The sequence below is a fragment of the Glycine soja genome, chromosome 14 (genome assembly GCF_004193775.1).
Source record: "Glycine soja cultivar W05 chromosome 14, ASM419377v2, whole genome shotgun sequence".
Taxonomy (NCBI): domain Eukaryota; kingdom Viridiplantae; phylum Streptophyta; class Magnoliopsida; order Fabales; family Fabaceae; genus Glycine; species Glycine soja.
The window spans coordinates 24,063,501-24,135,589 of NC_041015.1; the positions used below are offsets into that span (position 1 = coordinate 24,063,501).

At 34.0% G+C, this 72,089-nt stretch overlaps 1 protein-coding gene, 1 long non-coding RNA gene and 1 other non-coding gene across 3 annotated transcripts; all 3 read right to left on the reverse strand.

The window, feature by feature from the left end:
• Positions 1-9,938: 9,938 nt before the first annotated feature.
• LOC114385528 lies at positions 9,939-10,045 on the reverse strand. The gene has a single exon (XR_003660898.1). It is a non-coding gene; the product is annotated as a small nucleolar RNA R71 (small nucleolar RNA).
• A 20,841-nt stretch (positions 10,046-30,886) lies between these two features.
• LOC114383034 lies at positions 30,887-31,516 on the reverse strand. The gene is made up of 2 exons (XR_003660369.1): positions 31,466-31,516; positions 30,887-31,360 (listed from the first exon to the last, which is right to left on the reverse strand). It is a non-coding gene; the product is annotated as an uncharacterized LOC114383034 (long non-coding RNA).
• A 4,084-nt stretch (positions 31,517-35,600) lies between these two features.
• LOC114383936 (18S rRNA (guanine-N(7))-methyltransferase RID2-like) lies at positions 35,601-52,541 on the reverse strand. The gene is made up of 7 exons (XM_028343633.1): positions 52,464-52,541; positions 44,407-44,534; positions 36,964-37,045; positions 36,788-36,863; positions 36,625-36,708; positions 36,473-36,528; positions 35,601-35,866 (listed from the first exon to the last, which is right to left on the reverse strand). Exons 1-7 carry the CDS (start codon positions 52,539-52,541, stop codon positions 35,810-35,812), a joined length of 561 nt encoding a protein of 186 aa, XP_028199434.1. The 3' UTR covers positions 35,601-35,809.
• Positions 52,542-72,089: the final 19,548 nt, after the last annotated feature.

A 72,089-nucleotide genomic window follows, 5' to 3' on the forward strand; every position in this document is an offset into this window, starting at 1 on the left:
ATGGAGTAATTGAAGATGTGTTGGTCAGAGTGAAACATTTTATCTTCTCGACACATTTTGTGGTAATGGATATCTGTGAAGATACTGACATTCTTGTAATATTAGGAAGGCCATTCATGTTGATCGCAAGCTGCATAGTTGATATGGGTAGGAGGAAACCGGAGTTGGGTTTTGAAGATTAGAAAATTGATTTTGATTTATTTGTTGAAGACAAGCTTGCTCCAGAACAAAATGTTTGCTTACAGGTAATGGAAGGAGGTCAAGAGGTTCTGACGGTAAGAACCGAAACTTAAGATCACCCAGTGAGGTAAATGTGTCAAGCTAATGACGTTAAAGAAGCGCTTCCTGGGAGGCAACACAGTTTTAATTTTTGTTATCATAGTTTTTGCATGCATTTGATCATTTGGAACTTGCTGTATAATCTGTACATTGGAGTTTATCAGCTTATCCTTGAATGTTAGATATAAGGGTTTCAACTTGTTTAAGAAGGGACTAAAAAATGGATTAGAAAACATTTTTTGAAAAAAGACAGTCCTTTCGCTAAGCGCAAGCCTCGCGCTAAGTGCATCTTTGGTCATGCGCTAAGCCGAGAGTCGAAAGCGCTTAGCGCCCAACCCTTGCATCTAATGCTGATTTGATCCACTAAGCTGGCCAAGGCTGAGCTAAGCCAACTTCAATTCGATCTGAATTCGGCTAAGCTACAGTCTAATCGCTAAGCCCATCATACGCTTTGGCTAAGCACGAGTCATTGCCGCCAAGCTCATTTCTTTGCGGCCAGAACTGGGGTTCATGGAGCTGAGCGCCAATCATGGTGGCTAAGCTGACCTTCTTGCGGCCTAAACTCAATTTGATTGAGCTAAGCGCCATTCATGGTAGCTAAGCTCAAATGCTTGCAGCAGTCATAGCGCTGAGTGATTCTATTGTCTGCTCAGCGCCACTCGTCTGCACTCAAAATGCATGATTTTAGCTAAGCAGTCCCAGAACCCGACTTAGTGAGAGTTGCAGGCTTTCTATTCTACAGATCTTGCTAAGCGATCCGATCCACGCGCTAAGCCTAACTCTAAAAATGAAAAGAAGCTTAGCGCAAGGGTTCGCTAAGCGACAGGCCTTGAGAAACCAAACGTCTCTCGAGTTCGCTTAGCACAACATTTCGCTAAGTGAGAGAGTAAAAAATAGCTGAGTGAAGTGTAACATCAGTACACTCACACGTGCCTAAGCATTTTCACATAAACATTCCCTTTTCTCTCTCTCATTCAAAATCTCTCAATCTTACATCTGCATGCCCCAAGCATTTTCTTACTGCATTATCTCAGTCCAACCAAAGCTTCAATGATACAAGTAAGTTCACTGCTACCTTTTTTCTACTATTTTGCTGAAATTTAGGTTAGACAACCTTAAATCTAGCTTTAAGAATTATAGGATATTAATCTTTTTAGAAGTAGTTAGAGTTTAGGACTCTGTGTAGGTTGTCTTGTGTAAAATATGTTGAGAACTTTGCATCTGTGATATGCCTATTAAAGGCCTCAATATTGGAAAAAAAATGCATTGCGCTTTCTGTGTTTTTTCTGGAAAACGCGATGAACTCGCTCAGCGCGCTTGCTGCGCTAAGCGAGTTCATCAATATTCATTGAATATTTGCGTTTTTCGAAAGAACTCGTTGAGCGAGCTTATCGCGCTAAGAGAGTTTATCTTTTGAGGATGAATATTCATCCTCTTGATAAAGAACCTGTGGCTAAGCGAGGATGATTCGCTAAGACCAGGTAACTTAGTCAAATTTGTGTTGATAACCGCGCGCTAAGCCGAGCTTCCATAGGCCAAGTGCAATTCATTGCGGAATTTTTTGAGCTGAACGACCCTGTTCGCTAAGCTCCAATACTTAGTGGAATTTTTATTATGTTTATCGCCGCTAAGTGTAGCTTATGAGGAGCTAAGCACATATCCTTGCGCTAAGCGGTAGTATATTTTGTGAAGGTTCGCTAAGTGAATCCTATCTCGATAAGCAGCCGTTATCTTTCTTTCAACTTGACTTTTGCAGTTGTTTGGATCCCTTTCTTGCAGATGGCATCAAGAAAAAGGGCAAGAACCGATGACATCCCTTCATCATCCAACCCAGCTCCTCTGACAGCAGCCATGGAACCATATGTCCAACACTCACATACTGTAATCCCTATGCTGCAAAGTTTATTTAGGGGGCAGTTGATGATCATGTATAACCAGTAGGAGTTGTCTCACAATAGGCCAATCATATCTATGGAGCATTTTCTTGAAAAAGTGGCCAGGCCTAAAGCTCAGCTTCCATTGGAGAGATCCCATGAGGTTGTTCCTCTTGAGCTTGCACCAGCAAGGACTGAGCCGATACCAGTTGAGCACAACCTCCAGTAGTGGATCCACCTCCTTCTCCCGAGCTTGAAATATTGTCTCCTCCACCAGCTCTAGCTCCATCTCTGATAATCATCTGATGAAGATGCTGCCCCTCCTGATTCACCATCTTGCAATATAGATGATGGTTTTGACTTTTTTGATTGGATGAATTGCTGACTAATTCTCCAATTTGGACACTGATTTCCTTTTCGGATTATTATTATTATTATAATTATGGTTTTAGTACAGTTTTTCCTTTATGTCTACATACACTGCTAGTTTTATTTATGATTAGTTGATTTGCTCATCCTAAAGCATTTTGAACAGTTTAACTTGGTTTTTAATGATATGGTAGTGAAGCACTTTTATTGATTTGTGAAAATGGTTGTGTGCTTTTATTTTGAATTGAATGCATGATTTTGATGGAGTTTGTGTTCCTTTTCATGAGTTTGAACAAGTGTGTATGTTAAACAAAGAAAGAGCAAGAATGTGAACTTGCATTTAGAATTGTTAGTCAGTAGACAGATTGATTGAGAAAGAAAAGTTTGAACCAAAATCGGTGAGAGTGTGATCTTACACTGTGAGTGAACGACTAGCTGTGAGTAATAATCCTTGCATGAATCTCTGAATTTTGGAATGAAATGTATAAATGAGGACATGATGAAGGCCATGATTGTGCATATACAAGCCTTTTGACAAAAAAGCTTACCTTGAATGATAATTATACCCATTGCACCCTTTATGAGTTGAATGATTTTGTCAATAATTGAACCCTGAACCTGAATGATTATCTCCAGATATCCTGTTTAGATTCTAGGAGAGCATATGGTTCAAGGCAAATTTACCACAAATTTGGGGGAGTGGAACTAATTGGGGTGCAAAGAAAAAGATAAAGCATCAGGACACATAACACATAAGTTGTGTGATAAAAAAAAAGCAATCAAAGGAAATGTGTGCTGATGTAATAAGGTCAAAAGCAAATGAAAGTGAAAAGCTAGTGAGCAAGCCAATTGTATTAAAAAGACCATTGGGATAAGTCTAGGATTTTTGCTCTCTTAGAATCTAAGCCTTTGAATCCTAGAAAAACCAATGAATTTTTGTAGCCAAGCCTCACTACAAGCCTAGGAAAGTCCTTCTGATTCTGTTTATACATTTGACTTTATGGCATGAGATGAAGTGCAAAGATTGGATCTCTTGTTAGTTGTTATAAATGAATAGCTTAAACACTTGTGCTTGAGTGAAACAGTAGCCATGAAACTGTGATTTAAGCTACTTTCCTTGATATCTGTCTTATGCCTAACTTCATCTAATTGTTCAGGTTACATTTTATTCTTCTCTTTGGATAACTACCTGCCTTGGGAAAGGCAAGTGATGAGGGCATTTTACTTCATTCTCTTATCATGCAATCAGTAACTTTTGTTGCATACACCTTTGTACATAGTCACTGCATGTTATTGTCACTTAGGGACCATTGAACTGTTCTTTATTTGCTTAAGGACAAGCCAAACTGTAAATTTGGGGGAGTTGTTAGTCGGTGAATATGACTAACTTTTGTGTATAAAACTTGTGTAAATTGTATCAAACTCCTCTAATTTATGGTTATTTTGTAGTGTTATAGGTTCTTTTAATTAAAGGTAGGTAATAAATACTTAGTAATTCTGTTTTGTGTGTTTAATAATCATTTTCTCTTAATTTCAGGTTAATTTGGCAAGTTTTGGAGTGTTGATTTTCACCTTCTCGCTAAGCCAATCTACTGGATTAGCGAGCGTCCGCTAAGGGCAACACTCATTGGCTAAGCGTGAGGAAGAATCTGGAAGAAGATGAGCTATACAGGTTCACTGAGTGCACTGCTTTATCTCGCTAAGCCCACCGCTTCAGTCCATTCACTGAGCGAGAAAAGCACGCGCTAAGCTGAAATTCACTAATGTGCGCTAAGCGTTTCAGAATTGCGCTAAGCGCACGAGCACGAACAAAGCCACCTATTTAAGCCTGAAATCAGATTTAGAGAAGGAAGTTTGGGCTGAGAGCTGAAGCTTTGCATGTCTAGTGATTCTAGAGAGAGAAAGGTCCAAGTTCCAGAGAGTTTTAAGAGATTTTGCTGTGTGAAGATCTGTAGAGACCAGAACTTGAAGAGGAAGCTGTTCTAAGAGCTTGAGATGAGTTTGTGAGTGGTTGTGAGATCCTAGAGGTGAAGGAGACATCCTCACCACTTGTATTTTTGCAATCTTTCATCTTGTTCTTCTCTTTGTTGTAAAGGAGGCTTCCTGGTTATGGAAAGCTAAAATCCTCTGTTGGATCTTCCCTGTAGGTACTTGATGTAAATATCTTTCTATCTATTTAATGATGTTTTGTGTGTTCTCTGTGCTATCAACTTTTCATTCTAGTATGCCTTTACCTTGATCACGTAGATGCATGCTTTGTTAGGGTCATTCAACAGTGGAAACTGGTCTGATTTTGATGACCTTGATAGGAGAGGGCTAAGTTGTTGTACTATCACGAGGAATCGGGGTGCGATAATTTAGTTGTAGTATGTTTGTCTTAATGCAATCCTGGTTGAGTTTAGTCCAACAAGAGGAATTTGAGGATGATGCTTGATCAGGATTAGGCTAAACTATCATGAGGAATCGGGGTTTAGCATCTCAGGAGACACCATAGGAACACATGAGCATTGTTAGATAGAAAATATCCTTTTAGCATTAGGAACCTATTAGGAAGACCAACGCGTTTTCTACTTGTTTTTACACATCATTTCTCTCGCGTGATTTTCCTTTTTGCATAGATAGTTTACATACCTGTTCATATTCACACTTAGATTTTCACACCAGACACCTATTTACTGAAATAGCTTACCAAGTAACACAAGTTCCCCGAGAGTTCGATACTCGGTTCTTACCGTTTTATACTACTTGTGCGATCCGGTGCACTTGCCGGAAGCGAACGTGTGGATGCATTGGAAACATATAGCTTCGACTTTTAATAAAGGAATCCAAACACAAAATTTTAAAAATAAAGAAATTTAAATTGGAGCATTTGAAATTCTCAGAATTTAAAATTCTTTAGAATTTTAAATTGTCTCATCTAAACACACTCTAAGTGTGTTATGAAAATAAGTTTTGTAAAGAACAACAATTAAAGTAAACTCAAGGTTTTCGTGAGTCACTCAAAAAAGATGATAAGCTTGAAAGTTCAAAAGAACACTCAAAGTGTCATTGGTTGTGTACTGCAATGAAGAAGTCAACATGTTCACTGGATGAAGAGAAAAACTTCAATTCGTGTGAAGTAGTCAACAACTAATGGACAATTTTTTTTTATCATAATTGTTCTTCATTATGCAATTCTGATATACCTTCAAAAGTTTATCATAATTGTTCTTCGGAATGCAAAATTTTAGAACAAACTTAGACCTATCATGTCAAGTATAGTTGGCACACTTTCAACTTCTTCCAAAAGTTGTTGTAGAGCTAAGGGCCCTACTTTCAACTACTATTTTCTTGGGGCATTTCAAACTTGAAGCAAGCTTTTGAAGAGAGAGAAGAAGATACCATGTTATCATAATGGCTAGTTTGACTTTTGTGTCTATAAAATTGTTAGAGGTCATCTGCAGAAGAGGCGAGAAAAGGTAGGAGACCACCTATGGAGTGAAAAAATGAAAATTACATCCTCTCCACCCTCCATAATCCTTCAATGTGCTGAAAGGAAGAAAATGAGGTGAAGTAAAACCAAATCACCAATGAAGATCCAAACCATGAGAGTTGTTTTGTTGTAAAATACCCTCAAACATATTCTCTTAGTTTGTAATCTATATGTATCCCAAATCATCGATGATCACTATGAATGACAAATTCTTTGGAAACAAGGTAATGTTCCCAAGTTTGGAGGGCTCTTATTAAGGCATAAAGCTCTTTATCATAGGTGGGGTAGTTGAGGATGGCACTATGAAGTTTTTCACTAAAATAAGCAATAGGGTGCCCACCTTGTAACAATACAACTCCAACTCCTACTTCAGAGACATCACATTCTAGCTCAAAATTTTTAGAAAAGTCAGGAAGAGCTAGAACAAGTGCCTTAGTAAGCTTTTCTTTGAGAAAAACAAAGGCTTGCTCTTGTTTTTCACCCCAGGTAAATGCCACATTCTTCTTCACCAACTCATTGAGAGGTGATGCAATTGTAGAGAAATTAGAAACAAACCTTCTATAGAAGCTTGCTAACCCATGTAAACTCCTAATATCTCCCACACTTTTTGGGATGGGCCATTCTTGGATGGCCTTGATTTTCTCAGGGTCCACTTGGACCCCATTTCTACCAACTACAAACCCTAAGAAAACTATATTATCTACACAAAAGGTACACTTCTCTATATTTTCATAGAGGGTGTTTTTCCTAAGGACTTAAAGAACTTGCCTAAGATGTCCTAATTGATCATCTAGGCTCCTACTGCACACTAAAATATCATCAAAATAAACAACTACAAATCGACCTATGAAATCCCTTATGACATGATGCATAAGTCTCATAAATGTGCTTGGTGCATTAGTGAGCCCAAAAGGCATCACTAGCCATTCATACAAACCAAACTTGGTCTTGAAAGCGGTTTTCCACTCATCACCCTTTTTCATCCTAATTTGGTGATAACCACTTTTAAGATCAATTTTTGAAAAGATATTGGCACCATGCAACTCATCAAGCAAATCATCAAGTCTAGGAATGGGGTGCCTATACTTTACAGTAATGTTGTTGATGGCCCTGCAATCTATACACATTCTCCACGTACCATCCTTTTTGGGCACCAACAACACTGGCACAACACATGGGCTTAGGCTCTCTTGGACCCAGCCCTTCTCCAACAATTCTTTAACTTGAGACTCTATCTCCTTAGTCTCCTAAAGGTTAGTCCTATAGGTTGGCCTATTAGGAAGGCTTGCTCTTGGTATGGAAGCAATGCCTTCCAAGGTTATTTTGATGATGCCAAAGAATCAAGAGTCAAGCAAAATCCAAAGATTCAAGAATCAAGCTTCAAGTTTCAAGATTCAAGACTCAAGAATCAAGATTCAAAGAATAATCAAGATCAAGATTCAAGACTCAAGATTCAAGAATCAAGAGAAGACTCAATCAAGATAAGTACTAAAAAAGTTTTCCAAAACATTGAGTAGCACAAGATGTTTTCACAAAATCATTACCAAAGAGTTTTACTCTTTGGTAATCGATTACCAGAAGGTAGTAATCGATTACCAGTTGATGTCATCATTTTATCCTGTTTCTTAACCCTTTTTGTCACCATTTTAATTATTGATTAGCCTTAATTGTCAAATTAATTATGCAGTTTTATCATTTGGGCCTACTGGATTAATTGTGTTTTTAATTTAATTTCAGGAGAATTATAAGCAATTGGGCTTGAATCCGAAATTGGGCTTGAACTTGAAGAGAGCAGACAATTTTATCCTACCAAATCTTATCTTATCTAGATTTTATCTCATCTAGATATTATTTCATCTAGATTTTATCTTATCTTATCTAGATTTTATTCCATCTAGATTTTATTTTATCAAATCTTATCTTATCTTGTCCAGATTTTATTTTATTAATGGGCTTGGACTTAAAACAGATTTGTAAGCTTTGGGGCTGAGAACCTATATAACAGCACCAAGGTTTTAGTTTTTAGAGTCCTTTTTGTTTTGGAGAGGAGAATAATTCTAGTATTCTCCACTTTCTACTACAATTTCATTTTCTACTGATTAATGGAAGGCTAAGTCTCCAACATTGTTTTCTCTTGAGGATCAAGCACAACTCTCTTTGAGGTTTTATTATTACTATTGAATTCTAATCATTTTTTCCTCTTCACCAATTACTCTGTATTTGTTGCTATTAATCCATGCATGCTTAGTGCTTGATTAATTGTCTCTATGCTTAATTTACGTTCATGCTTAATAATCAGTTTCGTTCATGATTAATTGGTGCATTTGTTGCTTAATCACATAATGACTACCTTATGTTAAATTTCGCTTAGTAATTTATTTTAGGGTTGGATTAAGTGGTTGAACTGATAAAGGATAAATTCTCGTAACCTAGGATAAGAGACTTGCTTGTGAATCAAGGGGAAACAACATATTTTAATTATGATATTTTCTAATTAAAATTTGCTCGTTGTTTAATTTACAAAAACAAACAACCCCCCAATTCGTTACTGTTTTATTACTATCTGTTATGAACGTTTGGTTGACCATTGCTCGTTGGGAGACGACCTAGGATCACTTCCTAGATACTGCATTTTTAATGTTTATTTGATTCAGGTACGACCTCCATCAAATTTGGCACTGTTACCGAGGAGCAGTGGGCCAAAGGTTCATAATAGTGTTTAGTTATCTTATTTTGTGTAGCGTTCTGTTTTGCATTTCAGTTGCATCTCCTTTTTAGTGACTGATTCAGCTTTGTGTTTTGCCGTGAACAATGCTGAACAGTGATTAGCGACTGGAAATTAGCGACTAATTTTGCAATTTAATTAGCGATTTTTGTTTTGATAGTTAGAGTTGTTATTTTTGGCAGATTTTTTGTGTGGTAACTTCTTTTGATCCATATTTTGTGTGAAAAATACCAGGAGCACTTGGTGTGGCAGTATTTGAGAGAGACAAAAATTTTGGGAACTTGTTTTTAGCAAAACTTAAAACGACCATAACTTTTGCTCCGGGTATCAGAATAACTATTATTATATATGCATTTGGGGTAGAAAAAAATTTCCCATTCTATGACAACACGCCGAAGCTAGTTGGGTTCTCCCAAACTCCAAAAATCAGCCGTTTACTAAGTTTTTTTTATTTTTCAAGTATTATTGTCCTATTTTTCTAAACTTTGCTTAGGTAGTTTTCATAGTTAGACTTTGAATTTTTGTTTGAAAATTTTTGTGCTATCTTTTCATGATTTTAGGGTGTTCCTCACAAAATTTCAGCTCATTTTGATATCATTTACCCCCTTGTTAGGTGCTTGTTGAGAAACACATTATTTGCTGCATATAGTGCATGACTAGGGGCAATCTAGGTGATTTACAACCCTTTGATCCTGAAATAGATAGAACCTTTCATAGATTAGTTAAGCATAGTGTGCATCTTGGTCATTCTATGCATTTTGAGCATTTTGAGCATTCTGTTGAGGGTGATTCTGAATATTCTGATTTTGAGCATTCCACTACTAATTTTCATACTGAGAACATGGCTCAACCTCCACCTCATGAGAGGACTCTTAGGGAGATGGCTGCACCTGATTTCACTTATGAAAACTTGTGCATTCAATATCCTGATGAAGGTGTTCAATATGTTCTCAAGACTGGACTAATACATTTGCTGCCCAAGTTTCATGGTCTTGCAGGTGAAGATCCTTATAAGCATCTTAAGGAGTTCCATATTGTTTGTTCCACCATAAAGCCCCCTGATGCCCAAGAAGATCATATCTTTTTAAAGGCTTTTCCTCATTCTCTGGAGGGAGTGGCAAAAGATTAGCTATACTACCTTGCTCCCAGGTCTATTTTCAGTTGGGATGACCTTAAGAGGGTGTTCTTGGAGAAATTCTTTCCTGCATCTAGGACCACTGCCATTAGAAAAGACATTTCAGGCATCAAGCAACTTAGTGGAGAAAGCTTGTATGAGTACTGGGAAAGATTCAATAAATTGTGTGCAAGCTGCCCTCACCACCAGATTTTTGAGCAACTCCTTCTTCAATATTTCTATGAGGGACTTAGCAACATAGAGAGGAGTATGATTGATGCTGCCAGTGGTGGAGGTCTTGGTGATATGACCCCTGCTGAGGCTAGGAATTTGATTGAGAAGATGGCTTCCAACTCCCAACAATTAGTGCAAGAAATGATGCTATTGTCCTTAGAGGAGTCCATGAGGTGGCCACAGATTCATCTTCATCTACTGAAAATAAAAAGCTAGAAGGAAAACTTGATGCCTCGGTCAACCTGGTTACTCACCTTGCCATGAATAAGAAATCTACACCTGTTGCAAGAGTCTGTGGTCTATGTTCTTCTGCAGATCACCATACAGATCTCTGTCCTTCTTTGCAGCAATCTGGAGTCAATGAGCAACCTGAAGCTTATGCTACAAACATTTATAATAGACCTCCTCAGCAAAAAAACCAACAACAACAAAATAATTATGACCTTTTGAGCAATAGATACAATCCAGGTTGGAGGAATCATCCAAATCTGAGATGGAAAAGTCCTCCACAACAACAACAGCTTGTCCCTCATTTCCAGAATGCTGCTGGTCCAAGCAAGCCATATGTTCCTCATCCAATACAGCAACAGCAATAGCAGCAGTCACAACAAAGACAATAAGCAACTGAGGCTCCTCCTCAACCTTCCTTAGAAGAGTTAGTGCGGCAAATGGCCATCCAGAATATGCAATTTCAGCAAGAGACAAGAACCTTCATTCAGAGTCTGACAAATCAGATGGGGCAGATAGCTATTCATATGAACCAAGCTCAGTTCCAAAATTTTGACAAATTGCCTTCACAAACTGTGCAGAATCCGAAAAATGTGAGTGCCATCACCTTGAGGTATGGCAACCAAATTCAAGTGCCTCCACCAGTAGCAGCACCTGCACCTGAACTTGTCAAGCTTCATTCTACACCTGAAAAAGAGGATGAGATAGTTGCACAAAAGAAAAAGCTTCCTAACAAAAATTTTCATGCAGGTGGACCTTCTTCTAGTAATTCTGACTTACAGCAGGCTCCTATCCCTCTTCCATTCCCACCTAAAGCAATTCCAAACAAAAAAATGGAAGAAGCGGAAAAGGAGATCTTGGAGACTTTCAGGAAACTAGGGGTGAACATACCTCTGCTAGATGCCATCAAGCAAATTCCAAGATATGCCAAGTTTCTAAAGGAGATGTGCACACAATAAAGGAAGCTTAAAGGCAATGAAAGGATTAGCATGGGTAGAAATGTGTCAGCATTGATAGGTAAATTTGTTCCTCACATTCTTGAGAAATGTAAGGACCCAGGTACTTTCTGTATACCTTGCATTATTGGGAACAATAAATTTAAGAATGCCATGCTAGATCTAGGAGCATCAGTTAGTGTCATGCCTCTGTCCATTTTCAATTCTTTATCTCTTGGACCTTTGCAATCTACATATGTGGTGATTCATTTGGCAAATAGAAGTGTTGCTTACCTCGCAAGTTTCATAGAGGATGTGCTAGTTCGGGTTGGTGAACTTATTTTTCCTGTTGATTTTTATGTTCTTAATATGGAAGCGGGATTTTCCCGTGGTTCAGTTCCAATTATTTTAGGCAGGCCATTTATGAAAACAGCCTGAACAAGATTGATGTTTATGTTGGCACATTGTCTATGGAATTTGGTGATATTGTTGTTCATTTAAAAATTCTTGATGCCATGAAACATCCATCTGAGGATCATTCTGTTTTTCGTGCTGAGATAATTGATAAGATTATTGATGATTATATGTTTGATTTTGACAATGTTCTTCATGGTAGGAAACATCCATTTTTATCTGATTTGTATACTTATCATTCCTTATGCATTGAATCTGAATCTGAGTTTGAATTTGATCATGTGTCTGATTTTTATGCTGAGAATGAATCTGAATTTGAGTCTGGTTCTGATTTTCTGGGTGTTGTACCTCTTGATCTTGATTTTTTAGAGTCAGAATGCACTAACCATGTTGCAGGAAGTACATATACTTCTGACTTGCTTTATGAGGTACAGGCTGAGGAACCTTCTTCTTCTCCTACCATGGTTCCTCCCACTGTTCAGCCACCACCCACACCAGACTTGAAGCCCTTACTAGCAACCCTCAAATATGCTTACATGAAGGACAAGGAAAAATTTCCAGTGATCATCTCTGCCTCCCTTGCTGTTGAGCAAGAGGAGAAGTTGTTGCTAGTTCTCAAGAAGCACAAGAAAGCCATTGGATGGACTTTAGCAGACATTCCTGGTATTAGCCCATCTACATGCATGCATAGGATACTTTTAGAGGATGAGACTAAGTTAGTGAGGCAGCCACAACGACGACTTAACCCCGTCATTCTAGATGTGGTGAAAAAGGAAGTGACCAAGCTCTTGTAAGCTGGAATCATCTACCCCATTTCTGAAAGCCAGTGGGTGAGTCCAATCCAAGTGGTTCCTAAGAAGACAGGCCTCACAATGATCAAGAATGAAAATGATGAGCTTATCCCCATAAAAGTGCAAAACAACTGGCGAGTCTGCATTGATTATAGGAGGCTGAATCTGGTAACCAGAAAAGATCATTTTCCCCTGCCTTTCATTGATCAAATGCTTGAGCTCTTGGCAGGTAAGTCTCATTACTGTTTTCTTGATGATTTTTTTGGTTATTTACATATTCATATTGCTCCTAAGGATCAAGAAAAAACCACATTCACCTGTCCCTTTGGCACTTTTGCCTATAGGAGGATGCCCTTTGGCCTATGCAATGCCCCTGGCACCTTCCAGCGGAGTATGCTTAGCATTTTCAGTGACTTTTTAGAGAGTTGCATAGAGGTGTTTATGGATGATTTTACTGTTTAGGGATCCTCTTTTGATACATGTTTGGATAGTCTGGATAGAGTTCTTAGTAGATGCATTGAAACTAACCTTGTGCTGAATTTTGAAAAATGTCACTTCATGGTAGAACAATGTATAGTTTTAGGGCATATCATTTCCAGTAGAGGCATAGAGGTAGACCCTGCAAAAATAGATGTTATTTCACAATTGCCTTACCCCTCTTGCATGTGAGAGGTTCGTTCTTTTCTTGGTCATGCAGGGTTTTATAGGCGCTTTATCAAGGATTTTATCAAAGTGACCCTTCCACTATCCAATCTCCTGCAAAAGGAGGTGGAGTTTGATTTTGATGACCGATGTAAAGAGGCTTTTGATTGCCTCAAGCGTGCGGTGACTACCACCCCTATCATTCAGGCACCTGATTGGACAGCCCCATTTGAGCTAATATGAGATGCATCCAATTACGCATTGAGGGCTATCCTTGCTCAAAAGATTGATAAGCTGCCTCAGGTGATCTACTACGCTTCCAGAACTTTGGATGCTGCTCAAGAAAATTACACTACCACAGAGAATGAGCTATTAGTGATAGTTTTTGCTCTTGAAGAATTTCGTTCATATTTGCTTGGTACTCGTGTTATTGTTTATATTGACCATGCAGCTCTGAAGTACCTATTGAAGAAGGTTGAATCAAAGCCTAGATTGATCAGGCGGATGCTTTGGCTCCAAGAGTTTGATTTGGAGATCCATGATCGGAGTGGTGCACAGAACCTCGTGGTTGACCATCTGAGTAGGATTGAGCGTGTATCTACGGACTCACCCATTCAGGATGAATTTCCGGATGACCATTTGTACATTCTGTATAGTATTTCTGAGTCTTTCCCCACTCCTTGGTTTGCTAATATTTTGAATTATTTGGTTGCTTCTGTTTTTCCTCCCTTAGCATCTAAAGCTCAAAATGATAAAATTAAGAGCGATGCTAAGCATTATATTTGGGATGACCCCTATTTGTGGAAGTTATGCAGTGACCAGGTTATTAGGAGATGCATTCCAGACCATGAGATTGACTCAGTCTTGTAATTCTTGCATTCTTCCGCACCAGGTGGCCATCTTGGCATACAGAGGACAACTCGCAAGGTGCTTGACTGCGGTTTCTCTTGGCCCACCATCTTCAAGGATGCGTGGAGAATCTGGAGCACTTGTGAGCCTTATCAGAGAGCAGGCGGCTCACCTTTATGAAGACAACAAATGCCTCAACAACCCATGTTATTCTGTGAGGTGTTTAATGTCTGGGGTATAGATTTTATAGGGCCTTTCCCTGTCTCTTTTGGTTTTGTTTATATTCTCCTTGCTGTTGATTATGTTTCAAAATGGGTGGAAGCCAAACCCACCAGAACTAACGATGCTAAGGTCGTTGTGGATTTTGTTAGATCTAATTTGTTTTGCTGGTTTGGAATCCATAGAGTCATCGTTAGTGATCAAGGCACCCATTTTTGTAACAGATCCATGTATGCCTTGCTAAAAAAGTATAGGGTCGTGCACATAATTTCCACACCATACCACCCCCAAACTAATGGGCAGGCTGAGAATTCAAATAGGGAGATAAAAAGGATCTTGGAGAAGATTGTGCAGCCGAACAGAAAGGATTGGAGCACCAGGCTAGATGATGCTCTTTGGGCGCATAGGACTGCCTACAAAGCACCCATAGGAATGTCTCCTTATCAGGTTGTCTTTGACAAGGCATGTCATCTTCCTGTAGAGATAGAGCACAAAGCCTACTAGGCTGTAAAGACCTGCAACTTCTTTATTGATCAGGCTGGAGAGGAAAGGAAGTCGCAACTAAGTGATCTAGATGAGATTCATTTAGAAGCCTATGAGAATTCCAAATTCTACAAGGAGAAGACCAAGAAGTTCCATGACAGCTTGATAGCTAAGAAGGACTTCGTGGTTGGACAGAAAGTTTTATTGTAAAACTCTAGGTTCAGACTCATGAGTGGTAAGTTGAGGTCAAAGTGGATTGGTCCTTTTGTGGTGACTAATGTTTTTCCTTATGGTACAGTTGAGATCAAAAGTGAGTCCACAGATAAGAGCTTCAAGGTCAATGGACACCAGCTGGAACCATTCCTCACAAATCCCTCCTTAGTGGATGTAGTGGTGGAAGAGACCTCATTACTTCACCCTACTTCTCTTCCACCATGACTTAGGGAGTTTTCTTTTTCTATCTCCTTCTTTACTTTTATTGCACTTGTCCAAATTTATTGATTGTTTTTATTGTTCTTGATCTTATGATTGTGCTACATTGAGGACAATGTGTTGTTTAAGTGTGAGGGGGGGGGGGGGGGAGATTGTTCTTTAATTTTGTTGGGTATTCTAGTTTAATTTTATTAGTTTTTTTGTTTTAGGTTAATTTTGTTATTTTTGTTTTATTTTTGTGTACAACATTGCATGTTCCTCTTTGAATTTTGGGTTATGTACAGGTAATGGGTTATTGTTTTTGAAATAGGAGTTTCTTGGCATTTTGTGAATTGAAACCCTTGTTTTTCTCTACATGTCAAGTTAGTTTTGAAAGTTTGAATTCAAGTTGATAGATTTACCATTGGTGAGAATTTGAGCCATCATCATCTATTTTATTCGGTGTGTTTTGCCCCATTGATTGCTTGCACAATAGCCTTGGCTTGACTCTTGTTGATACTTCTTGCTTCACATGCATGTTGGGAGATGATTTAGGCATTTTATTCTTATAAGCCTCTAGCCAAATGAGCTTACCTTGAATTAATTCCTTTGATAGCCCCTTTGAGCCTATGTTCCCCTTTCTTTGTTTTGAAGCTCATTACAAGCCTTAAGTGAAAAACCATGATTTCACCCACCCTTAAGGAATTTTGGAGCTTTGGAATTGTTTTGGGAATAAGTGTGAGGGGGGGGGGGGGGGGGTATGTGTCATTGGATGATATGTTTTCATTGGCCATGCTTGATGATGTATACATATATTGCCTAATTGTTGTTTTATTTTTCAAATGCTTTCAATTGCTACTGTCCACATTAAAAAAAAATCAAATAAAAACAAAAATGAAGTTGAATAAATGAGGTCTTGGTTTGAAGACTTGGATTGGTTGAAGACTTGGTTGATTTTGTTTTTGGTTTACTTTTTAATGCTTAATTTATAATTTTGGTTTTGGGGTTTACTACTTTTTCTTACTTCCCACTTATTCCCCATTGCTCCTCTATTCCTTTGGGTTTTAGCTACTATCTCATACTTTCATCTACCTTGTCCTTGGCCCCATTACAACCTTAAAAGACCTTTTGATCCTCATGTGCATGTGCTTGTGATGTGGTTGTCAATTTTAGAGTCTTGTCAAGTCTATGTGGTGTTTGTTTTCATGGGTGCTCTGAGAGTAAATAGTAGCCTCTAACACTTGAGAGACAGAGTGCATATCTTGTGAGGCTTTATCACTTTTCATTCTTGGGCTGATTGACTATCTTGCCATGTTTGAGATGCTTGGATGATTTTCATGACGACCTTGACTCTTTAACTCTTTATGTGTTGGATGTTACCCATTCTTTTCATTCCTTGAGATTCATTGAGAAATATGTAATTATTGTTGTGTCTGTCTGTTTCTCTTTAATGTCTTTGGATTTGTACCTTGCTTTGTTTTTTTTTTTTTTTGCCTAGGAGTGCAAAAGGCTAACTGTGAGGGGATTTGATGTGTCATCATTTTCTCCTATTTCTTAACCCTTTTTGTCACCATTTTAATTACTGATTAGCCTTAATTGTCAAATTAATTATGCAGTTTTATCATTTGGGCCTACTGGATTAATTTTATATTTTTAATTTAATTTCAGGAGAATTATAAGCAATTGGGCTTGAATCCGGAATTGGGCTTGGACTTGAAGAGAGCAGACAATTTTATCCTACCAAATCTTATCTTATCCAGATTTTATCTCATCTAGATATTATTTCATCTAGATTTTATCTTATCTTATCTTATCTAGATTTTATTTTATCAAATCTTATCTTATCTTGTCCAGATTTTATTTTATTAATGGGCTTGGACTTAAAACAAATTTGTAAGCTTTGGGGCTGAGAACCTATATAACAACACCAAGGTTTTAGTTTTAAGAGTCCTTTTCGTTTTGGAGAGGAGAATAATCCTAGTTTTCTTCGTTTTCTACTACAATTTCATTTTCTACTGATTAATGGAAGGCTAAGTCTCCAGCGTTGTTTTCTCTTGAGGATCAAGCACAACTCTCTTTGAGGTTTTTTTTTATTACTATTGAATTCTGATCAGTTTTTCCTCTTCACCAATTACTTTGTATTTGTTGCTATTAATCCATGCATGCTTAGTGCTTGATTAATTGTCTCTGCGCTTAATTTACGTTCATGCTTATTGATCAGTTTCGTTCATGATTAATTGGTGCATTTGTTGCTTAATCACATAATGACTACCTTATGTTAAATTTCGCTTAGTAATTTAATTTAGGATTGGATTAAGTGGTTGAACTGTTAAATGATAAATTCTCGTAACCTAGGATAAGAGACTTGCTTGTGAATCAAGGGGAAACAACATGTTTTAATTATGATATTTTCTAATTAAAATTTGCTTGCTGTTTAATTTACAAAAACAAACAACCTCCCCCAATTCGTTACTGTTTTATTACTATCTGTTATGAACGTTTGGTTGACCATTGCTCGTTGGGAGACGACCTAGGATCACTTCCTAGATACTGCATTTTTAATGTTTATTTGATTCGGGTACGACCTCGATCACCAGTGCTTTAAAACGTTAAGATTTCAAATATCAAGAGTTACAATTTGTGTTTAAACATTTTTATAATTGTGTAATCAATTACACAATACTTGTAATCAATTACCAGTGTTACTAAACGTTTTAATTTTCAAAATTCAAAATGAAGAGTCACATTTGTTGATGTGTAACCGATTACACCTTAATGATAATCGATTACCAGTGACTGATTTAAAAATACATTTCCAAAAGTCACAATTCTTCAAGTGAATTATTTCTGAAGATTCTTTCAAAAGTCACAACTTTTTAAGTGACTAGTTTTTAAAGAAATTACCAAGAGTCACAAGCTTTGACTTGAGTTATGAAGAGATTATAAATGTGGCCATGGCATGAATTTCAAATGATTAACAATCAAGAAATTTATCTTTCAATCTTCTCTCAACATCATTCAATATCTTTCAACTCTTTCTACAGAATTTTCTGATTCATTTATCTTCATCTTTCTAAAAGTTTTTGTTTAATACTTTCTCTTTTAAGAAAATTTTTTTGATAAAAAAATCATGCTATTTATCTTTTTCATTCTCTTCTTCCTTTGCCAAAAGAATGAAGGACTAATCGCCTGAATTCTTTTGTGTCTCTCTTTTCCCTTTCCAAGAGAATTCAAAGGACCCCGCTTGAGAATTCTTTTGATTCTTCCCTTCCCCTTAAGCAAAAGATTTCAAAGGTCTAACCGCCTGAGATATATTTTATTTCCCCTTTACAAAGATTCAAACGACTAACCGCCTGAGAATTCTTTGTCCCAACACATTGGAGGGTACATCCTTTGTGGTACAAGTAGAGGGTACATCTACTTGGAGATTGTTATACTGAGAACAAGAGAGGGTACATCTCTTGTGGATCAGTTCAAGTGGAGGGTACATCCACTTGGGTTTTCAAAGAGAACAAGGGAGGGTACATCCCTTGTGGATCTTGGGCTTGTAAAGGATTTTACAAGGTTAAAAGAAATCTCAAGAACCGCAGGTTGCTTGGGGACTAGATGTAGGCACGGGTTGTTGCCGAACCAGTATAAAATTCTTGTGTTTATCTTCTTCTTCCCTACACTCTTTAATTTCCGCTGTGTACTTTTATTTATCGCTTTTACTTTTGGTTAAGTTTCTATTTCTGTTCTTTACTTTTTTAACTTAGTAGTAAAAGCCTAATTGAATCTAGTAACATTAAGAAGGATAGGTTTTTTAATTAGTCAAGATATGTTCATAATTAATTCAACCCCCCTTCCTAATTATTCTGAGGCCACTTGATCTAACACTTGGGACTAAATCTATTTGGTGTTCTATTCCCCTTAAAGGAGGTAGCCCAGGGGGTATCTCTTTGGGAAATATATCATCAAATTCATGTAAGAGTTCTTGGACCTTTGGGGGCAAGGTCTCAAATGTAGGAATTGTGGCAGTGCTAAGGGATGAGTGCTAAGGGATGTTTCCCTTGATAGGAGAAGGTAGAAAGATTGTTTAAGAAGGAGTTCTCTTTTAATATCACCTTTTGTTGCAAAATGATTTTCCTTCTTAACAATCTTCTTGGAGGAATCCTTTTCCTCTTTTTCCTCCCCCTTGGCCTTTGAAGACAAGGCCTTACTATCCTTCTTTTTCTTTTGTTTTTCTAGTTTTTCTTCCTCAGCCCTCTTATCTTTCATAGTTAGTTGATCTTTGGCCACCTGTGAAGGTGTTTGAGGATGCAACACAAATTTAGTGCCAAGATGGGTGAGGGTAATCTCATTAGTTAGGCCATTGTAAATGATCTTCCTATCAAATTACCACGGCCTTCCTAAAAGAATATGTCCTGCCTCCATAGGAACTATATCACAATTAACTTCATCCTTATATGTCCCAATGGAGAAAGGTACATTTATTTATTGATTAACTATCATTTCCACTTGCCCATTGAGCCATTGAAGTTTATAAGGTTTTAGGTGGGGGATGATAGTGAGGTTCAACTTGGAAACTAATCTTGTCTACAACAATTGCAACAAGATCCAGTATCCACAATGAGAGAACAAGTTTTATCTAAAATTTTGCATCGTGTATGAAAGATGTTCTCTCTTTGGGATTGAGATAGATTACAAGATTGACCTCCAAGGAGCCTTCTAACCATTAAGAGGTCACCTTCTTCATGGGGGTAGAATTCCTCACTAGACTCTTCATCCCTTACTTCATCTTCACATCCACTAGAGGAAGGGCAAGAAGTAGTCTCCTCTTGACTACTATAAATGTCTTGACCCCTCATGATCGTGGTTTTCTTTGTGGGGCATTGAGAGGCAATGTGACCTCTCCCTTGACATTTGAAGCATTTAATGTTGCTAGTCCTTTCTTGGGAACTAGTCTTAGGGGTGTATTTCTCTATGGTCTTACCCTTATCTTCCTTGGGTTTTGAAGGTGCAGCCCCCAAAATTCCTTGGGCTTGGTCCTTCCTTGGATAAGAGTGAGAGCCATAAGATTTTGAAGAAGGCTTTCTTTTAAGTTGTTGCTTCACTCTTATATAAAGTTGGACTAGCTCATCTAGGTCCCTATATGGAAGGAGTTCAACCTTGTCCCTCACTTCCATATTAAGCCCACTAAGGAACCTAGCTATGTTTGTTCTTTCCTCCTCCCTAAGTCCAGCTCTTAAAAAGAGTAGTTCCATTTGTTGTCTATATTCTTCAACACTCATACTCCCTTGTCTAAGCCTTTGGAGCTTGTCCATAAGCTCCCTTTCATAGTAGGAAGGAATATGCCTCTTCCTAAGGGCACTCTTAAGATCATTCCAATACTCTACTGGAGGATCCCCATGAATCTTTCGTTCCCTAACAAGGGAAGTCCACCAATAGAGGGCATACCCTTGAAAGCTAAGGGTAGCCAATGGAACTTTTCTCTCTTTGCTAATATGATGGCAAACAAAAAGTTGTTCAACCTTCATTTCCTAATCTATGTAGGCCTCAACATTATCTTTTCCATGGAAATATGGGAGACTAATGTTAACATCTTGAGGCCTTCTATCCCTTCCTCTTCTTTGGGAGTGATGTTTAGTGTGTGAACTATGGCGCCCTCTATAATAGTCGCTAAGTTCTTCACTTAAACTCTTGCAAGAGTAATGACTACTATAGGAGGCATGTTTCTCTCTTTTCATTTCTTTCATTATTTTTCTTCTTTCTCCCTCTCTTATTTTCTCTCTTTCATCTTGACTTATTTCTTCCACTCTTTTTTTTTTCCTTTTTCTTTTCTCTCTTGTTTTTCTTTCCACAACTTAAGGGATCTCAAATAATCTAATATCTTATACAAGGGGTCCATAGGAGTAGAACCCTCACCATTAGCACTAGATGAAGAATGAAGACGCATGTTGGTTCCTAAGTTATGGTTCTTTCTTGTTGGGGGGTTTGAAAACAAAAGGTAAAAGAAACTATGGTTGAAACTACCCAAAATAAACACTAAAAAAAGGTGTAAAAGATAAGGTAAAAACTAACTGGTTTGTACGTTTAACATCACCCCTAAACATGGAACATGTAACAAACAACCAATATGCAAAAGAAAGTAAAAAAAAAACATAATTTTAATAATCTTCAACTCTTTGTGCACTTGATCAATCTTCATCTTCAACTCTTCAATCCACTTGCCTTTAATGGGAACAACCCAATCAAAATAATCACAATTTCCACGACCCTGGACATAAAATTTGGTTACTAAGTCATTATTAACCAACAACAAAAATTAAAAAAAATAGAGCATGAGAGCAAATTGAAACAAACTTTGGCAATGTGCAAGTATAGAAAAACCTCCTTGGATTGTTTCTAGTATTGGATGTTCAAATCACACACTTCTTTCCATAATGACATTATTCAACATTTCAGTGAGTCCAACCTCCCCTTGAGCTCAAAGACTGAGATTCACCATACTCATTCATTTTGCGTTCATCTCCACCTTCAATAGCCACAAAGCTAAGATAATAAAAAATCAAGAAACACCCAAGGAGGGGGAAGAACAAAAAGTTGATTCATTCATTCATGCAAAACAATATATAAGAAGGAGGAAGAACAAGTAGTTGTTGCAAGTCTAACGGTCAATTGGAGAAAGGATAAAATAAAATCGTTACTGAAAAATTAGTCCCTATGTCAATGCGAGTAAATTTTTCGTGACATTTTCATTCCTACGTGCCGCATAGGCGGCTTCACTACCATTAATCGATGAAAGTTAACAATGAGGACAAATTTTTTGCACTTTTTACACTTTTGAGAGCTACATTTTGAATTTTCATATTTCAAAAATGAATTTTTCTTTGCTTCACACTTTTAGGAGTGAAAATGATTATTTATAATGTGGTCAAACAAAAACATTTTGCTGGTAATAATGTTGGTTAAATTATTTTACGTACTATTTATGGAAAAATGTTTAGTTATTGTTATTATAAAGAATTTTAATTACTGAAAAATGACTGAATGTATAGTCACAAGTTTCACTTTTCAATGTCAATAAATAATTTTTATTTCTATTTGATGAAAGAGCAATGATAATGTTGACTTTCTTTGATATTCAATCCTTAATTTATATATCTTTTCAAAAGTTTTGAATTACTAATTATTTTTTAATTGTTGTGTTATGGGTTAAGATGTTTATATTGAAACTAGATTGTAACCCGTGCGCATCCGCACGGGTTGTCTGGTTATTTATTTAGTAAGCATCAGATCTTTTTTTGCAAGATAGGAATAAAAAAATGCATTTTTTGTTTTTTACTTCTAAGTTATAAAAATTGTAAATTTGCACTTATTTAAGCACAAGATAGTTATGTTACAGACCAAATTAAAGATATTAAGCATAACAAACATTTTTGTTCTTTAAGAAAATATAAATTATTTTTGTTTTTTTTATTTAGAATTTTCATTTTTATTGTATTATATATATAATACAATAAAAATGAAAAGAAATTAATATTAATTTATGAATAAAACTAAAAAAAATGAATAAAATAAGATAAAACCCTCAAAAATTCCTTCTTTGATTTGAACTTATCTAGTTCAAAATATTTTTTTATTCAGGGAAAAAAATTGAATAAATCACATCTTAATAGAATTGTACGTAATGATCAATAAATTTTAATTTTTTAAAAGGAAGCAAACATGCATGACTACATCAGCATAATAATAATAATAATAATAATAATAATAATAATAATAATAATAATAATAATAATAACCATATATAATTTATCTATGAAGGGGAAAATGATGCACATATATAATTAAATTCAGATTTTGCATATACGTCCAGTCCAACAATTAGTAGTAAGGCTTACATTTTGCAAGGTAATTTACATAAGAGATAATAAACCTTTTCTTATGTTTTTTTTCATGTAAATTTTAAAATTGTTCCCTTGCTGGTTGTCATTATAAATCTTGGATGAAACATTAAACTCCTTTTGTCAATAGTCAGTATGAATTTAACAAATTTATCATAATCCTTTTGTGGACTGTCTACTTCTTTATCTATGAATAGAAAATGATGCACATATATAATTAAATTCAGATCTTGCATCCACATAAGATGTTACATTAAATAAAAGCTGAACAACACACATGTTGTATGTAAATACTTCTGCTTTCACACAAACCTAAAGAGTAGCTCTCTTCTGCTAATATCTTTGTCAAGTGTTAAGTAAAAGCATGAATGTGAGCATGCTCACCTATTTCAGGTATCTTCAATATCCCCTGTTGTTCTCCAACTATTTCCCAGAGTTTTGGCCCAAGTTGCTGGGTCTTGCCATCCCCTATGTTTGAGTAGCATTGCAGCATAAAATATTTAAGTCAATTCTTAGGATATACAAATTGCATAAATAATAAGAAAGATACTTAGTGTAAAAAGAAGAAATATAGTGAAATGCACAATCAAAATCTTTAGATACAATTTCAGAGGAAGATGCCGTTTTTTATGCTTCTTTTCCCCTTCATACAAATGTCCATGGAATTAATAATGAAAATGAGATGCTCCCTATCAAACTTGGTAGAGAAGAATACTTATTCACATATAATAATCCCCCTTATTGTTGGATCAAGTGACCTCGAAATAATTAAGAAATGGGGATTGAATTAATTATTAATGTGTCTTTACTAATTAAAAAATTTATCCTTCTTAATGTTACTAGATTCAACTAGGCTTTTACTACTAAGTTAAGAAAGTAAAGAACAGAAACAATAACTTAACCAAAAGTAAAAGCAACAATGATTTTCTCTGAAACCTATATGCTAAATGTCCTTGTCATGCTCATGCTTGATAACACATTTTTCATAATCAAAGGATACTTTATATCCTTTATCACATAATTGACTAACACTTAATAGACTATGCTTTAAACCTTCTACAAGTAACACATTTTCAATGGGAGTAGAGGAACTCGTACCTATTTTGCCGACTCCAATGATTTTGCCTTTGTTGTTGTCATCGTATGTAACATGTCCACTTTTCTTGGGGGAAATGGTTGTAAATTTGGATAAATTTCCCGTCATATGCTTGGAACATCCACTGTCGATGTACCACTTCTTCCTTACAGATTCTTCTCGTTGTTCTCATGAGATTTTGTCATGAGACATAAGTTGGCTTGATCTTCATCATGATCTTGAAATGATTTCAGATTTGACCTATACCTGAAATTTCTTTTGACAAACATGGAATTTAAAGAGGCCATTAATCTTGAAGTTGTGAAACTTTTCTCAAGAAACCTGGCTCTGATACCACTTGTTGGATTAAGTGGCCTCAGAATAATTAAGAAGAGGGGTTGAATTAATTATTAATGTGTCTTGACTAATTAAAAAATTATCCTTCTTAATGTTACTAGATTCAACTAGGCTTTTACTACTAAGTTAAGAAAGTCAAGAACAAAAACAATAACTTAACCAAAAGTAAAAGTGGCAATTAAAAGTACACAGCAAAAATTAAAGAGTGTAAGGAAGAAGAAGACAACACAAGATTTATACTGGATCGGCCACAACCCGTGCCTACATCCAGTCCCCAAGCAACCAACGATTATTGAGATTTCTTTCAACCTTGTAAAATCCTTTACAAGCCAAAGATCCATAAGGGATGTACCCTCCCTTGTTCTCTTTGAACAACCACGTGAATGTACCCTCCACTTGAACTGATCCACAAGAGATGTACCCTCTCTTGTTCTCAGTATAACAACCCAAGTAGATGTACCCTCTACTTGTACCACAAAGGATGTACCCTCCAATGTATTAGGACAAAGAATTCTTAGGCGATTAGTCCCTTGAATTCTTTGTGAGGGGGATACAAAAGATATCTCAGGCGGTTAGTCCTTTGAAATCTTTTGTAAGAAACAGAAGATATCTCAGGCGGTTAGTCTTTTGAAATCTTTTGTCAAGAGGGAGAAGGGAGAATCAAAAGAATTCTCAGGTGGTTAGTCCTTTGAATCTTTTGGCAAGAGAAAGAAGTGAATAAAGAATAATAATACCACAAGTTTTCGGTCAATGAACTTTTCTTGAAAGAAAAAGTATTGAACAAAAACTTTTTAGAAAGATGAAGAAAATCTATTATGCATGAAAAGAATCAGTAAGTTCTGTAAAAGCAGTTATGAAAATTCATGTCATGGTCACATATTTATAATCATTTGATGACTCAAGTTAAAGTTTGTGACTCTTGGAAATTTCTTTAAAACTAGTCACCTTTTAAAAGTCGTGACTCTTTTTGAAAACTAGCCACTTAAAAAGTTGTAACTCTTTTGAAAAACTCTTCAGAAACAAGTTACTTTAAGAATTATGAATTTTGGTAAATTTTTTTTCGAAACCAGTCACTGGCAATGGATTACCATCATAGTGTAATCGATTATACATCAACAGATGTGACTCTTCATGTTTAAATTTGAAAATCAAAATGTTTAGAAACACTGATAATCGATTACAAGTATTGTGTAATCGATTACGCAAGTTTAAAATGATTTGAAATTTTTTTATAACTAGTTGTGACTCTTGAAATTTGAAACCTAACATTTTAAAACATTGGTAATCGATTACATGCTCAAGGTAATCGATTACCGCTTTGTAAATCAGTTTTGAAAACAATGTTGGCTATTGGTAATCGATTACTACCTTCTGTTAATCGATTACAAGAGAGTAAAACTCTTTGGTAAAAGATTTTGTGAAAAATTCTTGTGCTACTCAATGTTTTGAAAAACTTTTTTAGTACTTATCTTGATTGAGTCTTCTCTTGATTCTTGAATCTTGAGTCTTGAATCTTGATTTTGATTGTTCTTGAATCTTGATTCTTGAAACTTGATTGTTCTTGAATCTTGATTCTTTGAAACTTGATTCTTGAAGCTTTTTGACTCCTGATTCTTTGGAACTTGCTTAACTCTTGGTTCTTTGGCATCATCAAAATAATCTTAGAAGTCATTGCTTCCACACTTATCATTTCATTCAAATTAGTTTATACATAAGCTAATTTGAAGAAGATCAGAGGTCTTTCATTTAGCTTCTCCAAAAGCTTATTTTAACTTGTTCATAAGCTAATTTTGACTTATGAGAGAAGCTTACTTCAATTTACCTTCTTATTTTCTTCTTCTATAAGTGCTTATTGAGAAGTTTTTCCAAACAGAGCCTTATTCATTTTCAACATGTGACAATCAGCACCTTGATTCTTCTATCAATTGAAAATGAGTAAAAACACATTAAACTAAACAAATTATGAAAATCATAAACTACTATGGAGTATCTAGTAAGTAAGAAATATCCACACATTGTATTAAAAAAAGGCCGATTCACCAAGTAAAAAAAATAAAATCAGACAACCTTCTTCCTGAAGCAAATTTGTTTCATCTGCCTCATGTAGTTCTCTACAACTATACTCAGCAACCAACTTTTCACGGGCAAAGTCATCTTCCAAGCCATGCATGAAAAAATGATGTTCAATCAGAAATTGAAAATGAAAACAAAACTCATAAATTAAAGAATTTAATACGCATGCATTGTCAGCATAATCAGTTAATCAGAAATCATGGTAAGATAGTTATTATTATAAAAGTAAAAGAAATAACTGAAATTAAAAAAATTTTACATTGCCAACGTACATATCATCTATGACAATTATATAAAGGGGATATCATGTTATTTTGTACACATTTTTAAGACATTTTTACCCTTCAACTGATTTTTTTTTCTCCACTTACTTATCCTTTAACTAAGTAATTTCTGCAAACTACTATCAATATTTCGGGTGCTTCCCGAGTTCCTAGTACCACTGTGGCGTCCCTAAATTAATGACTGGTTTAATAGTAATAATTTAAATAACAAAAACCATGGTAGTTTTTTTTTTCTTTTTCTTTTTCATTTCTTTCTCTTTTCACCATAACTAGGTTTAAAAGGAAAATCCTAACTATAGAGTCCTGAATGGCCAGTTCACAACTCTATTCGGAGTCATTTCTTTCTTACCGCTCATAATCTCTAAACTAATTTGTTGTTTCAAAAGGAAAAATGTACTAGCCATTACTTTAGGTCGTCATGTGAAAATAAAAGAATAAAATACGGTCGATAAACTCTTTTACAAATAAAGTTGCAAATGCTTTCTTTTCGAGTAACAAGATTGATCCTAAATACATTCATCATTTAAAGCTGATCAAAATATGGGAGTTTTACAAAATACAGTGTCATTCAGAGCAAAGGTGTCCATAGTGGTGGCTTCAGCCACATGCATACAATCATCAAATTCCTATACATCAGGTCTACCCATACAAAAAAAAAAGAGTAAACCTAACAGTCAGTCCTAGATACACCCACCCTCAAAAGTATATAAAACTAGTCCGAAGAGCTGTCCACTATGATGAAGAGCCTCCGCTGATCGCCATCTCCCCTGGGCCACTATCCTCCGTAGAGTCTGCCTCAGATGCCGACATGGCTTCCTCGGGAGAATCCACCTCAAGAAGTGGATCCTCATCACCCTCTAGAAAGTCAAGGGCATCCACAGCAGGCTCAGGAGGTAGCTCTTCCAGATCCTCCCCAGGGTCTTCCTCGGATGACGTTACCTCGATCACTTGGACGGGCTCCACTAGACGATATGGTGTAGGCGTGGGTAGTATCCACTCCACCGTGCGCTGAAGCGTCCGTGCAGGTTCATCTGGATGCACCAAAGAAGTAGCCGTGAATCGAATGGTGCCCCGAAATCGGTACCTCGTGTTGCCTTCGAGGGTCTCCCAAGCTCCCTCTAGGCACTCCATCTCTACTCGATCACGGATTAGCTGCGCCGCCATCACGATCTACAAGAAAGAAAAGAAAGGGGTAGACTCTTTCACAAGAATCTAACTATGCCGCCGCACAATGCGTCTCATAACCACTACATGCAATTAAAAGGGATATCTTAAGGCTTTTCATCTCTGGTAATCGATTACACAGCCTTGGTAATCGATTACCAGAGGCTAAACTTGAATTACACAGCCTCAGGACATGAAATATGCAAAAATGCATTGTGTAATCGATTACACATGCCTGGTAATCGATTACCAGTGACCCATCCCTCTGTGTAATCGATTACACAGGCTTGTAATCGATTACCAGAGGCCTCCACAATGTTCCAGTCCCCTTTCTAAGCTTGGTAATCGATTACACCCCCTTGGTAATCGATTACCAGAAGCCCTCATGGCTTCCTGACCTCGTTTTCAAGCCTGGTAATCGATTACACCCCGTGGTAATCGATTACCAGAGACCATCTTAGCCTCCTGTCTTCACTTTTAAGCCTTGTAATCGATTACCCACCCTTGGTAATCGATTACCAGAGGCCATAATCCACATATCACACAAAATTCACAGCTGGCCAGCCACCACAAGCCTCCTTGCTTTGTGGTCTTTGTTCCTTTTAGCTGTTGACTGCCAGGAGCTCGCCTGTTTAGGTACATCACAGGTTCTCACTGACCGACTATGCCCGGGTTGGGTCGGGATTGGTCAAGCTTGGTTTTGGGCAATAGCACCCCACCTGACGTCCCCAAGGTCTCCTGACCCCCGCGACATATCTCCAGGTACCACTCTGTGGTCAACGAATAAAAGCAGGAAGTTCACCCTTCTACACTTCCTCATCTCAAGCTTGTAGGATTATGGGGTACCCATCACATGTGGTACTAGGTGGCGGTCGGGCAATGGTGCACAACAAGTTTTCCACATCCACAATGCGCGCATAAACCCACCATCCCCTGTTGCCCACCTCCAACTGAGCTCACGTACTCCCACGTAGCCCATATCCTCGTTTCTCTCAACACCGGGTCCCCATCAATCCTCCCAAGCTTCCACAACATCCAAGCAAAACAACATTCAAATAGCACAAGCTATCACAGCCAAGCAAAATAGAGCAAAGGCAGAAAACTCTGCCAAAACACCAACCAAATCACAGCTTTTCTCACTTAAAGACCCCAGTAACAATTCCTTCGTTCCGGTTCATTAACCGTTGGATCGACTCGAAAAGTTTACTGGAAGTCTTTAGTACATAAGCCTACATTTTGACCGTTGGGATCTACTAGAAAACATCCAGAACTCATTCTGCACTACTCTTTCCACAGCCAATCACACACCAACATTTTTCTGCACAAGCCAAAATCCTGCTGCACCTATTTTGACAGCAAAATTCTGCATAAGTGCAGATTTCGAAAATCACACTTCCCCTCATCCAATCTTGCCTAAATCAAATCCTACAAGTCCCAAATCATGTATCAATCATGTCTAAACCAAAGCCAAGCTTCAAAACACAGCAACACATAATCTAGGTGTCCAACACCCCTCCATTCAATGGGTTTTCTAGGTTTGAAAAGTGAAATTGAGAATGAGGTAAATTTGAAGCAAACTCTCACCTCACACAAGTCTATAACATCAATCTAAACTTGCTCAAACTGGATTTACACCTAAAATCTCACCGAATCAAAATTTGACTCTTCAACACCCAATTTTGCCCTAGAAATGGCTCTTTGGTCACTTTGATCATTCGTTCTTCTCTCTAGCACAGTCCAAGCTTTCTCCCAAGTCCTAAATGACATTTCAAGCTAGTATTAACTCACTTTAACCTCCATTTACCACAGAATTCAGACTTAACCTTCCAACTCTCAAAGCCTCACTCTTTTTCCACTCATAACATCACATTCTCACTTTCTAACCCTAGGTTAATTCTACCCTTCATCTCTAACAGTTTTCCATGAGCAATTTCAGCACATGAACATCACAAGCATCATCATAAAAAACCCTAAAACAGAATGGGTATGTCTAACTCATCCAAACATGGCAATTTCAACAAGCTTTCAACAAGAGTCTTCACAAATAACCATCATGAAGTAGAAAACTAACAAAACTACCCATCATATCTCCCAAAACCCCATACCCACGAAAATCAAAGGAGAAAGAAGTCCACCCAAACCTGAATTTTCGAAGTCCCACTCGTAGCCACGCATTTCACGACCCCGAAAATGCTCTCCTTTCACGATTTGGGGCAGAAATGATGGCCAAAGGTTGAAGCTTTGCTTGGAGCTTCAATGGAGAATGAAGAAGAAGAGAATGGCAACGTGAGGGAGAGAGAGAGCTGTCTGAAAAGTGTGGGGGCTGAGTGAAGAGAGAGAAAAGCTTTTTGGTTTTAAATAAAGGGTTTTCTCTTTTTCTATTATTTTATTTAAGCAATGCCACATGTCTCTATTTGAGTGGAGCCAAAAGGGCCCACTTTCCCTTTTGATTGTGACCCATACTCAGCCACAAAAGTGAGAAAAACCTGACCTTTGAAACGCTAAAATCCTTCCTCGGTTTGCGTACCATTTCTCTGGTTCCAGTTCCTCGCGTTTCTCTGCGTCCGTCGGGGCCAGTTTTCGAAAGTACGCAATATATATATCAAAACGCTCAGAATAAAACCCCGAGCGTGGTTCAGAGGTTGGTTTCGTTAAATTCCAAGTCGCATGCAAAATGATGATTTTTAACTAATTAATTAGGAATTAACCCATAACCTCCCAGTTATGGATTTCTCTTCCTTAATTAGTCTAACCCGCATATCTTGCCCCCACTACTCCTATTTCTACCAAGAACATATATGCATATACACTGAATAATATATATATATATATATATATATATAATCATTCAAAATACATCGTTTCCAAAAATTCCAGGTAGAAATTTCCAGGATGTTACAACCACCACATATACGTTCAACAACAAGCTTTGCCATTTTCTAATTGAGCCAAGACTTGCACGTTGCACATATGGCTCACATAGAAAATAAACATGCTCGTGAAAAAAAAATTCCAAAATGCACTTTCATATTAGGAACATGAAATCCACCATCAATTGAGCAAAAACACTTCCCCTCATATGCGGAATAAGGATGTACAGAAGTAGTAGAAATTTTGTCTGATGATTAATGCATTTTCACATCAGAAGCAGCTAGCTAATATATCTATATCCGCCTAGGTAAAGACTGCAAGTCAAATGCTTAGTAGCCGAATGGTTGAAATGCTTAGTTTTATAAAAATAAATGTCACAAAAACAGAACTTGGGAAGGCATAAGTTAATTACATGGAAGTGTAACAAAGAGAATGACTTCATTTTCCACTTCACTGTCCATTGCTTATGAAACCAGTGTCCTTTCAGTATCTACACTTTGTTTAGGCTTCATAGGTGGCGGCAATTTTTCCAACACCCACTTTGATGAAGAATCAAGCCACAACCCTTTACTGGTTTCTTTGTGCTTGAAATCGGGAGCTTTTGCATTCCTCTGATAATCAAAATGAACTACTAACTCAATACAAAAAATTCTAATAAAGTAATATAAACTTGTAAAGATTTAAGAACACAAGGAAAAAACAGAAAATTGGATTACCTTATTTAATCTATTATCCCACCAGTTAGCATAGTTTTGCACCAAATCATGTTGGATCAAGTGGCCTTAGAATAATTAAGAAGGGGGTGGGGGTTGAATTAATTATTAATGTGTCTTGACTAATTAAAAAATTATCCTTCTTAACGTTACTAGATTCAACAAGGCTTTTACTACTAAGTTAAGAAAGTAAAGAACAAAAACAATAACTTAACCAAAAGTAAAACCTGCAATTAAAAGTACACAACGGAAATTAAAAAGTGTAGGGAAGAAGAAGACAAACACAAGATTTATACTGGTTCGGCCACAACCCGTGCCTACATCCAGTCCCCAAGCAACCAACGGTTCTTGAGATTTCTTTCAACCTTGTAAAATCCTTTACAAGCCAAAGATCCACATGGGATGTACCCTCCCTTGTTCTCTTTGAACAACCAAGTGGATCTACCCTCCACTTGAACTGATCCACAAGAGATGTACCCTCTCTTGTTCTCAGTATAACAACCCAAGTAGATGTGCCCTCTACTTGTACCACAAAGGATGTACCCTCCAATGTATTAGGACAAAGAATTCTTAGGCAGTTAGTCCCTTGAATTCTCTATGAGGGGGATACAAAAGATATCTCAGGCGGTTAGTCCTTTGAAATTTTTTGTATAAAGAGAAAGGGAAAAAGATATATCAGGCGATTAGTCCTTTGAAATCTTTTGTAAGAAACAGAAGATATCTCAGGCGGTTAGTCCTTTGAAATCTTTTGTCAAGAGGGAGAAGGGAGAATCAAAAGAATTCTCAGGCAGTTAGTCCTTTGAATCTTTGGGCAAGAGAAAGAAGTGAATGAAGAAGAAGAATAACACAAGTTTTCGGTCAATGAACTTTTCTTGAAAGAGAAAGTATTGAACAAAAACTTTTTAGAAAGATGAAGATCTGTTATGCATGAAAGGAATCAATAAGTTCTATAAAAGCAGTTATGAAAATTCATGCCATGTTCACATATTTATAATCATTTGATGACTCAAGTTAAAGTTTGTGACTCTTGGCAATTTCTTTCAAATTAGTCACCTTTTAAAAGTTGTGACTCTTTTTGAAAACTTGTCACTTGAAAAGTTGTGACTCTTTTGAAAAACTCTTCAGAAACAAGTTACTTTAAGAATTATGACTTTTCGTAATTTATTTTTCGAAATCAGTCACATGGTAATTGATTACCATCATAGTGTAATCGATTACACATCAACAGATGTGACTCTTCATGTTTAAATTTGAAAACATTTAGAAACATTAGTAATCGATTACAAGTATTGTGTAATCGATTACACAAGTTTAAAATGATTTGAAAATGTTTTATCACTAGTTGTGACTCTTGAAATTTGAAACCTAATGTTTTAAAACATTGGTAATCGATTACATGCTCAAGGTAATCAATTACAACTTTTTAAATCAGTTTTGAAAACAATGTTGGTGATGCAATCCTATCCCGCAAGGGCATTGGGTAGAAGACTCCAAGTAGATTGGGCTAGAGATCCAAGGGAAGGCCCTAAGGTTCTCATGAGCCTTAGGGTAGATTTCGAGCCCATGGGCTAAGCATGACCCGCTTATCTTTGTAAATATTAGAATAGGTTTTTTCTTCGTTTGGGCCTTGTATTTTGGCCATTCTAATAGTATAGGGTTTTAGCCTTGTATTTCGGGGCATTTTGAGTAGTCTTTGTAGTAAGGACTTTTTTTTTTTTGTATTTTCATGTTTTTTTTGTCATGGGGATGAGCTTAGCTATTATAGGGGGTGTGTAGCTAAGCTCTAGCTTCTCATCTCAAGGAGGTGAGCTTAGCTATTAGAGAGGTATGTGTAGCTAAGCTCTAGCTTCTTTAGGAATCTTCTTAAAGAAGCTTCTAAAGGAGGTGAGCTTAGTTATGAGAGGGGTGTGTGTAGCTAAGCTCTAGCTTCTCAAGGAAGTTTTCTCAAAGAAGCTTCTCAAGGAAGTTTTCTCAAGAAAGCTTCTCAAGGAAGCTACCTAGTCTATAAATAGAAGCATGTGTAACACTTGTGGTAACTTTGATGAATGAGAGTCTTGTGAGACACAACTCAAAGTTCAACTTCTCTCCCTTTTTCTTCCTTCAATTTCGTGCTCCCCCCTCTCTCTTTCTCTCCCTCTTTCTTTTCCTCCATTGAAGCATCCTTCCAAGCTTCTTATCCAAGGCTCATCTTGGTGGTGAAGCTCTTTTTTCCATGGCTTATTCCTTAATGGATGGCGCCTCCTCTCACCTCTTCTCCTTTGTCTTCCGCTGCATCTCCATGGTGAAAAATCACCATTGAAGGACCTCATTGAAGCTCAAAGATCCAGCCTCCATAGAAGCTCCACAAGCTAGCTTCCATCAAGAAAAAAAAAAAAGTCCTTACTACAAAGACTACTCAAAATGCCCCGAAATACAAGGCTAAAACCCTATACTATTAGAATGGCCAAAATACAAGGCCCAAACGAAGAAAAAACCTATTCTAATATTTACAAAGATAAGCGGGTCATGCTTAGCCCATGGGCTCAAAATCTACCCTAAGGCTCATGAGAACCTTAGGGCCTTCCCTTGGATCTCTAGCCCAATCTACTTGGAGTCTTCTACCCAATGCCCTTGCGGGATAGGATTGCATCAGTTGGCTACTGGTAATCGATTATTACCTTCTAGTAATCGATTACCAGAGAGTAAAACTCTTTGATAAAAGATTTTGTGAAAAATTCTTGTGCTACTCAATGTTTTGAAAAACTTTTTCTGTACTTATCTTGATTGAGTCTTCTCTTGAGTCTTGAATCTTGATTCTTGAAGCTTTTTGACTCCTGATTCTTTGGAACTTGCTTAACTCTTGATTCTTTATCATCATCAAAATAGTCTTGGAAGTCATTGCTTCCACAAATCATTCCAGGACTCACCACCATCACCTGAGACATGTGTGCTTTAAAACAAAATATGATGCATAAATGGAAATAGGACATAAGGAATAATCGTAAGTGGCACAGGAAAAACAAACATGACAAATTGAAAGCATCTCCAGGCTACAAAATAAAAAATATAATTTTTTTTTAATTAGATATGAACCCCAAATCAGAGTGAGAATCTGTTTGCACCAACTCTATCATGCATCTTAAATATGACTAACTATCTATGATGGATGAGGCCTTTATGGTTTATACAGACAGAGACAGACCTTTTTTGGATATAGCAGTTGGAACATCAAATTGAAGTCCTTCCAATTTAGGCAAAACCCACTTTTCATCCTTGCCAAGCCAGAAAGAATAGCCATCCTTGCGTTTGAAATCAGGGTGCTTTGGTTTTACTTGTACTAAGTAAATAGAGGTGTAAAAGGATGGATCCCCAGATAAATTAGTCAAAAAGAGAAAGATAAGTCATGAGTCAGTCACTACCAATCCATTGCACTGGTTTATTCTAAATAAAAAAACAACTACTTATTGTGAAGTACTATATATATTATTTTTATATTATAATAATGATATATAATATATAATAACCTAAATCCAGCAAACAATGTCAGGCAGTATGAGTAAGAAATTCTAAAAGGTAGGGTCTCCATGTACCTACCTGCTACAGTGTGAGAGAAAGTCTCAGCAGCGAGAAGCCTTGCCATGACTTCCATTCTCCCACTTCCCGCAAATTTAGTTATTTTATTTTTCACATTTAACATGGGGTTCATTCTGATTTATTACCTGTGTTCACCCCCACCCTATATGATCATCCATGCTTGTGCAGTTATGCCTCTTAATCAGATTCTAAGATTCTCCAAGGCTATTTCAGACACATGCTTCATCCACCACAAACTCGAAATGTGGGTGTTATTAGGAAGAAAATGATCAATTGGCTTCTAAAAGTTTAGACAGAAAAAAATATCTAATGTCTCAATAATTCTTTAAGGAAGGACAACTATTCTATGTGATCAAGAAATGTTCGAAAAGTTAGCTTCATAAAGTAGACAAATCCATCTGTGGAAGTGAAAAAGGAAGACCACAAATTTTTGTTTAAATGGTATATAGGTTGCATATAGATGCGGCATTTCAATTCATCATAAGCATAAGGAGACACAAAAAAAAGATTGTGCTACTTAATCATATTAAACTTATCATAGTTCTAAAAACATTGCATGCTATATCATATATGAAATATTGGTTGAGGCACACCTTTCAAGTTACTATTTCTTTATCCTAAAAAAGTTACTACTATTTCTTTGTTCTTAATCGAGGGGGAGACTGAGGGGATTCATTGCTTCAGTTTTGAACTATTGATTTCCAGCATTTAATTGCATGTATTGATAAGTATGGATGGGTGGTAAGCTTTCATTTTATTATATTGAAAACAAACCTAAACAGCAGATATACTGATGGCCCCATCCATAACTCCAGGACGAATTCCTAGACCCTGAAACCAAATGACAAAGTGATAGAAAAATAGTAAGCCAAGGTGCAGAGCATGGATGTCATTTTTATTTTGTCAATAATAACTCATTTATTGCACACAAACATCATGACCAAAACACACACATAGAAGAGTATTATAAGTTTATAACATAAATTAGAACACGATAACATTGAGCAGGAACAGCAATTGGGGGTGCCAGGGGGGATTCATTGCTTCAGTTTTGAACTATTGATTTCCAGCATTTAATTGCATGCATTGATAAGTATGGATGGGTGGTAAGATTTCATTTTATTATATTGAAAACAAACCTAAACAGCAGATATACTGATGGCCTCATCCATAACTCCAGGACAAATTCCTAGACCCTGAAACCAAACGAAAAAGTGATAGAAAAATAGTAAGCCAAGGTGCAGAGCATGGATGTCATTTTTATTTTGTCAATAATAACTCATTCATTGCACACAAACATCATGACCAAAACACACACACAAAAGAGTATTATAAGTTTATAACATAAATTAGAACACGATAACATTGAGCAGGAACAACAATTGCAATAGCAATAATACTGATTAAGCATAAATAAGGTGAATAGTAGAGATATACCTGACCCATGTCACCAAGTAAAAGGTCACCCTCAACCTCTCGCTCCACCGCAACATCTTATACGTTTAACAAAAATAAATAGAATTAGCAACAAATATATAAAAATTCAAAATAAATAGGAATAACAAACAATATTTCAAAACATAACATACTAAGCATTGATGCTGAAATATCAAGCCTAATCCAATGGTGTCCATTCTCCAAGATTGTCTCACCGCTAAGTCCCGATCCACAACCTACGTCGATTATTCATAAGCCAATAAAATTCGACAAAAGCGACAAAGAATAGCTAAATTGAATTAAAATTAAAATTACCGATATCAAAGGGTAAGTTAGGAATGTCGTCATCAGGCAAAGCAAGTAGTTCAAGAGCTCTCTCTGACAGAGTTGCCTATTTGGCACAAAGGAATTAATTAATGAATGAATTTCAGAAAGAAAGAAAATTGAATTGGGAATGAGAAGAAGAAGAAGAAGAAGAAGAAAGGGAAAACCTGAATTTGAACAATACGGGAAGCTCTGTGGCACGTAGTTGAGGCATGGCTTTTTGCTTGCTCCAACACCAGCTCCCTCAACCTACACGTCAACAAATGAAGAAGGGCAAACTACAGGTGGCAATTTTTTAAGCAGGGGTACAATAGGCTTTTTCCTATACTCCTCTTTTATAATATAGGATATAGACTAGCAAGATATATGTGCATTCACAGGGTTGCTTTTATTGTTATGTACGCTCAAAATACACTTTATAAAATTGAATTTTTATATTAAAACAAACCTAATTAACTATTTATATTCTCTAGAAGCGAAAAAAGTAAGAATATTCAAGCAAAAAAAAATCATTCAACCAAATCCTAATTAAAAAATTGAAACGATGTTGTTACCTGTTTCAATCTTATAAATTTTATTTCAATGTATTTATCATGCATTGATGTAAAAAAATTAAACACTGTTATAATTAATTCAATTTATGATATTATTAAATATGTAACATTTTGTAATAAAAATATATTTAACAAATTAATATTCAAATATGCATTGTTTGTGTGTGTGTGTGTGTGCGTGTGTGTGTGTGTAAAAATTGTTGATCCTTTGATATGTTGTTAGGTTAAATTCTCAATCTCAATAAAAGAGTTTTGTCACCCTTAACCTTGTGTTTGGATCATGAATTTCAAAATTCTATGAAATTTGAATTGCTTTAATTTTAATTTTCTTCATTTTTTGAATTCTTTTTTTTTAATTTGGATAAATCAATTCAAATTTCTTCAATTTATTTTTAGATAAGGAAATTCAATTTTCTTCATATGTAAAATTTTAATTATATATTTTAAATAGATGAAATTTTAATGTTAAACTTTATAGAAAACAAACACAATATAATGTTAAAATATTAATTAAAAAATATTTTTCAATTTTTAGTGATTTAAAAATACAAAATATTGATAATTTTAATTAGGATTGTTTTGCCTAACCACAATCAGTGATGTTTTTCAACCGATATCAACCAAAGCTATTTTTCGGTTGACATCAAATAGGGTTTATTTTTTCAAAGTATGTCGTGAATATTTGTTAGCTGACGTCAATTGGGGCTATTTTTCAACTAGCATTAGTTGAGTCTATTTTTCTGTCAATGTTGGCTATGTTTTTTTACCAATGTCGTCTAGGGTTTATTTGGCTGACATTGGCTAAGGCCTTTTCAAACAACATTGAAAAAGGCTATTTTTAGCCAATGTCAGCTTGGGATTTTTTTGTTGATGTCATCTTGGGATTTTTCAGTCGATAAATAGCCCTAACTAACTAACATTGGCCTTAAAAACACTAGCAGGTGTTGACAAAATAAATCTTCCCAACATCAGCTAAAAAATAACTTAGTCGATGTCGACCAATAAAACCTACCTGACCTCGATTGAAAAACATCATTGGTCAATGTTGGCCGAAAAATCCCTAGACTAAGTTGGCTAAAAAATAGCCCTAATCAATGTCGGACAAAAAACCCTAGCCAACATCGGCTATAAAATAGCCTTGGCTGATGTTGACTAAAAAATAGCTCTGACCGATGTCGACCGAAAAAACTCTAGTAGATGTTGAAGAAAGAACCTAGTCGATGTCCATTAAAAATAGTCATGCTTGATGTCGGTCAAAAATACCTAGCTGGTGTTAGCAGAAAAAAACCCTAGCCAACATCAACCAAAAAATCCTAGCTAATATGGTTAAGAAATAGCTCTGGCTGATGTTAGTAGAAAACTCTAGTCAATTTCAGCAAAAAAAAAAATCCTAACCAACGTCAGCTAACAAAATTTTGTTGACATAAGCTAAAACACCATAGCAAACATTAGCTAAAAAATAACCCTAGTTGATGTTGGCTAAAAAATAGCTTTGGTTGATGTTCGTTGGAAAAACCCTAGCAGGTGTCTACTCAAAATTTAGCCATGACCGATGTTAGTAGAAAAAATCTAATCGATGTCAGCAAAAAAAATCATTGGTCAACATTAACTAAAAAAACTTGGACGACAACGACAAAAAAATATCCTTGGCCGGCGTTAGTAAAAAACTCTCATGACTGACGTTATCGAAAAAATAACCCTAACCAACATCATCTAAAAAAATCTTAGCCGATATCGACAAAAAATAGCTTTGGTTGACATCATACAAAACATTCTCACAAAAAAAAAACATAAGCCAACGTTAGTGAAAAACAATTTATATTGATGTCAGTTGTAAAAACTTTGGTCACCCGTAGTTGTGAGTGTTGAGCAAGAAAAAATCACAAGCAAGAACGTGAGTTAGAGTGAACCTCTCTAAATTTTTTTTCAAATTCTTTATTTTTTGAAATAATTTGAAATTCCATTGTTTTAGTAAATCAAAATGATTCATAAAAATACCAGAAATTAAATCTCCTTTTAAATATTATATTCAAACACGTTATTTTATCATGAATCCTTTTAAATTCCTTTTAAACACACTAATTTCTATCATAAAATTGAAATTAATTTAATTTATGATGTTCTTGAGTAAGTATTTTAAAATTATTGTAATAGAATATATTTAATAAATTAATTTTAATATTTATTATATATTTACGTAGAAATGATTACCTAGTAAATATGGGTTTATAACATAAAAATAAATATTGTTTAGTCTTTGGTATATAGTTAGGTTAACTAGTCAAAGAAATAATTGTGCTGTGACTATTGTCCATAATGATATTGAATATGATTGTCTCCCATAAAAAAACAATTATTTTAATTTATAATATTATTGAGTCTATTGTATGCATTTCCATGAAATACTTGAACAAAAAAATTATTGAGTAAATAATTTAAAACTATTTTGTAATAAAAATATATTTTATAAATTAACGTTAATATATTTGTTACTACATATTATGTAAAAAATAAAAATAATATAATTTATGATATTCTTGAGTAAATAATTTAAAATTATCTTGCAGTAAAAATATATTTAATAAATTCATTTAATAAAATTATTATACTATATTTTATGTAAAAATGATTTCTAACTAAAAATAATATTGTAGGATTTCAAAATAAAAATAAATATTATTGAATTTTTTGTGTGCAAATGTGTTAACTACTCGGATAAAAACTTTGTTGTCTGACCATCATTTTCTCCCCTGAATAATACTTGTGGTCATTGTCATAACTAAAACTATTATAACTTATGAGATTATCAAGTCTTTGGTGCATACTTATGTGAAGTAGTTGAAGAAATTTTTTTATTGCAAATAATAGTTTTGAGTAAGATTACCTCTCATGACAAATATTTGTGATTTCTACTATAAAAACTTTAAACTAATTAAATTTATGATATTATTTATAAAAATTTAAAATTATTTTGAATGAAAATATATTTAATAAATTCATTTAAACACAGAGTCAAAATGTTACTTTGTAATAAATATATTAACTAATTAGATTTAAATTTATTTTTAGTATAAAAATTTTAACATTATAAAATAGATACTATTCAACAAAATATTTATTTATAAAATTATTTAAAATGATTTTATATGAATTTTAAGTAAAATTGTGACACCCCTTATATTTTAAGACAATAGTTAATCTAATTATGTACTTACTTATCTAGTTAGATAATGTTTTTACAATAATTATAAATATATATATATATATATATATATATATATATATATATATATATATATATATATATATAATTATTGTGAAAACATTATCTTACATGAGAACAATTAACAATAATAATCAAATTAAGATAAAAAATAATAGACAGATGAGATTAAAATATTTAAAATTTTAAAATAAAATCTAATATATAATCAAATTTCTGAAAGATTAATCAAATAATAAATAAATCTATAAATATCTCTCTTATTACTTTCTAGCATATCTCAAATAACTCATTACAACCATGATTATAGGTTCCACCACCATAATCGTTGTTGCTACTAGCACCATCGTTAATCATACCACCTTCGCTGCTATGGCGATCATGGTCTTTGTTATCGCTACCGCTACCACTACCGACAACGACCGTCATGGAAAAAAAGGTGATAACGGTGAATCTTTTAGAGATTTAATGACTACATTAAATTTTATTTTGAATAAACATCTATGCTAAACTTTTCATAATCGTTTAATTAGAAAAACTTATATAGTGAGTCGTGACCATGAACTAAGAGTTACAGGCACATGAGCGTACACACACATACACATGCGTCGATACATAGTCATCATGGATTACAATCATCCTTAGTGCATAAAAAGGAAATATGTCAAAGGTACAATTGTCCAAATACATACAAAAGGAATGAGGTCAATCTAACTACCCACCCATCTATATATAGCAAAATAATGAACTAAGTAAGAGCAGTACATACACTTACTAGACCTCCCCAAAACGACATAAGACCTCCAAAAAGATCAACAACCTCAACACCATCTCCTCATCATCATTTCTAATGAGTGCTTACTCATTAGCAATACAACTCCCTACACTGCTAATCTCAAACCCACAATATGGATAATCATAATCCTCATTAACATGATAAAAAGGCTACAGATGAGGACTCCTCAAAGTCAAAATGAACAAGAATTTGAGGTGATGGAAAAATGTATTGTAGAGGAGGAATGGGGATCATTATGTTGTCGTCTCACTAATGAGAATCTGGCATGTCATCATCGCCTGGCGGGGGTGATTTTGGTCTCACAAAACCATTAGGAGCTGTCATAGACAAAGTCAAGTCCTCTATGGGTAACTAGATGCTCAAAATTGGTGATAGAAAGTGTAACACCTTATTTTTCGTAAAATAAATTAAAAAGGATTTTAGTTAAAAATAAATAGTTTTAGTAAAATAATGAGGATTTTGTAATCAAATAAATAAAAAGAAATAGATTTATTAATTAAACTAATGATTTTAAGGTAAATAAAATAAATATATGTTCTTATAAAACAAAAAAGATGTTTTATTTATTCATTTAATAGGGAGTAAAATATAGTTCCTTTTGGTAAAATAATAAAATAAAGAAGAATAGAGTATACAATAGGCTGAGTATCCTAGGTATAAATAGAGACACACTAGATCAATTTTATATTTACGATACATCTTTACGCTCTCTCATCCTCTCAAATTCTTGTTCCCTTTATTTTATCTCAAAACCTTCTTTTTTTTCCACATATAGTAAAACTACGATTCCAAACTCGTTAACTGTTGGATTGTCGTGAAATTTAAACATTAGGTTCAGAACTCATTTTTGAAAATCTCCACCAATTATATCTTTTGAAATAATGTTTGTGGTGGGAGAAATGTCCCTCGCACAAAGCTCTCTTTCTTTCCTGCATATATCCAAACCTATCTCAGTAAAACTACAATCCTAGACTTTTTAACCGTCAGATTATCGTAAAATTGGAACACCATGTTTGAAACTCATTTTTTCATATTTCTGCCGTTGGGATTTTTAAAATAATGTCCGTGGAGGGAGACATGCTCCTCGCATGAAGATAGTGGAATGAAGGCTATAATCTCTTCTCATTCTCTCAAACGCTTGGAAACTCTAACAGAGCAACTAGAGAAAAATTTGAGAAATCTTAGAGAACTACTAGAGATGTCACTATCACTATCAGACTACACATGTGAACCCACTTAGAGGTAAGGGATGAGTTTATCGCACTTGGGGTTAGAATGAACATGTGTATAGATCCTTAGAGGATCAAATTATGGTTTATTTTTGGATGTTTATTGTCTTGTAATTCTTCTTGTATGATTATATTTTATTTGTGGTTTGGATAAGACTTATTAGATTAGCATGATAAATTGTTATATTGGGATCATGAAATTATGATTGAAATTGAGTGTAAGTGGTAAATTGAATATGTGATGAATTGTGAGATAACATGATGCTTTGAGATTATAACAATGTTATTGAGATTGAGTATTAATGCAAAGTTGAACATGCGCTAAATTGTGAGATACACGTAAATATGTAATGATGGATTGTGACATTGTGAGATGTTAAATTGTGGACATGAGATATGATTGTGAATAAGTGTGTGGTTAATACTTGATGTGACAATTACTTGTATTGTGAGTTGTGAATGATACAATAACTCGACTAGTATTTACCTTGAGAGAAACATTTATGTGCGAGGTGTTAAAATGAAAGTGTAGGGTTCCAAGTTAGGAACACGAGGTGTTAAATTTTAGCGCAATGCACAAGGTGTTAAAAGGAAAGTGTAGGGTTCCAAGTTAGGAACCTGAAGTGTCAAATTGTAGCGAAATTTGTTAAACATGTTTGAAAACAAGTGTGAGATCATGGATATTGTATAATTCATGAACAATGTCTGCATGCAAAAGTTGTTTTAGGGGTTGAACCTGAATTAAGAAGGTGATGCCCTAATCGATTATTCAGAGTCTAGGCCTTGGAGTTAAATACACTAGGTTTGAGTGCTCCTTTAAGCCTATGTTGATCCCATATGGTTGGAGCATTATTGCAAAATAGAGTGACCCTGACTGGTCACCTTATGATTTTACCTAGTGAGAGTGACCTGACGTATCCATCATATGATGTGTCTTGTTATGTACTCCTAAGCGTCCTAGTGTTCTTTTTCACTGACATGGTACCATATTGCATATAGGATTGAGTCTTAGTGTATCTGTTGCATAACACTTGTGTAATGATCATTGTGACTTACTATGTGATAGCGGGTAATGAAATGCGTGAGTGTGAGATGTTGTGTTGTACTTGAGATTTGTTTTTCTGAACACATGATTAATGTAAAGGTGCGAAATGTAATTTTTTGGTTAAATCCTTGGGACAAGTGATGTTAGGCAATGTGGTAAAATGATGTGAATTGTGTTAAGTTAAGCATTTTATACTTATATTATATGATATGTATATCTACATGTTGTCTCATTTCTCTTATAGTTAGGAATGTGATAACCACTTCGAATGTGTTGTTTGTGTTTAGATCCTTTGATGATCTTGAACTTTGTGTTTATAAAACAAATAATTAGGTGAATGACTTTAAAGAATCTTGTGCCAAAGAACACTGAGACACAACATTCTGATAGAATTTGGTATTGGGGCATGATGTTCTAAACATGTTATTTTACTTTATTTTATTCTACTTCTTACCTTGAATTCTTTTGTAAATGTGAACGACCTTGTTTAGAGCCGAAAATGTTTTTGATAAGTTTTATTTGATAACAGTGAAATGAATGTGAACCTTTTACCCACGTGAATTTATTTAAGTGATCTGGAAAAAAATGATTTAATAAAATTTCAGATTTTTATATCTTTTTCTTGATTATATGTATCAGGGTAGAGGGTATTATAGAAAAGAGATAGTATCTGGTCCTTGAAAGATAAAGAAACCCATTCAGGCGTCATACTCCCAACACCATAGAGGGCTATAAGTAAGAGCAGTGCGTACACCTACTAGACCTCCTTAAAACGACATAAGGCCTCCTAAAATCAACAACCTCAGCAGTGATCTTCACTAAGTCCTCCGAGTCCATGTCATCACCATCATCAGAATCGACCATCTCCTCCTCATCATCACCAATGAGTGCCTGCTTATTAGTAGTATAACTTCTACAGTGTTAATCTCAGACCCAAAATATGAATAATAATCATAATCCTCATCAACATGATAAGAAGGTACAAAAGAGGAATCCTTAGAGTTAAACTGAACAAGCATATGAGGTGGTGACAAAAAGTACTATAGAGGAGGAACGGGGATTGTCATGTCGTCATCCCACTAATGAGCATCTGGCATGTCATCATTGCCCAACAGAAGTGGTGTTGGTCTCACAAAATCATCAGAAGTTGTCATAGACAAAGTCAAGTCCTTTATGGGTAACCAAAACCCAAAATAACTGATAGAAAAGAGATAGTAACGGGTCCCTCAAACTTAGAGAAATCCATTTAGGCGTCATAGTCCCAACCCCCCGAGGGCTATAAGCTAGGTGAATGTTCCCCATCCTCTGGAACTTGTCCATCTACTTATTCGTGAACACATATGAAAAGAAAACAAAGATAAAGGAGTGACCTCTTTGGAAGCCTGATTCATCAATCTCAATAGATTTAACATACAAGCAACAAACAATTGGGGGAAAAACCTAGGATTTGACCTAAGTTATAAAACTCGACCTCAACTCTTAACCAGACGTATGGTCCATACCCAACCTCTGATGATTCACCATACTCATTAGAAACTATTGGGAAGCCATTGGGAGCTCGTAAACCTTTTATAAGGTACAAACATCCATGCCATAATTATCATCTTTGAGGAAAGGGCTACCTGCCCATCAGGACTACACGACTACAACAATCTAGGTTATGCTAAGCAAGTATTCAGGTGCTTGACTTGGGATAATGAGTGCCCCCAATTGAAGGATGAAACCCTTGACCATTAAGATACTCACTTACTCAATGTCATACCTCTTAGTCCCTATCAGTGGCCCCTGCCTTTCATCCCATTGTGTGCCATATTGTAACTTCCCTGACTAAGGAACTCATGCATTAGCTGTTAGAAAATAAAATAAAAAATGAAAGAAAATAAATACCAAGAAGATGCACAGTCTTGAATTAAATAAAAAAATAACAGTAGCAAAATAAATTTAATTGACAGCACATGAATAATGCATTATAACATACAATAAGCACAAGGAAAAAATAAATTAGGGGGAGAAAAATATAGCCTGGGTTGAAGCGCATAAACGCTATCCTTAGAGAGAAAACACCCCCACTGCACGGGTAAGAAATTCTGATTGCGCTCCTGTCCCAAGATACGACAACTCATTAGTTCCGATCATGTGCAGCGAAAGGATCCCCGAACCTTAAGAACACCAATGCTCTTACTCTGAAGAAATAAATTATTTTATAAGAGAAGAAATAGAAAATTTTGGGAGAAAGGGATGAGACTGTAGCTCTGTCGGTCTTCTCTCTCTAGAGAGGAAGAAAGATATATACAAGCATTTATGCAACAACAGAATAATATGACTGTTGGAAAATATGACCGTTAGATAACAACTTAGAGGTATCAAAACAACCTTAACAAATTGTTGACTCATTAAAACAAAATCTTAAGAAAATCTAAAATAAATATTTTATTTTTTAAAATAGAATTAATATAATTAATATATATTTATAAATTTTAAATTAAAACACAAATATTTATCAACATTTTCCCACATATTTTAAAATATATTTTCTAAAAGATAATTTGTATAAAAACATAAGAGAAAGAGCATGTGATATTGTATTTCAGTATAAGGAACCTTCCGGGTTTGAGCCTTATACCTAGTGTTTATGAACTTCCATCCGAGAAAAATGTAGTGACTTGATTGTCTTGAACTACATATTCTTTAACCAGACTTTAGTACACAACCCCTACAATATTGGTGTTCAATTAGGTTCTAATCAGTGGTAGCGCGTTACACGGCTGCGCTTGTATTTTGTTTCGTGAGTATCACTTAGAGATTAGCCCATATCTCACAGTGGCGGCCCCACCACCACACTCACTAGGTGAATCCTCAAAGAGGGAGTTGTGACCCCCACCCCTACAATAATTGCCATCGGACTCATTAAGAGGTATTTTTTTTTTTACCAAAAATACACATATATAAACACCTCAACCTTAATATTGCAACAATTTATAATACACCTCGTCATAGGAATGAGAAACAGAACAGCTCCGCCAAATTTCATTTTGGTGTACTTTAGTTAACAAACAATTTCGTTGTTACCCGTTGAACTCCATTCATGGGATCACCAATCACACGGAGACGGGTGTCCATTGTTGTAACTAAATAATGGGCTTTAATCCCATTCCCCTCGACGACTCAAGTACTTGTTGACGCGTCAACCCTTTTGTAAGCGGATCCGCAATATTATTTTCTGACCTGACAAAGTCAAGAGAAATGACACCAAGAGAAATCAAATTTCTAATAGACTTATGTCTCACTCTTAAGTGTCTTCTTTTTTCATTAAAATTTTGCTTGTCACTTTAGATATAGCAATTTGACTGTCACAATGCATTGGAATTGGAGGTATACGCTTATTTAATAATGATAAATCGCATAATACATTTTTAAGAAATTCAGCCTCACTAGTAGCAGTATTTAAAGCAATAATTTTTGCTTTCATGTGAAATAATAATTTGTCTAGTAGATTTTCATGATACTGCACAACTAGCTAAAGCAAAGACATAATCACTTGTCAATTTTATTTCATCAAAATTAGAACTTCAATTTTGTATCACTAAATACCTCAATTACTTTCCAATCTACCAACTGCATGTGCAATATCAGACAGGCCTAGAGGAGTTTGTCAAATGCAACAAAGAACCGATACTTTGAGAATATTTATATGAAGAAATTCCTTTACTCAAATTTTTCTTTAACTTGATGGATAAGAGTCATAAGGAGTAAAAGCATGTTTTGCATCAAAATAATTAAACTTCTTCAATAGCTTTTCAACATAATAAGATTGGGTAAAAGTCATGCCATCATTTTTCTTTATAAGCTTAATTCCCAAAATCACATCTACTTGACCAAGGTCTTTTATGTCAAAGTTTCTAAACAATAAGGACTTCACATTATTTATGAAATGCATATTACTACCAAATATCAATATGTCATCCAGATACAAACATAAAATGACGCATCTATTATCATCAAATTGTTTCACATACACACATTTATCACTAACATTAATTTGAAAATCATAAAAAAGAATAACTTAATCAAACTTTTGTGTCAATGCTTTGGAGCTTGTTTCAAACCATACAAATATTTAACAATTTATTTTTTAAGGAAAAAGATTTTCAAAGAAAGTGACATCTCTAGATTGCATAATAGTAACATTAGAAATTTCAGTCACTTCTGAATTAATAACTAAGAATCTGTAAGTAATATTATGTAAAAAATATCCAACAAAATACAATTAACATTTTTTTTTCAATTTTTTTTTCTTATTAATAAGGATGTTAACCTTTACTAGACTCCCCCACACTTTAAGATATTTCAGATTTGATTTTCTTTTTCTCCATATCTCATAAAGATTTTTTTTTTAAAAAAAAAAATATAAGATACCATATCAAAAAAGTGACATACAAAATATAAAGTTTCACTCAAGTGTTCATTTTATTGCTTTGTGTGTTGTATTTTCACATGTTTATTATTATTATAGCAAGAAGCTACATATATAGAGGCAACCAGTCACTAACGTGTAACAACAAAATATTTACAACAATAACGTTAAGAAACAGAAAATAAAAATCGAACAAACTTCCTAACATTAAATATTTGTAATGTTCACAAAGGAAATTGACCAAGTAAAACATTGCTTCCTAACATATAGGAATGAAAATTAGTGGGATGCTTTTAGTTTTTCACATAAACTAATTCTAAAAGCATTTTATCTTAAACAAAAATACAATTGACAAGGAAAATATTTTTCAACAATCTCATACTAATTTAAAATTTCAAGAATTAAATAATATAATAAAACATTTTTAATGGAACATAATGCATTGTGTTTTCATCCATTAATTTTTCATGCTTACTAGAAAGGAACTCAGTTATATCCATTATAGATATTTTGATATAACATCATGCTACTGCAGAAAAGACTGCGCAAGAAGAAAGTATAAAACATTTTATCTCTAAGACTGTTAGAAAATAAAATAAAAAATGAAAGAAAATAAATACGAAGAAGATGCAGAGTCTTGAATTAAATAACAAAATAACAGTAGCAAAATAAATTTAATTGACAGCACATGAATAATGCATTATAACATACAATAAGCACAAGGAAAAAATAAATTAGGGGAAGAAAAATATAGTCTGGGTTGAAGCTCGTAAATGCTATCCTTAGAGAGAAAACACTCCCCACTGCACGACTAAGAAATTCTGATTGCGCTCCTCTCCCAAGATACGACAACCCGTTGGTTCCGATCGTGTGCAGCGAAAGGATCCCCGAACCTTATGAACACCAATGCTCTTACTCTCAAGAAATAAATTATTTTATAAGAGAAGAAATAGAAAATTTTGGAAGAAAGAGATGAGATTGTAGCTCTGTCGGTCTTCTCTCTCTAGAGAGGAAGAAAGATATATACAAGCATTTATGCAACAACAGAATAATATGACCATTAGATCAACTTAGAGGTATCAAAACAACCTTAACAAATTGTTGACTCATTAAAACAAAATCTTAAAAAAATATAAAATAAATATTTTATTTTATAAAATAAAATTAATATAATTAATATATATTTATAAATTTTAAATTAAAACACAAATATTTATCAACATATTAGCATGATCCTAACTCATGATAGGGGAACATGGGACTTTTCGTTAAGTTCATTAAATGTTCTTTGGAATTTCCAGTAGAGTCTTAAAGATTGTAGAGGCATACAACCTACCTCAGTCTCAATTATCATTCACAAAATAATTATATAATCCACAAATAGTGATAATATGGCAGTCATAGTACGCAACAAAAATATAATATTTACAATAGTCATAATCATCATCGAATAAATGTAAACACAGTTCTCAATAAACTTTAATATATGTGAACCAATCAATTATGCCTACACAGTTATATGCTTATGCGTAGTCTATTAATTTAATTTAGTTCTTCATCTAACTTCTTAAATTAAACTATTTACAAAGAGATAAATTTTACTAAAATATCCATATTCGACATAAAATTTCAATTCAAACCAAGTTAATTTTTAATATTGAAAGAATTTATTTTCTGATGTGGAAGATTAGATTAAACCACAACCACATAGCATACTCACGGCTTTCAAATAGACTAAGTTAAAAACTAATATTGAGGAAAAATTCTTTTCAGATGTGAAACATCAAATAAAACCGTTTTTTTTATTATTAACAAATGTCAAATTAAATAAAGTTTTTATCTAATGACCATGATATAGAGATAGAGACCGAGAACCTTACCAAGTTAAACATCCAATTTTATTTCTTCATACTCAATTTTCAAGTCTGTAGTTTGATAGAAAAAAAAATAATTTACACCGAAAGCTCATTTTTTTCCAGTTGCTGCAAGCATCTTCATATATATATATATATATATATATATATATATATATATATATATATATATATATATATATATATATATATATATATATATATATATATATATATATATATATTCATTCATGTATCAATTTCTTTTCACCACGTATGTTGGTTATATAAATAAATGGGTAAATGTATCTATTTAAAACAAAATATTATCGACATCTTTTAATTTATATTCCTACTTCAGATGAATGAAAATATACTAATGTTAAGAACAAGAAAATATACTAAAGTTCCAGCCAAGGGAATTTTTTTCTATTCTCAAAGTTCAGGATCACATTTGTTTTTCTACAAACAATTTTACATGCAAATTAAATCATTTATTTTATTACTATTATTTTTTTTCTTTATCTAACGGTTAAAAGAAAGTAGATATCACTTCCCAGTCAAATCCCTATTCCATCTTTTCTTGTTGAACGAGAATCAGTTGTTGGAAAATTCCTTTCCCAAATTTATGTTTGATTTACTGGTTCAAGGTTAATATATAGATGATCCAAGAAAATAGCAAATAATTATCAAGCTTAATATAAACAATAAAAGAAGTTGGAGAACTTGAATTTAAATGACAGAAAAATAAAATCATCATCAAGACAGGAATTAAAATTGTAAGACAAAAGTAAATGAAAATATAAAAAATTAACAACATAAAATGTAAATTTTGTGCTGAAACCAAGAACAATGAAAAATAAATGACAAAGAGAGGTAATATAAATAATAACAGGAATTTAATAACTTGATATTAAATGGCAGAAAAATAAAGTGACCATTAAGGAAAAACTTAAAAATCGTAAGACAACCTAAATAGAAAATAATAATTAATAAAAATGAACAACATGAAATATCAATTTGTGCTAAAGTTAAAATATAAAGAGCAATCTATACTAAGTCTTATAAATGAGACGTATATGAAAAAGGCTATTATGTCCATGCTCCAGTTGTTGACATGTGTCCAATTTATTGATTTTTTGGGTATTTTTGCATCACATTTCCAGGTCCTCCATGTATTATTGCATGTGTCTTCTTTTTCTTAAATTGCTTACAGGTGGCATGTGTTGCTACATTACCCGTCCATTCTTCACCAACTCCGTTTCCTTTCTTTCTTCTTCGTTGCATTTTGCTTTCTTTCTTCTTCGTTGCCTTTGTTTCTTCTTCATTTTTCTTCCTCTGTTTCTTTCCTTTTTTTTTTTGTTTTCCATGTCAGGTCTGGGTTTTGTTTTCTTTATGCTTAAATACTTAAAGTTTCCACTTTTATTTTCAGCTATTATTATCCAGTTTTGGTTTTTCCTGTTGAGCTTTTGTTTCGTCGGTTTTGGTTTTTGCTGTCGGGATTTTGTTTCATCAATGCATGCTGTGTTTGGCAAGGAATGTTGTTTGTTTTTGCTGTTTTGGTTTTCGCTCTTGAGCTTTTGTTCCATGCATGCACTGTGTGTTTCACACGGATTGTTGTTTCAATATGCATGTTTGGTTACACATGCATGCTTTTTGGTGGTGTTGTTGATTTGTTGTTCACAAATGTTTTCGGCTTTGTTTGTGGTTTTTCAATAACAATAACTGATATCTTTGATGTTGTTTGGTATTTGATAGACGCATGATGACGATGCGTCGAATGTTTCCTAATATCTATGCATGTTTAGTTGTTACCTTTTTTTCCCCAATTCTTTATTACCTGATGTCATTTGGTGTATGCTTTGGTTGTGTTATAGGCAGGGTCAAGGAGATCGCCGAATAGGTAAGTCTTTCAGAGGAGCATGAGCTGACCTATAATTGTTAATTTGATTTGGTGTATGTTTTGGTTGTTATTTAGGCAGGGTGAAGGAGATCACAAAAGGGTAAAATGTATCAACAATGGTTGTTAATTTGTGATTGTACCAACAATTAGACAAATAAACTCCTGCAGGAAATATCACAGGCGTAAAATTCAGCAGGAGGTAGGCAAAGAAGCAATTAACATGTAAACATAAATAAGATAATTACTTCACAAATGTTGTTTATCTCAAAAATGGTCTTTGCGTTTGACTTGGAAATGAATGTTTCCCTTAATGATAATTGAGCAGGACTTGGAGGCTGTGAACTCCATTGGAAAGGGCGTGTCAAAACTGAGCGGGCCTCAATGCCCAATTCTGAAAGTCTTCCATTTTGTGGTTGGTTTTGCATGTAGATTTTTTGGGGTTTTGTTTTGATTTGGTGTGTCGGTTTTTGTCGATGTTGGTCTGCTTTTTGCAAAATGTGCAATATTGTTTTTTTTTTGTACATTGTTGATTGCTTATGGATGTTTTTTTGTTGTGTTGAGTTGGTCCTAATTTAAGCAGTTCAGGACAATCAAAAAATCGAAAACCTGTTATTTTTTTGTAAATAATTCTACTGTGTTTGATGTCATACCATGTAGCTGATGGTTTTCTTGGTGATTGTCTCATCAAATACGGGGCACTGAAAGTTACTATTGTGGCGATGGTCCATGTGTTACGGCCTGTTCAATTTGTTGTTTTTTTTGCGCATTTCCACTTGGGGTGCAAGTTTCAACTTTTTTATGGATTCCCGGTCATTCCCTCAACTACTCCAAAGCTTCTTTCTTTGTTTTTGCTTCATTTGCTTATTGCTGAGTGTTGGATGGTGCTTTACTTGCTTCATTTCCTTGCTTTGCTTTTCATGCAGGTATCTTGAGTTCCAATTTAGTTTTCCTCCTGCTGACACGCGCAATTTTGTGTTCTCCATATGATGTTTTGCTTTTGTTGCCTTCCTGCTAAGTTTAGTTGCATATGCATGTTTTTTTGGTGGAATTGTTTATTTTTTGTCATCCAGGTAGTCCCTAAGGCTATCTTTTGCCCTTTCCCATCACCAAGTATAAGGGGTGTTCTTAAAGTTATGCAGTTGAGGTCAATATCTAATATGTTTTACGCCTTATTCATTTTTTATCAACTTTATTTAACTGTTCCTAACATTTATTTAACTTTATTAATTATTATACATTTTATTGTCGGGTATCATATATAGTTTGTTGCTTTTCTTCTTCAACAGATCCAACTTATGCTTCTATTTCTGCCTGCTGCAGGATGCTATTCATCCTTAGTTAGCAATTCTTTGCTCGCTTCTAAGTTGGCTATTAATCAGCTGGTGGAATGGAAGCAACAATTAAATGAGAGGTATTTTGCTCATCTTTTATGCATTTTTGGTTTGCCTTTGGTAGAGCTATTTGCCAAGTTATTAATGATGTGTTTTGGCGAGTTTAACTCTCCTGATAGTTTTGATTGTTAACTTTTAGTTAGTTTGCCAAGTTATTAATAAGATATTTGATATCATCTATGTTTTTTCAGGCTTTGTTGCATGCATTTGCTGGATTTGCATTTATTTCACTGTTGGTTTTTCCTGCCAATGCAACTTTTTTGATACTTCTTTGTTGTTTTTCCTCTTTATCAAATTCATCTGATTCTTCTGTTTTCCATTCATCCACAAGTTCCTATACTTCATTAGCTGGTAATTTTTTTCAGCCAATTATCTTATAGGATGCATTTGTTAAAGGAGCTCAGTCCAGTGTTGTTTGGCCACAATAATTGGATTTCTGGGGTAAATCTGTTATTTATGTTTCGTATTTGTTTTGTCCGATGGAAAATCTAACCACAGGTGGTTGGCAACTGAAATATATTAGTAAATTCTATTAGCAGGGTTGTTCCAATTGCTATCCATAACTATGGATGCTATTTTTTTACCCGTATTGGTGCATTTTTCCCCCTGCATGGTCGTTGAATGTTAATGTCATATTAACTTGGTTTGGTTTTAATTGTTTTGCTTTAAGTCATGTGGGAATTTTTAAATCATATGTTATTCTATTTTGATTCGAAAGTATGACATATGGTATATCTGATATGCATTTGCTTTGATAAGTTATTAGATTTCCTCTCATTAAATTGGATACCAAATGACAAACCTCTACCTGCATTGTTTGCTTATGTTGTTGTGTGGTATTTAAAGCATTTTGGCCATTATAATTTACTATGGAAGAATTACTGTTGATCTGCTTGCACAGTCGTCTAGCCTACGAATGATTCTAACCCCCGTGCAATTTTGACTCTTCAGAAACAGCAATTGAGACTGGGCAGTTGCCAACCAAACCAATCTTCCATTAATTGGAATTTTGGGAAAATGTAGTAATTTAATGCGTTCAATTTGTTCCTTCACCTTCCTATAACATCTTGATGTAGAGGCTTCACCACATTGCTGTAATCTTTTATCTTAGTTTTTTCCCCAAACAATAATTAGTTTCTGACCATCCCAAAGATGAGCTCAACATAATCAACAACGTCAAGCAGGGTAAGTAGTATAGCAAACTTTAATTTGCTTAGCTTTTGTTTTCAATTAATTGCTTCTCTTCACCCTAAATCTTTGTTGTAATTGCAATGATCGCTTCTCTTCATGCTAAATGGTTGCTATAACTGCAACAATCATGGCTATCTTATTGTAGATGAGGGATCCCATAATGACCCGGCCCTGCATATTACAGTTTATTGCAGCATTTCACAATGAGAAGGTGATATTTGACTACTCTTTTATTCATATTGTTTTTTCAACGCATTCCTTTGCCCTGATACATAACATTTATGCTTACCACATTTTTTGAGCAGGACTATATAGAAATACCTTCATTCTACCATTCATAGTGGGCGCCACATTATCCATAATTTGTCCGATTTAACTATGATGGAGCCTCATACCAGATACACCTCAAACAATATCAACGGAAATTTTTCTTTGCTGATGGCCTGAAACAGTTGAGGAAGCACTTAAATATCTAGGAGTCAGTTACTATCAACTTTATGGCCTGTGAACACAGATGGAATTTTGATCTTCATTTCAGTCCTTCACTCGAACAACAGGCATGTGGCAGACCCCTACTAGCATTTAGAATGCATGTCTGGACTATTGAATCTTTACCCAAAAAATTAACTCAGGTTTTTTTAATATTCAGATGCTTCCACCTATTGCAGCAATACACCTTCCTTCTTGTGGTTTCCATATGACCATTTTAAGAAAGTTCGGGCCTCCATTACACTGGCCTATCGTCCCACTTGGCCCTGGCTTTCACGGCAAGTATGTTGCCGAGCCATGGTACCGATTTCTTGCTGAAGGTGATTTTGTTCATGGAGACGAACTTTTATTCTATTACAGAAGTCGTGAGGATATTTGGGAAATGGTTATTAGAAAACAGAGGAATTGGGGTGACAACGATGATTGGTGAATCTAATTTTTTGTTTTGTTTGTTTATATATTACAACAAATGTTTGGTTCATGTTGGTTCTGGATGGCATATTAATTTGCATTTTTTGCTTTTTCAGTTTTAACTATGTCATTCTTCTTAACAATTTTTATATATTGATATCATGGTTTTTGTGCTTCACTACTGAATTCCATTGCACACGGTGGTAATTGGAAAAAATTATATGTTAATATTTAGTTCTCGAAATATCAAATTAGTTAGACTGTAACCGTGGTATAAAAAAACTTGAATTATGATCAAGCTAACGATTGAAACATCATGTCACGATTGTTCTGAATGCTAGGCTTCTATGTTACACATGTATATATATATATATAATTATAAGAATTCAAATGAGATGGTCGTTTGCAATAACACTGGGCAAGTATTATTAAGATTTATATGAAAGCATGGGATCAATGAAAGCAGGCTTCATCTGGTAACTTTCCAATGTTCCATTCTCTCCTGTTTGTTGGCTGTGTATATCGATAATAATCAAGTTAAACTTTCTAAAGTAACTTATTAAATTAAGGCTTCTTGAGCGTTCTTTATACAAATAATTGTAATAATTCTAATCTATACTAAGTCTTATAAATGAGATTTATAAGAAAATAAAATAATTATTTTATCTTTTCATTTCTGTCTATCTTTTGGAGTTTTTAAAGTTGTCGAATATTTTCCCTTTCTCATAGGTAACAATGCTAAATGTGCCTATTTATGTTATTTCCTCATTATTTTACTTTCTCTAGCTTTACATGTATCATTGTCCATTCAGACTGACCTACGATAATAGTTACTAAAATTTTGTTCCAACACCCAAATTGTTATTCGATGGTCACAGGATTCTCAATTATATATGATGTCTGAATAGTACACATTATTTATGCCTTCTATTTAAGTTCTTTCTAGATATCCTTTCCTGCCTGTAGATGTTTTAATTTTAGGAACCTCCAACATTCTTTTATTTTGTCTATATTCTGGTGCCTATCCATGTTTTTCCCTTTTGCTGTCATTTAATAGAAACAAATTATAAAAGTTATTCTAGAATAAAACAACTGATGCTCACATCAACATAGTATCATCTTAGACATTCCTTGGTCCAGTCATCTCATATTTATTTGTTGTCTATTCGAATGCTTATGTTTTACAGACCATGTAATATCCATGTTCTGTTTTCACATTTCCTTGATAAAAAAAGAAACCCTATCCCAACATGTTGTGTTCTTAGAGCACATACATATATATAATTTACATGTTTGTCTGCGTAGCTGTTCGATCTATGTCCACATATCACACAATCAAAGTTCTTTTGTTTCATCGATGTTAAACTTGATTACCATCACACATTAGCCATTTTGCTGTACTGGTTTTTTCACAGTTAATTCAATTATATTAACAACTTTGTTAGATACTTAACTTAATCCTAATCTTTTGTCCTCTCCATTTAGTTATTTAAGTCTCTATTTCTTTGCAACATCACAAAACATAACTTCTCTTGCTAATACAACATACTCAAATGCTAAGTTGTGCTTTTTCAAATGGTCTCGGATAGCAAATCAACCACCCATTAATATTGCAGTCTATAGCAGCATTCGATTGTTACAAGGTTAATAAAATGCCTATTTTGGAAACTTTTTTTTATATTACTTTGGATATTGTTTTTCTTTTGTTTTTTTTATTTCGTCAAAACCTTATATACATCTATTATTGTAATTATTCTATTATACTAATCGTTTTTCTATGATTCTAATTGTCTCAATCGAAATTTGAAAAAAAAAATTTCCTTTTTTTCTTGCCATACATTTATATCTAAGTTAATCGATGATATATTTAATAAGTAAAATTCATTTAAAACCAATAAACGCATTCCAATTAGAACTACATGTATAAGGAAAAAAAATCTTTTTTAACCTCTATTTATTCCAATTTTTTATAGTTTATTCTTTTTTAAAAACTAACTTTAATTTTTCTGATTAAAAAAAAAAACCAAGACAAAAATAAAGTTATTACTTGATCTATCAACCAAAAAATATTATTATTCAATAATAGTTATTTCTTTTATATTTTTTCTTTTACTGTAATTTAAACTTCTAATACACATTAAATTTACAAAAAAATATCATCTCATATATTTATAATTATAATTATAATATATGACTCTTCACATGCAATCCTCGAAGCCAGTAATCAATAATGCTACAGAATTTCCACATTCATCTTTATTCCCCCACTTACATCTTCTCGACAATTACTTTGTGACTCCCACACTTCTGTAGCTTAATATTTGAAACAAGTTATAGCACTAACCCCCTGACATCTCAACTCAACCCAGACAAGCATGACTTCACATTCATCATCGGTTACAAGCAAGGTTTTTTTGTCCTCTGCTATTTTACACACAAATTAAAAGACTATTATCTGTTATAGATGCCATATTGAGTACATGCATGCATATATTTTCCTTGATTAACATTATCAATTTTGACTCCCAAATTTAATAGCTATTTTGATTGCTACACCACAAAAAGATGAATTTTTCTGCCTATCTCTTCTGTTGCTTCATATCAAATTGCAAGATGTTACCATATATTGATCCAAATTTATAATACTCACTCATGCTTGTTGATTAAATCTAATACACCTAGCATCAAATTTTGAAAACATTAGGTTTTTTATAATTTATGAATGATCCATATTCAAGGATTGTTGTCTGTTATAGGTCATATATAAATTATTGCCCCAGTTTTATAATTTATAATACTAATTTGAGAACAAAACCTTTTTCTGCATTAAAAATCCAGAGCCATAGAAAATATGTAGCACATGTCATTCAGTATTGTCTGCCCTGAACTCCACACTTCATATCGATAATATACATAATACAAACAACTTGGCTTTTACTTTCATATTTTGACTTATAAAAACTACATTCTGATCTCTAATATTTGCTCTTTATTTTTTGCTATCCAATTTTTGATAAATTAATCCCTGCTTTGTTCTGTGACTAATTTCATTAATTTTTTGTGCTATAGGGCCCATCAAACTGGTTGGCAGCAATACGGTTTTCGATCGCATTCCGTGTTTCTGAGGTCAACATTGAACCATTTTTCCCGTTCTCTTATTTCATTTGTAACAAAATTCTTTTATTTAATGTTAACATGTTTCCCTGCAGAACATCATTGAGGTTCCATTGTCTTACCATAAACAATGGAGGCCATATTACCCGACATATGCTTTGTTTCAGTATAATGGAACCACACATTTTGTTAGGCTTCACAAATATGGCAACAAATACTTTTTTTTGATGGGCTAAAACAGTTTAGAAGAACTCATGACATTGACGGCAGTGTCATCATGCGGTTTTTTGCTACTGACAAAAATACTTCCTTCGAGATGGATGTCGTTGGACCTATCCATAGGCAGGGCCGTCCAAGGTCGGTTCTAGCAACCACGAGACACATCTTTACAACCGATGTTACCAAACACATGATGCAACAGAGCTTCCCTTTGGTAATGGTTTGCTAGCCACCCAATTATGTTCTTACTATTAAATTATTTTCTTTTATTTTGCTTTAATGCTTACTACATGTTATTTTTCTCACCCCAACTTTTCTTTATGACAACAAACATATTCTATTATTAAATTTTTGTCTTTATATTGGTTTAATTTAAATAACCCTGGGTGCTGTAAATACAATACAGGGAAAACATTTAGTTGTATGATCATTGTTTTTTTTTTCAATGTAGGTCCTTCCACTAGCAGCTTTAAATTTTTTGTTTGGATCACAAAAAGTAATTCCTGTTTGGAGAGGCTATGGCAAATGCAACTAATGGCAGATCACCATGCACAATGGTGTCTCATCTGTTGCCCAGCCATGGTTCCAATATCTCTCTAAAAATAATTTAATGGTTGGAGATGAGGTAATATTCTTCTTTAGATTTGACGAACACGTATGGAAAGTTCTATTTAGAAAAAAAGTTATATGGGATGATGAGGACCTCTCCAGCTAAAGATAATGCACAGAGACCATGCACACAAACTATTTTTGTTAATTTCTTTTATGTTTTGATGAATGTTGATACTCAAATACATTACGGTATCAGACAATTTCATCTTTATTACTTTCTTGATTCTATGCTTTTGCCTACCAAGGTTTAACCATGTTAATTAAGTATCCTTTTATTCTATTTAGTTATATTTTTCCTATTTATATGTTAATAAAGTTTGGTCATCATTTTATTCCTATTATGTAATTAAAAAAAAGTAATTGACTTCTGCGTACATCAGAAATACTATGATTATTATTATTTGCTCACCGTTTTTTAAAAACTTTTTTCCCTACAAGACTATTCTTCTTACATTGTTTTGACCACAATTTATATACATTTTTTCCCAATTTCTCTTTGCACATTTTTAACAACTTTTTGTTGCTTTACATTTAAAATGTATAATGATACATGTCATATGGTTAATTATATCAATTGTACATGTTTGGATATATATAGCTGGAGTTAAAGTTTTAATTCTGTCATTTAATATATATGATGCATTTATTATTATTTTTTTTACCAAAATCATGCTTTCTAATTAGATTGATAGTGTCATTTTTATTGACTGTAAATATTTATCATGGAAGTTATAATGTTTTCATGATTTAGCATAGATATAGTCAATAATTAATATTAGTATGAATTATGGAAATAAAATATGGCTACCATAGTTTGTTTTTATACAAATTTTACATAAAAGAAATAAAAAACAAATCTTTGTAAATGGAAAATATTCGGCTAGAATTGTGTTAACTGTTTATTTATTTTTTTTACAAAAAATCCAACTTATTTTATCGATATATAAAAAAAAAACAATCTACAACTAAGTGTAACATGTTAAGTACATTATTTAAAGTTAGCATATAAAATAATAAATTTATTATTATCATTTTATAATCAAATAATAATATTATTTGTGGACATCTTATTTGATATTGCCTCTCATTTTTTATCTATTTTTATTTCAATACTGCCAATTAAATTATTATTTATGTTAAATTTTAAAAAAAATTCATGTTTTCTTTTATTTTACTTATGTTTTGCAAAACAAATAAACATGCATGCTAAATACCAGTGTTTAGTTTAGTTTATTATTATTATTATTATTATTAATATTAATCAAAACTGAGAACAGGTTTTAAAGTTAATTAATCTTTGTGAAATTGTTATCTTTTGTTATGTCCATTGTAGCATGTGTGTCATACATAGGACATTCTATTTTTCCTTATCTTTAACATTTTTTTAAATTGTCATAAATATTGCTTACAATTCTATTTCATTTTATTATTCATTATTATTATTATTGTTATTATTATTAATAAACTCTAGCTAAAGCTTTTTTTTTTGTGTTGTTATGGTTTAACCTGAAATACTATCATTATTATTATACCCTGTATTTTTTCGATTAAATTGTAATAATCTAAATTAATACAAATACAAACATTTCTAACTTTCACCAGGGCGACTTCACCTTCAACACTAAAATTATTACTAAAATAACATCCATTTTTTAAATAACACACAAAAATAAAACACATTCAAGGAAAAAAAATATTCCAATTTGTTGGTTTTTTGGGTATTTTAGTTTGGCTCCAACTGTCGCTTTCTGCATGCATTCTCGGTCATTCCTTCAACTACTACTCCACCTTTAGCATGCATTCCCGATCATTCAAGAACAAGAAACTTCTTACTCTGTCTTTGCGCATTCTCTCACTGTTTTCTTTGCTTTGTTTGGTTTCTTTCTTTTTCGTTTTTGTACCTCCATAATTTGCAGTTTGATTTTTCAACTGCTCTCAGGCCTTCCATTTTGTGCACATTTGGTCTTGCTTCAAGTTTTCTTGCTTCTTATAGGTTTAAATTTTTCAGCTACTCAGAGTTTTCATTTTGTGGAGATTTCCTGTTGTCGTGCTTTTTGGTTTGAGTTCTCACGGTTTTGGTTTTTTCTTTACATTTGTTTACAGTCACAGGTGTTTTGTTTTCATACATGCATGTTTGGTGTTGTTTCTTTTTGGTCATCTGTGGTGTCGCTTGCTGATAAATTTGGTTTTTTAAGTTTGTTTTTTTTCATGTTTTTTTCTCATGATTTCTTTGCTGATGTTGCTCGGTGTTTCACAGTCTAATGTTCGAGGTAACCTATAATGGTCATGGTTACAATATTTTCTGATATCTATGCATGTTTGTTTGTTACCCTGGCTTTCATTTTATGCACATTTGTTGTTGTCGAGCATTTTGGTTTGACTTTTTGGGGTTTTGGTTTTCTCTTTACATTTGTTAACGGTCACACATGTTTTTGTTTCATCCATGCATGTTCAGTGTTGTTTATTTTGGTCATCTGTGGTGTCGCTTGCTTATCTGTATGTTTGATTGCTATTGCAAGTTTTTGGGTGTTGTTGCGGATTTGTTGTTCAGAGAGCTGAATTTTCCGTTTTTAATTTGTTTTTATTTTCATCGTTTTTCTGAAGACTCTTTTGGTGATGTTGGTTTGGTGTTTGCAAGCGAATGTTCGAGGTAATCTATAATGGTCATGGTTTATGCATGTTTGTTTGTTACCTTTTTTACGATCGGCCTGTTGTCTGATGTTATTTTTTGTATGTTTTTAGGCAGGACCAACAAAATCGGGTAATAGCTGAGGTGTCATTCCGACAATAATATTTTCCTATTGAGGTCACCTTGAATGGCCATGCCTGGAATGTTTTTTGGTTGATAGTGATATTTGGTGGCTGCCTTGCCTGATAATTTAATTTGTGTCTGTTTTGGTTGTTGTTTATACAGGGACAACGAAATTTTATATTAGTGATAGGTAAGGTTTTATTCGGACCCTTAAATTTTGCTCCATATTTATGCATGCTTGCCTATTGATATTTTTTTAATTCATCTTTTGTTTGATGTTATTTATCATGACATAAATATTTTGTGTTTGATAGATACTATATATTATTGTTCCTTTTTGGTGCTGCTGTTGGCTCTCCAAAAAAACAGAATCAGGTCAGCTCAATTGTTCTTTCAACCTTAGTTATCATATTTATGGTTTGACTTATCATTGTTTTTTTTTTTCAATAAATAACATTCTATTTGTTGTTGTTATCATGTTATGTGGTTGTTTTGTGGTTTCAATATCTATGTATGTTTCTGAGTTTTTGTTCAGACTGATGGCACGTATTGCTGACAAGATAAAAACCATTAATGGTTCTAAAGAAACTCTGAAACTTGCTGTAAGGATAACTGAGCTCTGGTTTGTTGGGACGCCGGGCAGGTCTAAACAAGCTGAGATGGTCATTGTTGACTCTGACGTATGCTTTAAATTTGTGCTTTTTGTTCATGAATTGTCTCTATTTGTAGCCATTAGTTAGATATTTTTATGATTCACAGGGTGATCAAATCCATGTGGTCTGTAAGCAAGACCAGTTAAAGACATGGAAAATGGATTTGAAGGAAGGTTGTACTTATCTGATGCACAATTTTAGAGTCAACAAGAATGATGGATAGTACAGAGTTTGTGAACATCCATATAAATTGACATTTATTGGAGTTACGGTTGTCAGACAGTGTGAATTGGATGGGCTTCCTTTTAAAAATTGTAGATTTACAGATTTTTCGTGATGTCGTTGTTGACCAATTACAATCTGACCTATTAGTAGCTTAGCACAATTAGATTTACATTTCTAATTTCATCACCAGTGTTTGTGGGTTTTGTTTTTCGTTACTGAGTTTTACTCAACTTTTTAGACATCATTGGTGTGGTTGACGAGGTTGTCTTTCGTCATATTTCACCCAGAAGTAAAAGAGTTGTTTTTAAGCTTATGAATTTGAGGTAAACGTTTGATATGTTCTATGAGTTATTCATGGTTGTATGATTGTATGGTTGTATGTTGTTAATTGATTGTTTGTATAATGGTTTGTTTTTTTTTCAATAACCAATTGTTGTCTTGCACTCTGTGGGACGATTATTTTCTCCAATTTTTGGAATATTTGGATCAGCATGAGACTGAACGGCCTATTATTGTGTTGTTGACCAATGCCAGAATTAAAGAGGGTCAGGGTATACTATGATATATAATTTGTTGTTTTTCATCTTCATCGGATCCAACTTATGCTTTTATTTCTGAGTGGTGCAGGATCCTATCCATGCTTGGTTAGCAATTCTTTGAAGGCTTCTAAATTGACTATTAATCAGCCAGTGGCACCAATTGAAGAATTCAATCAGAAGTATTTGCCTCATGTTTTTATTAAGATATGTTTGTTTTTTTTCCTTCAGTCTATTATTGATTTAGTATGTATAGGCTTTCAGAATTGGGCATTGAGATTCGCTCAGTTTTGACATGTCGTTCTCAGTGGAGTTCACAGCCTTCAGGTTTTGCTCAGTTATCATCAAGGGAAACATTCATTTCCAAGTCAGAGGCAAAGACCATTTCTGAGATAAACAACCTTTGTGAAGTAATTATCTTATTTATGTTTACCTGTTTATCGCTTCTTTGGCTGCCTCCTGTTGAATTTTATGGCTGTGATATTTCCTGCAGGAGTTTGTTTGTGTTACTATTGGTACAATCACGAGGATTGTTATGGACAATCATTCATGGTGTTATGCAACTTGCATTCAGTGCCATAAGAAAACAAATGTCTATACAGAACCTTTAGTGTGCCCATGTGGCAAGCATAATGATTGAGCTGTGCTTAGGTCTTTGTATTCCTTTTTCAATTTCTGTGGCACTATATTTATGTTTGAATTTATTTTTATCATTTAACGCTATTATATATGTTTCCAGATATAGAGTTGAAGTGATAGTCAATTATAAAGATGAAAGCACAAAATTTCTCTTGTGGGATCGTGAATGCACTGAATTGATTGGGCAGTCAGCTGATGAAGTCAATACCCTCAAAGTAGAAGTAGGTGTCTATAATTTCAAAATAAAAATTTGAATCTTGGGATTATCTTTAATTTTATTTGTGTTTTTTCCTATTCAAGGATGGTGATCTGGATTTAAATGCCTCCCCAAAAGCACTTGATAAACTACTGGGTCATCTGCTCGCCTTCAAAGTCAAAATTCAGCCACAGTATAAAAATTCTGCTGTTTTGAAATGCTTAACTGACTTAACTTTAATTAATGATGTGCTGGACATGTTGCTTGATGTTGAGGTGCTGTTTTATGGAGTTAATTTTTTTCATTAATGCTATATCTATATGTTATTTATATGCTAATTTATTTTGCATCGATTCTGCTGGTATCAATCAACATCTTATGCAGACATGTTCAAATATTAAAGTTACAATACCGTTTGATTCCAATGATCCTGTCCACGATGAATCTGTAAGTTTTCAGTATTGGTGTCTATTTCCAATATAGTATTTGCATAGAGATATTTGGACCAGGATTCTAATCCACATGCATAGAAATGATAGAATGGGATCAATAATTTCGATTAAGATTTGCATCAAGTTTAGCTTTTGCTTCAACTTATTGTTATTGTTTGTTCTATCCAGCAATCCATTTCTATAACAACAGACCATGATCAACTTATTGAACTTCCCTTGACACCATCAAAATGACAGCCATTTCATGAATGTGATGATGAAGCAAGAAGCTCCTAGATTTCACTAGCTCAACTATCGTCCAACAAATTAGCAAAACATGACCAGATTGAATAGATTTTGTTGGTTAGGAATAGCCAACACTTTTTCCTTTTTTGTTAGTTATTTGGAAATTGTAATTGAACTATCTTTGTTTTATTTTGATGTGTAACCCTGTCTGGCATGGGCTATTGCAGTCTAACATTCTGTTTATTTGGAAATTGTAATAGAACTCTTTTCTTTGTTTTATTTTGATCTATGATCTTGTCAAACATTACCCTAATACTAGCATGGGTTATTCCAGCCTGACATGCTGTTTAAATCTTTTGCACAATATTGAGATGTGTTAATTTATTAACCGGGATTGTGATTCATTATTTTTTAAATAACATATTAAAAAAACATTATTTATTCCACGGTAATTGAAGCATTCGTGAGTGATTCATTGTTTATAATTGAGTAAATGTCTTTATTAACAAATTTGGTCAACGCTTGTGTCGAGCTTAATAGACTGAGTTTAATTTCATTTAAGTTAATTTATAATATGTATCAAGCAAAATTTGGTATGCAGTTTCGCATGTATACAGGAAGAAACAAAAATAGCTCTCATGTATTCATCATGTAATTTCGTACACTTTTTAAAAATTACACGAGATATGACTTTAAAGAAGGGGAGACTAAATGTTTTATCAATGATTATTTGAATTAAAAGTATCCACATTTTGCCAGCTGTCAATTCCAAAAATTTTTTACACTCTTTTAGTTGCATTTCATTACTTACTACTTAAGTTAATTATGACAGAGCCCATTTGAATAAGCTTTTACAGAAAAGTTCAACTGAAACATGCTCGACAATCTTTGGTGTTTGTTTGTGTCTTTTAGAATTTGAGTTTACAATATAATTGTTCCTTCCAAAACTACTCCATTGTCCAAATATAAACTACAATATGATCAACTAAAGGCAACAGGAACATGGAAAACTATAGATTTATAAGCAAGTCTGATTCAGCAAAAGCCAGAAGCAACAGCAAGCGTATTAGACAACAAAAGGTACATGTTAATGCTCAGGATAGTGTCCATGCAAGTGTCAATCCAGCTTCATCCCATACTGAAGATCATTATAACCAACCAAAGACACCACCACATAGTGTCCATGCAACTGTTAATCGGGCTTCACACGATGCTGAAGATCATTGTAAGCTATCAAAAATACGATTTTTATATCTTTATATTTAGCTCATATTAGTTAATTACGTTGATACAATATCCATATATAGTTTGTTATGAAAAGGTAAGGAATTCGTAGGTTTGATGCAAGATTATAGCAATGCATGTCATTTGATTATTCCGTTTGAATCATTATCATGATTTCCTGTTTCTGTCATCCTTTTTCTGCTTTGAAGTTAATGTCTCCGGTTCATCAGAGAATGAGAATTCTAGATCAATAGAAGGTACTATTACAAATCTCCTTCATTGATTTATTAATTTTACTTCTAATTAAAATACCTAACTGCAATTTTTGTAGAATCTCAAACTATTTCTTCAGTTGGATATCTAAACTGTGAATCGCCACATCATGATTCTTCAATGGACGCAGGAGGTAAATGTCTTATAGAATTCTTTTTGTTTTTAAAAAAAACACAACAAAATTCATTTTAAAGTATTTTGATGTTAGCTACCAGTTCATGTTCTGATATGTAATTTAGATATTCCTGTAAAAATTAAATTATTCATGGTTACGGTTATGGTATAATATGTAATGTTATTATTTCAGAATATTTTGATCTTGGTGACCAGCTCATGCAATATAGACATTGTAATGCAAAAATGTGGTTTAATGAAAGCATATTAAAATGTTCAAATACCTTAAGCCCACGATTCAGCCTATGTTGTGGAGATGACAAGGTTAAACTTCCATTGTTACAGAATCCACCTAAATTTCTACAGCAAGTTCTATTTGAGCAAAATACAGCTCATGCAAAAAATTATCAACAGAACATAAGAACTTATAACATGATGTTTGCATTTACTTCTGCTGGTATTAAATTTGACAAAACAATTAGTCCTTCGAGAGGCCCTCCTACAATCAGAATTCAAGGTCAACTGTGTCACAGGATTGGAAGTCTATTACCAATGCCTGGAAAAGAACCTAAATTTGCACAATTGTATATCTATGAAATAGAAAATGAAGTTCAAAATAGAATTAACACCATGAGGTAGTTAACAACACAACGCCAATATAACATCTCTGATTTACATTGATGTCTATTGTTTATTTTACATTAACATCCTCTTAATTTTTTATATATTTGAATATTTGGTTTTTCAGCCACTATAATGAAATTGAGGCACATATTGTCTCAAATTTGCAAAAAATGTTGGATGAAAACAATGCTCATCCAAAGAGTTTCGGGATGGCAAGGGATAGATTGACAGGCACTGAAGTGCATAATGTAAGACTCAAATTGATCGCTGGTCGGGAAAAAGATGGTCGTACATATAATGTACCAAGTGTTCTAGAAGTTGTTGCACTTATTACAGGTGATATTGATGCAAATTCGAAGAGAGATATTATTGTTGAAACTCAAAATGGTCAATTACATAGGATACATGAATTACATTGTAGTTATCTAGCTCTACAATATCCTCTATTGTTTCCTTATGGAGAAGATGGATATAGACCTGACATTCTACATCGTGATACATTAAGTGGGAATAAAGAAAAAAGAATCGTCTTACAATGAGAGAGTGGTTTGCTTATAGACTGCAATACAGACCCAATGAAGGTCAAACTCTGCTGCATTCTAGAAAACTATTCCAACAATTTGTTGCTGAAGGATACACAATGATTGAATCAGAATGACTTTCCTATGTTAGAAACAACCAAAAGAAACTCAGAGTTGACAATTTCTGTAGCTTGCAGCAGTCATCGAATGCTAGAAATACAGAAGGTTTAAGCCAAGGCAAGAGGATCATCTTACCTTCAACCTTTGTTGGCAGTCCATGTTACATGGATCAACTTTATTTTGATGGCATAGCTATATGCAGTCAGGTAGGTTTCCCAAATCTTTTTATTACTTTTACCTGCAATCCGAATTGGCTTAAAATTCATAGGTTGCTGACACCTTTGAATTTGACAGCAATAGATAGGCCAGAAATAATCTCCCGAATTTTCAAGCTTAAATATGAGCAGATGTTATCAAACCTTACAAAGAATCACTTACTAGGAAAAGTCATTGCATGTAAGTTGATGCTGATTCCTTTTTTTGCTACTAACAGATAAGCTACTTATTGTAAATTATGTTTTCTTTAATACCTTTCTATTAATGGTATTTGGTTACAATTACAGACATGTACACAGTGAAATTCCAAAAATGAAAACTTCCTCATGTTCATTTATTGTTATTTTCACACGCCAAAAACAAATATCCATCTGCAAACGATATTGATCATATTATATCAGCTGAAATACCTCCACAGGAAGATGATCCAGAACTCTATAAATTAGTGTAAAATCACATGGTTCATGGTCCATGTGGAATTTTGAGGCCTGCATCTCCATGCATGAAGGAAGGCAAATGCAGTCGATTTTATCCAAAAAAAGTTTTAGCCCACAACTCTTGTAGATGGAGATGGTTATCCTATGTATCATAGAAGAAACACTGGTCGGACAATAACCAAGAATGGAATTATAATTGATAATAGATGTATTGTACCCTAGAATCCAAAATTGCTGAAAAAATACCAAACACATATAAATATTGAATGGTGTAACCAAAGCACTTCTATCAAATATTTATTCAAGTACATCAATAAAGGATATGATAGAGCTACCGCTGTCATGGTTCCTGATGACAATGGAACAGTTCCCCATGCAAACACTCCGAATGATAAAATCAAGGAATATCTGGATTGCAGGTATGAGCCAAGTTTAATATGTAAATCATGTTATGATTGTATTTAAAATGTATTTATTTTGATTACAGATACATTTCTCCATGTGAATCTACTTGGAGGATCTTTGGTTTTCCAATACATGGTAGAAAATCTTCTGTAGAGAGGCTACAATTCCATTTTTCAGGACAACATAGCGTTCTCTACCAAGACCATGATGATATTCATGATCTCTTCTCTAACCCAAGCATTTCTGAATCAAACTTTATAGCTTGGATGAATACAAACCAAGCTTTTGTTGAAGGTCAAAGCCTGACTTATTCTGAATTTGTTACTAAGTTCGTGTATAACTAGAAATAAAGATGTTGGCAACTTAGGAAAAAGAGTTATACTATTGGCAGGCTTCAATGGGTTCCCCCAACTACAGGGGAATTATTTTATTTTAGGATGATGCTGACTGTCTCTAGAGGACCAATTTCATTTTAAGATATCAGAACAGTTGCTGGTGTTGAATATCCTACATATAGAGAAGCATGTTTTGCTTCTAGCGGCATAACTTCTTTGTTATTGTCAAACTCCAATGATTGATGCACTGCACCCTTTGGTAATGATGACAAAATGTTTATTATGACTTATATAAATACAAACTTAAATATAATTATTATTTATACTCTTTTGCATAATCTTCCAAGCTGTGTAACTAGACATCTAAATGGTTGCGATCAACACATGACAATCCTTAGAAGATTAGGGCCTCCCTTACAGTGGAATGTGTATTGTTCTTGATATTGGAATTGGGGAAAAATATGTTTTGCAACCTTGGTATAAATTCCTTGAAGAAAGTGATTTTTCTCATGGTGATGAAATCCCATTCTACTACAGGCATCATGAACAAATTTGGGAAATTATTATTAGAAGTTAAAAGGATTGAGACAACAATGATAGTGATAGTGACTAAATTAAGTTTATGTTGCTTGTTTTGTTTACTAACATTGCCTTGGTCAATGAGTAATCTAGCTTTTTTTTAATGCAAACAATCTAATTGTTATTAATGTTACATATATTTTTATTTTCATACTATTTTTCATTTTAATATTATATTATAGAATAAATAAATATTCATACAAAATAAATTACAAGTAACATCAAGATTAAGGCAAAAACATGAATGATAAAAAAACTAGTAACAATTATCATTAAAGTAAGTAACTTTAAGAAAAACAAACATGAAATAAAAGGAGGATTAATTAAGAAAAATCCTCAAATAAAATCTATTGAGATCATAGAATGAAAGCTTAACCCCACTCCCCTTCACCTCAAAGATTGAATCTTTGGTAGTAAGTGGAGAAGTTTTGGAGAAGAAAGATGGAATCTTGGTGATGTTTGTAGAAATAGAATGAGAGAAAAGTTACCAACACTACTAGAAAATAAGTTTTTAACATCGGTTATTAAGGATTTTTAACATCAGTTATTAACCGATGTTGAAAGTACTGACATTGAAAATATTATCGTTAACATTGATTTTCAAAAACTGATGTTAATGTAAAATTATAACATTGGTTATTTAAATAAACGATGTTATATAATAAGAATTATAAAAAAAGTTGTATATATCTTTATATAAACATCGATTTTCTTAAAAAATCGATGTTGTTTTTAGGATTTTTTTTAATATATTGTCTGTTTTTTCAATAATCTCAAAATTAACCTGCAAATTTTAAAAGCAGACCACACAACATATTTAATGTTAAAGAGACATGAATTGTAAAAAATGTAAAGTAAGTAAACTACAATTACAAAATCGTCTAAACATCCTAGATTTCATTTTTAACTTTCAAATAAAACTTTGCCCACTAGATGCGAAACGCCTTCAATCTCTCTGGTTCCAATGGTCTAGCATCATTAAAGTACTATATGATATAATAAAACATATGTTAATAATATAATACCAATCATTAAAAAATGAAAATTGTTTGAATTAAACAATTACCGTTTTCCATTTATTCTTGAAACTTCCTAAGATTATAGTTGGCATCTAGTGCATGACGTAATACCCACACTCAGTGTTTCCTTTTTGTCTATTACACTAAATACATTATGAAATTTAGATATTCAATGTTAAGTACAAATTAGTCTACACAATACTAAAATATAACTAGAAATATTGTTTAAATAACTTACTTTAACAACAATCTACCTAGCAGAAGCCTTGGATTTACTTTTATCGTCAAGTCCTTTCAAAGCACTGTTGAGTACAAACATGGATGCTTATTGTACAATTAAAATATTGATGTTCCAGACTAATGCTAATGCAAATGTATTGAAAAATAATACTAACCTGTTAATTATTCCTTTGAGGTAGTTGTCTGGCCTATTATGCAACGAACAAAACCATATGACAACATTTTTCTTCGGCAAAATGATGACCATTTGCCAATATGCACTGCAGTGGAGACCAATATATGTTATTACACTTTTATACATTATTTAAATTCATTTGTTTAGTTTAACTTACCCATTCAGGTAGACTCCTAGGCACACATCTCGCTTTGAATTCTGCATCCAGTTCTTAATATAACTTTCTGACACTTCAAGGAGAAGATGAGTCTAGAAGAAGCTCACCACCATAGGAGGCCATAGATAAGAGCTTCAAGGAAGAAGGAGATGAATGAAGGGAGAGGAAGAGAAGAACACGAAATTTTGTGCTCTAAAAGAGCTCTAAAATCTGAAGTTTAATTTTCAAATGATCAAAGTTGAAAAAATGCACCCACATGACCTCTATTTATAGCCTAAGTGTCACACAAAATTGGAGGGAAATTTGAATTTCTATTCAAATTTCACTTGAATTTGAAATTGAATTTGTGGAGCCAAATTTTGGAGCCAAAATTTCACTAATTATGATTAGTGAATTCGAGTTATGGTTCAGCCCACTAATCCAAGATCAAGTCCAAGATTCATGAGGCATGTAAAGCATGAAGGACATGCACAAAGTATGACTATATGATGTGGCAATGAGGTGTAGCAAGCAAATATTCACCTCTCCCTCTAAAATTTAATTGGATTGGACTTCTCCCAATTCAATTAAATTTATTTCTCAGCACACACATCAAATATTCACTTAATGCATGTGAAATTACAAAACTACCCATAGTACAAAAACTAGTCTAGGTGTCCTAAAATACAAGGGATGAAAAATCCTACATTTCTAGGGTACCCTACCTACATTATGGAGCCCTAAATACAAGGC

Excerpts from the sequence above, each read along its gene's own strand:
- LOC114383936 (XM_028343633.1), bottom strand. The coding sequence starts at position 52,541 with ATGGACCATCGCCACAATAGTAACTTTCAGTGCCCCGTATTTGATGAG. Across the intron at positions 37,046-44,406 it reads CCTTATGTCGTTTTAAGGAG|GTTGAGGGAGCTGGTGTTGG; the intron begins GTCTAGTAGGTG and ends GTTGACGTGTAG. Across the intron at positions 36,529-36,624 it reads TATTTCAGCATCAATGCTTA|ATGTTGCGGTGGAGCGAGAG; the intron begins GTATGTTATGTT and ends TAAACGTATAAG.